Source organism: Salvia hispanica, chromosome 5 (assembly GCF_023119035.1).
Source record: "Salvia hispanica cultivar TCC Black 2014 chromosome 5, UniMelb_Shisp_WGS_1.0, whole genome shotgun sequence".
NCBI lineage: Eukaryota > Viridiplantae > Streptophyta > Magnoliopsida > Lamiales > Lamiaceae > Salvia > Salvia hispanica.
In genome coordinates, this window is record NC_062969.1 from 9,333,523 (window position 1) to 9,403,782 (window position 70,260).

At 36.0% G+C, this 70,260-nt stretch overlaps 8 protein-coding genes across 10 annotated transcripts; 4 read left to right on the plus strand and 4 right to left on the minus strand.

Moving 5' to 3' along the window:
* The first annotated feature begins 14,159 nt into the window (after positions 1-14,159).
* Positions 14,160-17,501, plus strand: LOC125187025 (bifunctional phosphatase IMPL2, chloroplastic). Of its 2 annotated transcripts, none has more exons than XM_048083531.1 (9): positions 14,160-14,687; positions 14,812-14,890; positions 15,501-15,595; positions 15,688-15,788; positions 15,864-15,988; positions 16,174-16,240; positions 16,687-16,776; positions 17,057-17,171; positions 17,260-17,501. In XM_048083531.1, the coding sequence occupies exons 1-9, from the start codon at positions 14,351-14,353 to the stop codon at positions 17,328-17,330; spliced, it is 1,080 nt and encodes a 359-aa protein (XP_047939488.1). In that variant the 5' UTR covers positions 14,160-14,350; the 3' UTR covers positions 17,331-17,501. The 2 variants fall into 2 exon arrangements, with proteins under 2 accessions (XP_047939488.1, XP_047939489.1); XM_048083532.1 differs by having other exon boundaries at positions 15,688-15,737.
* Positions 17,502-18,166: 665 nt separating this feature from the next.
* Positions 18,167-21,666, minus strand: LOC125186511 (26S proteasome regulatory subunit S10B homolog B). Its single transcript, XM_048082883.1, has 10 exons — positions 21,467-21,666; positions 20,462-20,581; positions 19,968-20,104; positions 19,686-19,847; positions 19,519-19,605; positions 19,362-19,448; positions 19,127-19,264; positions 18,813-19,004; positions 18,615-18,713; positions 18,167-18,395 (listed from the first exon to the last, which is right to left on the minus strand). The coding sequence occupies exons 1-10, from the start codon at positions 21,567-21,569 to the stop codon at positions 18,321-18,323; spliced, it is 1,200 nt and encodes a 399-aa protein (XP_047938840.1). The 5' UTR covers positions 21,570-21,666; the 3' UTR covers positions 18,167-18,320.
* A 585-nt stretch (positions 21,667-22,251) lies between these two features.
* Positions 22,252-27,023, minus strand: LOC125189116 (SUMO-activating enzyme subunit 2). 2 transcript variants are annotated; one of them, XM_048086331.1, is made up of 11 exons: positions 26,761-27,023; positions 26,591-26,680; positions 25,837-25,920; positions 25,532-25,750; positions 25,143-25,244; positions 24,350-24,808; positions 24,038-24,267; positions 23,716-23,809; positions 23,425-23,607; positions 23,208-23,341; positions 22,252-22,940 (listed from the first exon to the last, which is right to left on the minus strand). In XM_048086331.1, the coding sequence occupies exons 1-11, from the start codon at positions 26,791-26,793 to the stop codon at positions 22,595-22,597; spliced, it is 1,974 nt and encodes a 657-aa protein (XP_047942288.1). In that variant the 5' UTR covers positions 26,794-27,023; the 3' UTR covers positions 22,252-22,594. The 2 variants fall into 2 exon arrangements, with proteins under 2 accessions (XP_047942288.1, XP_047942289.1); XM_048086332.1 differs by having other exon boundaries at positions 23,244-23,341; positions 26,761-27,021.
* Positions 27,024-29,897: 2,874 nt separating this feature from the next.
* LOC125186129 (protein CHROMATIN REMODELING 35-like) lies at positions 29,898-36,183 on the plus strand. Its single transcript, XM_048082461.1, has 6 exons — positions 29,898-30,044; positions 30,337-30,413; positions 31,225-31,808; positions 32,111-32,317; positions 33,161-33,319; positions 34,199-36,183. Exons 2-6 carry the CDS (start codon positions 30,344-30,346, stop codon positions 35,978-35,980), a joined length of 2,802 nt encoding a protein of 933 aa, XP_047938418.1. The 5' UTR covers positions 29,898-30,044; positions 30,337-30,343; the 3' UTR covers positions 35,981-36,183.
* Positions 36,184-36,317: 134 nt separating this feature from the next.
* LOC125186130 (BEL1-like homeodomain protein 7) lies at positions 36,318-40,841 on the minus strand. Its single transcript, XM_048082462.1, has 6 exons — positions 40,311-40,841; positions 39,996-40,116; positions 38,448-39,411; positions 37,612-37,991; positions 37,465-37,525; positions 36,318-37,164 (listed from the first exon to the last, which is right to left on the minus strand). Exons 3-6 carry the CDS (start codon positions 39,303-39,305, stop codon positions 36,526-36,528), a joined length of 1,938 nt encoding a protein of 645 aa, XP_047938419.1. The 5' UTR covers positions 39,306-39,411; positions 39,996-40,116; positions 40,311-40,841; the 3' UTR covers positions 36,318-36,525.
* A 9,456-nt stretch (positions 40,842-50,297) lies between these two features.
* LOC125189358 lies at positions 50,298-51,587 on the plus strand. The gene is made up of 2 exons (XM_048086643.1): positions 50,298-50,992; positions 51,095-51,587. The coding sequence occupies exons 1-2, from the start codon at positions 50,298-50,300 to the stop codon at positions 51,585-51,587; spliced, it is 1,188 nt and encodes a 395-aa protein (XP_047942600.1).
* A 2,608-nt stretch (positions 51,588-54,195) lies between these two features.
* LOC125191355 (chromatin remodeling protein SHL-like) lies at positions 54,196-57,105 on the plus strand. The gene is made up of 5 exons (XM_048088900.1): positions 54,196-54,356; positions 54,472-54,817; positions 55,679-55,747; positions 55,945-56,080; positions 56,585-57,105. The coding sequence occupies exons 1-5, from the start codon at positions 54,284-54,286 to the stop codon at positions 56,609-56,611; spliced, it is 651 nt and encodes a 216-aa protein (XP_047944857.1). The 5' UTR covers positions 54,196-54,283; the 3' UTR covers positions 56,612-57,105.
* Positions 57,106-58,439: 1,334 nt separating this feature from the next.
* LOC125186052 (WD repeat-containing protein 13) lies at positions 58,440-63,227 on the minus strand. Its single transcript, XM_048082371.1, has 12 exons — positions 62,768-63,227; positions 61,951-62,060; positions 61,714-61,783; positions 60,955-61,099; positions 60,713-60,850; positions 60,381-60,520; positions 60,230-60,277; positions 59,618-59,728; positions 59,345-59,526; positions 59,131-59,252; positions 58,977-59,053; positions 58,440-58,869 (listed from the first exon to the last, which is right to left on the minus strand). Exons 1-12 carry the CDS (start codon positions 62,969-62,971, stop codon positions 58,759-58,761), a joined length of 1,458 nt encoding a protein of 485 aa, XP_047938328.1. The 5' UTR covers positions 62,972-63,227; the 3' UTR covers positions 58,440-58,758.
* Positions 63,228-70,260: the final 7,033 nt, after the last annotated feature.

The following is a 70,260-nucleotide window of genomic DNA, read 5'->3' on the forward strand; positions in this document are numbered from 1 at the left end:
AAGCCGGATAACGGAAAAGCGAATCTACTTGAAAACTAAGCAGTCGAGGTGGGCTTTACTCTAAAAACTCTCTTTTATTTTATCAAAGTGTTGTTCGGGGTTATAAGGGAGGTTTAACTGTTATGCCATGCCTATGTTTGTATAAATGTGATTGTTGGATATGCTTATACGAATTCGGGTCTGAGTATGGGCCGCAAGCCCTACCAGGCTGTGTACACAATGGGATCGAGAGCCGTCCTTGCTAGTCGGCCGGTCTCGTGGGCGAAAAGTGTGGCCACACTTTCGTCGCACCATGGAATGATTGTTAATTGATGAGAAAATGGGAGGTTATTTTGACTGGCCAGTCTATGAAAATATATTTTGTGATACTCGTGATATTCCTTTTATAACTGCTTAAAACTCGAGTTCACTTGGTAAGAGTGGCATAACTTATAAAATGTTTTGGCAACGAGCTCACTGAGTATTTCAAAATACTCAGCCCTGCATATGTTTTCCTTATGTGCAGGTTGAATGACGACGAGTGGTGGCGGGTGTTGTGCAGATTAATGAATTAAAAAGGATATGTTGAACTTCAAGCGTAGTTGTGTCTTCATACATAGCTATACTTTCTCTTGGTCGTTTTCCGCTGAATTTTTGATACACTCTAGAATTTCTTTTTGGAATATTTGCATCTTGCCTTCGGTTTGAAGCCTTAGTCTTTCCTTGTGATTTTGACTTGGATATGATGTCGTACTCTCGAGATTTTGATCGTGATTTATGATACTTTTCTTTCCTCTAATCATCTAGGTTAAGTTGTTGCATTTAATACTCTGATATCTCTTTCAATTCTTTTGGTCAATACTCTTTAAATGAAACCCTAGTCTATGTTTACTTCTTTAGAGTTGGTTTTGGGTAGCAGCCGCCGCATTTATTGTACCCTAGGAGGGCGGGCTGTTACATTTCCACTCGATCCCACAATAGCAGCTTTCAAGTTCCACCTCAACTCATTATTCCACCGTCCCATCATCTGCCACTGGTGTCTTACCACCACCAAAATCAATCAAGACAAAATTAAGAAATAACTCATCAAAATCTTAATATATTTATCATTTTAATAATGATTCATGTAAGATATGATTTTTAATTTTCACAATAGTTACGAACAATGTCAAAATAATGACACGAACACAAGCTTTAATTTATGTTGTAGTTGATCGAGATGAAATGCTTCTTTCCAAGTATTATTGTAGAATACTATGAAAAAATGAAGATTTAATATGATTCTAACTAAAAAGAAAATAAGTATCTAAAATTTAAAAACATTTATAGAAGAAAATTTCGATAAAAGAAATTATTTTCGAATGCTTTTAGGCCCGAATAGCCCGATGAGTTAGCCCAAAACCCGACAGTTTAGGGTTAGGGTTGAAAATTTATAACCGGAAAAATCCATAACCCGAATAGCCCGCACCCAAATAGCCCGACAACCCGAGTGGGTTGGCCCGAACCCGAACGGGTTAGCCCAATTAACATCCCTAGCTGCCGACATAGCCTACCCAACAAGCCACGCAGTAATCAAACTTCATGTATTCCAAATTGAAAACAAAACCAATCAATTTGATTCTTGATGGAATAACAAGAATTGAAAATTCTTTTCCACCAAAATTGCGCCGCAAGAAATTGATTCCACCATTAAAATTGATTCTGATTTGTTGGCTGCCCATGGGTTATCTTCCGCATCACGATGTCGTGACTGGAAATCTCAGCCTTGATTTTCATCTTCGTAATTGTTGATACACGACATAGTCAAACAAAATTAACAACAAACGTGCAACGAAGAAACCCATGCATTAAAAAAATTCACATAACATGAAATTAATCCACATGATCAGAGCAAAAAACTTGCTCTGATACCAATTGCTGGGGTTTGTTGCCCCTTGAACATCGGAAGACTTGTACAAAACAAATAAATCAGATAAGGATCTATTTGACCGATTATGCGATTAATCAATTCACATGTTAAACAGATAATTGCATGCTAGAACGCAAATAATTCACGCTTAGAAAAATATAAATCCTAAACATGATGTCTACGGTTTAGGGTTACCGATTTTGACTCTCCAAAGAATCGTCGATTACTCGCGCCTTCTCCACGATGATGATCTTGAGTACTAGACCACGAATCTTCTCTCTGGTTCCCGAACTGTATCTCGATATCAGGGTGGGCTGATCTTATCAAAATACTAGGGGCTCAAATAAAGAAGACAGAAAATTCCTCACGGAGGAGGAGCTGAAAAATCTCACGAAGGAGAATAATAAGAAAAATTTGTCCCTTACTCTAACAGAGTGGACGTTATTTTCATAATGAATAATCAATCATTCTATCTCCTTACTTTCATAATGAATAATCAAACTGTCGCCCAGTGCAACCAAATGTGTGTTTGTAGGATATGGGGTGAACCAGAAGGGATACAGATGCTTTGACCCTCAAACCAGAAAAATCACCACGACATGAACTGCAATTTCATGGAGGCTGAATTATTTAATATAGTCAAAGGGAGAATCAATTAAATAATTAAGTTTTATCTTAGATAATCATTATACAATTACTGATAGGATTTATCAAGATAGAGTTAACTATCTAAATCCATTCAGGATAATTCTAGATTTTATTTCGATAAAATCATATCCTACAATTCAAGATAACGTTGATTTAGGATTATCATTAATTAAATCGTACTAGGATATTACTAGATAGAAACAATTCCATCAAAATCCATTAGATAAAAATAAAATCCTTCCAACCATTTATATCAATCTCAATTCTGTTTAGAATAGACATCATGGATATATCAAACATTACTTAGGATTTCTTAGATAAATAAATTTATATAAATCCAATTAAATAAGAATTTTCTTGTATATCATTAACATCCTAATCTATCTAGGATATAAATCCAAAAGATAATGATAACTTGGATTAATACTTATTTTAGTCCATCTAAGATTTGTCTTAATAGAATTAAAAACATTCAAATCCATAGGATAAAATAAATTAATATAAATGTTTATCCTAATTCATCAAGGATTTATCTTGGAATAAATCTATTTATTTTGATGTTGTGGTGTTTGATATGGAATTTGGTGATAGATCTGTGGTTATTTTTATCTTGGAATAAATCTATTTATTTTGATGTTGTGGTGTTTGATATGGAATTTGGTGATAGATCTGTGGTTATTTGAGTATTCGGAGTTCCTTGTTTAAATCTGACGTGATGAAGAGTTTCTGTTGGTTGGAGTTCGTGTCGGACGCTTGGATCCGGAGTGGATTTAGCGTCTGAGGTTGGATTCGACGTGTGGAAAGATAGTTGTTAGATGGATTATGTTTTCTTCTTGTTTTCTGTTTTGCTTCGTCTAGAGTATGCAGATCTGTTAGGTTCTTCGTTGATTATGCATTAATTTGATTTAAAAGTCAGTTGCTCTGTTTTAATTTCGCTTAAGTTGAATTTCTTAAGAAGTTTTACGCAATTTGGTTGTAGAAGACGATGTCGCTGTTAGTTAGTACGAGAGTTAGTTATTCTGCCAACTTTTCGTTCGTACTTTATTTTTTTTTCAGTCATGGTCCCCACAGTAGGTTTATTTCTTAGGTCTAGTAGTGAAGTAGTTTTCTTAGATCAAGTGTCGAACAGTTAATTTCCTTTACTACGCTCTTTCATGATTTTTGCCTAGGTCTAGCTGTTAGCTTAAGAATTTTAAAGTTTCCCAAGTCAAGTTAATTTTGTTTTTTTTCCTCAACCTAAGAAAATGCGTGGCAGCAGCCAACACCAAAAACACACCCAAATCCTTGAACATGAGTATTACGCATCCTTCTCTGTGGGATCGATCCCTACTTCCCTATACTAGGTTTAGTAAAGTGGTTGAGGGTTTTTGAAAGAAGTGCTCTGTGTGTCCGACGACCGGGATTCCTTGCGATCAACGAGTTCCTAGACCACGTGATCTAGTGGATTTGCTGGATCTAGGGAACCTGTTATTTCCTATTTGAACACACAGTACATCTACCAGAGCTTTTCAGTACACGATCGGATCGGGTGCCGTCCTTGCTAGTCGGCCGGTCTCGTGGGCGAAAAGTGTGGCCACACTTTCGTCGCACCATGAAATGTTGTGATTGTTATTTTGATGAGAAAATGGGGGATTATTTTGACTGGCCAGTCTGTGAAAATATATTTTGTGATACTCGTGATATTCTCTTTTAACTGCTTAAAACTCGAGTTCACTTGGTAAGGGTGGCATAACTTATAAAATGTTTTGGCAATGAGCTCACTGAGTATTTCAAAATACTCAGCCCTGCATGTGTTTTCCTTATGTGCAGGTTGAACGATGACGAGCGGTGGCGGGTGTTGAGCATGATAACTAATTAATATGGATATGTTGAACTTCAAGCGTAGTTGTGTCTTCATACATAGCTATTCTTTCTCTTGGTCGCCTTCCGCTGAATCTTGATACACTTTAGAATTTCTTTTGGAATATTTGCATCTTGCTTTCGGTTTGAGGCCTTAGCCCTTTTCTTGTGACTTTGTCTTGGATATTATGTCGTACTCTTAAGATATTTTGACCGTCATCTATGATACCCTTCTTTTTCTTTTAAACTTCTAGGTTAAGTTATTGCTTTAAATACTCTGATAATTCTTTCAATTCTTTTGGTCAGTACTCTTTAAATGAAACCCTAGCCTATATTTACTTCTTTAGAGTCAGTTTGGGTAGCAGTCGCCGCATTTATTGTACCTAGGAGGGCGGACTGTTACAAGATGGTAGCATCGCACAAGAGTGTGGTAGCGACGACTACGGTGTGCCAGAGCACGAGAAGAAGAGTATAATGGAGTATTTCTTTTTGAAGAATTTGTTTTTGTTTTGTAGATGTACATTAAAGTTTGCTATGTACGCACACGAAACCTTGAGACTGGTGCTCAATTAAATCATTTTTGACCCAACATAATCTATAATTTAAACTAAGATGAAGACTGTATATTCGAAGATTTTAATACTAATTCGCGAGTTCTCTTAACCAATACTCAACAAGTTAGAGATTATTTTAAGTGACCAATAACATTCTCCAAAAGAGCACTTGATTTAAGCGTGCAATCAGAGTTATATTTGTAAACGGTGGAATTCTTGTAATTGAGCACTAGTATGCATGACTCAAGGGGAGATTAATTAGATTTAGACAGAGACAGAGAGCATGGGTTGTCATCAAATCTCATACTACTTACTTCCTATCAATTGCATGAATTTAATTATAAATTAGTCCATTGATAGTTCATGACGAGAATTAAATAGTATGAAATTATATTAATGGATGACGTGAGTTTTAGTGGGTGACATGAGTTTAATATCAATTAAATAAAATTCTTTTAGAGTGGCATGAATTTAACATAAAATTATTTTAGTGGATGAAAACATGGTTTGATAGATAAAAGAAAAGGTAAAAAAAACAGGAAAGTGGTGGATAAAGGGGCTACGTTTTGGAAATGGGACAAAATAGAGTAAAATGAAAAATAACAACATTGAGAGTAGTTATTTTTGTGACTAATTAAAATGAAAAAACAAAAACAAGACCATTAATTATGGAATATGGGATAATCATGAAGGTAAATGGAGAGGGAATAAGAGATCCCTTCTGCAGTCCAAAGTAATTATACTGAGAGAGATTTTTATGCAAAAGTAATTATAATTAGAAACATTTAAGTAGAAACAGGGGGCATATTGTGCGGATTGGTTTTTAATCGGGTTAATCTAATAGTAAACATTTTAACTCAATAAGACTAAATCAGATTATGATATGTTAAGAAATCATCAATCCAAACATAAATAAAATTTGCTACATCCAAATTTGAACACGATCTGCATGTGACATGAATATGTTAGCAACATGATCCAATCTGTATTAGACAACACGACACGATCATGATAAGAATTCGATAACACATGAAGGACTTACAATAACAACACGAAATGATTCAGAGGCAAGGAATAGAGGCGTCATAGTGATGGTATAGTAAAGGCAAGGAATAGAGGCGTCAAATAGTACTGTTAAGGAAGAAAATTAAAACATGACCCGACTCTGATAATAATAAGAATGAAAAATAATTACTCCGTATAGCAATAGTATGTCAATTCAAGATTATCGTATGTCTGTTGGGCTGACTGATGAGAACACAAACACAATAAGATTTTACACAAATTCATTAATTTTTGTATTTGTGTCCCTGAGAGCATCCCCATCCGTGCTCTTAGCTAAGAGCACGGAAGTGGACCCGAGCCCATTTTTACTCCCTGTCCTTAGCTAAGAGCACAACACCCACATCCGTATTCTTAGCTAAGGACAAGTTCAAGGGTCCCCCCATTCTATTATTCAATTTAAATAAAAACATTCTCACAATATTAAAATGCATTAAAAATACCCGAAATACTATTACAAATTACAAAATAATTAAAAATTACATAATTCAAATCCTAAAAATTAAAAATTACTCCCTTCGTCCCGGCTAAGATGACACATTGCTTAGCCGGCACGGGGTTTTAGGAATTATTGGTTAAAGTGTTTAATTGGAGAGAGAGAAGGTGGGTGTAAGTATTAAAGTAGAGAGATAAAGAAAGATGAATATTTTAATAGGAGTGAGAAAAAGTGGTTGAGTGTATCAATTGGAGAGAGAAAGTTACCAAAAAAGGAAATGTGTCATCTTAGTTGGGACAAACTAAAAAGGAAAACGTGTCATCTTAAGCGGGACGGAGGGAGTACATAATTCAAATCCTGAAAATTAAAAATTACATAATTAAAATCCATAAAATTAAAAAGACCCACTACTCGTTACCGAATTTCGCCCAAATGTGATTGATTAGATCTTTTTGTAGCTCAGTGTGGGCTCTTGTATCGCGCATTGTGTGTCTTCTTTCGATCCTCTTGTTCACCGTCGTATGCACACCTCGGCGTGGAGGAGACCTCGCGGTTGAGCTTCCGGCTTCATCCTCGTCATAAAAGTTAGCCGTCATCGGTCCTTCATCAGCTATAATCATGTTGCACAAGATAATACATGTGTACATGATGTCGGCGATATTCTTAACGTACCAAAGCCGAGAAGGGGACTTCACAATGTTGAATCGGCCTTGAAGGACCCCAAAAGCTCTTTCGACGTCTTTCCGAGTAGACTCTTGACGCTGCGCAAAAAGAACCCGTCTCGCCTCTTGTGGATTGCTGAACGACTTCACGAAATTCGACCACCTTGGGTAGATACCATCGGCGAGATAGTAACCCATGTGGTATGCATTTTCGTTGACGGTGAAGTCGATCGCCGGTGCTACACCATTCAAAACATCATTGAAGAGTGGTGAAGAATATAGCACGTTCAAGTCGTTGTTGGATCCGGCAACACCGAAATATGCATGCCAAATCCAAAGGCGGTAGTCGGCGACCGCTTTAAGGATAAGCGTAGGGCCGTCGCCTTTGTGGCCGCTTAAGTATTGCCCCCTCCAAGCAGTCGGGCAATTTTTCCACTTCCAATGCATGCAGTCAATGCTGCCTAGCATACCGGGAAAACCGTGGACTGTTTCGTGAAGATGAAGCAACCGTTGACAATCGTCGGTGGTGGGTGCCCGAAGGAATTCCTAGCCGAAAGCAGAACCGAACGCCGTCGCAAAAACTCTTGAGGCATAGGATTCCAGTTGACTCATCGACATGCAAATACTCGTCGAAGAGGTCAGCCGTTTGCCCAGTAGCAAGTTGTCGGATGGCACAAGTACACTTTTGCAACGCCGAGAGACTTTGTCGACCGGTTGCGTCTGCACATGATTGAAAGTATTCAACACGGGTGGACAATGTGTTGACAATACGCATAAACAACCGTTTTGACATGCGAAAACTACGCCGAAAGTAATCTTCTGGATACCGCGGCTGGTCGAAAAAATAGTCGGCAACGAGCCTTTCGTGGGCTCCCTCCCGATTACGAGGGATGTAGCGACGTTTTGATCTAGTTGGTTGAGGATGAGAGGCGGGGGTATTGGCGGAGACATAGGCGGCATGATATTGTTCATAATATTATTGTTCTTCGCGCTCCGCTTCCGCAATAAGATCGGTGAAATCTATTTTTAAATTTTTTTAGAGAGGGTTTGAGTGAGAGATTAAGATGTAGATGATTTAGTATGAAAAAGTATGAATGGGAGATAATTTGATGTGAAAAGTGGATGATGAATGTGTGTATTTATAGATGATTTTGGGATATAAAAAAAATCACAAAAATCCAAAAAAAACGTCCATAAACGGCTATATTTTTTGGGAATCCAATTTTTTCTTTTGGTATTATTTCTGAATTTAAAAAAAAAACAATTTTGCCAACGGCTATCGTGCCACGTAGGGCTGCTCAGCGGCACGGACGGACGACTCGCAGCGGCGGACGAGCTCGTCCTTGCCGCTGGCACGGACGGACGGACGACTTTTTTTACACCGCTGCGGATGCTCTAACTATCACTACATGATTATATGGGAATAAGACTTTGTGGATATTGTTGTGTTAGGACAATCTCACAAACAATTTTCTCACGTTTCCTACGTCCTATATAAATAGAGACTTTTGAGACTACACGAATTCTATTGAGAAATTGGTAAATGAGAGTGAGAGAGAGAGAGAGAGAAAATTAGTTACAGCAATATTTGTTGTGTAATGTTTGGTGAAAAAATTAAAAAAAAAATAGAAGTGGACTAATTTTGGTGAACGAACTAAAAATGGCAAAACGAGACTACTTTTTTTGGACAAGTGGAATACTAATTTTCTAAAATGATTTTCACATATCAATTAAGTAAAATATTAGTATTAAGTTTTTATTTATAAATTAATATTTTCTCATAAAAAAATTATGTGCCAAATATTTATTTTTTCCCTTTAACTACAACTATATTTTTATTTAAATTCATAGATCATTAAAATAAATGCAATCATGTTAGGAATTTTATTGCATACTTTTATTTTCTATTTTATTATATTTTTACACATTTTAATCTGTCTATATAATTGGAATGAGGTATTATAACATTATTAAAAGTATATTCAAAACTTGTAAGAATACACCAATAATAATAAATACTAGTCTATACATATATAAAATGCGAGTTTTGTCTTCTTTTAAAATATTTATAAGTTTTGTCTATTTTGGAATATTTATAGGTTATGGGATCAATTTAAATATTTATGGAATAACTAATTCCTTCCAATGGTCATTATATGCATATAGTTATCATCATATTATATTTATGTATATTTACGTTACATTGTCCGTTACTTTGGCAATTACTTTGATGATTATTAGTCTCACACAATTTTAAAAGTTACTTTGTTTACTTACAATATTCATATTAGTGATTGAACAAAATATAATTGTTCCTTATTGTTTTGTAACCGCCACATTAATGATTAATTTTTAATACTTCATATCTATAAATATGTATCAAGATTCTAATTCACTTCTTCACCGTCTCCCTTCACTCCATCACAAATTTTCGGCAAAAGTAAAAATTTGTCCATAGCATGGAATTCACATTCCTTAACGATCTACAACCTAACAATACTTCGCTAGCGATTCGAATGCAGTGCAAGCATGTTTATGTTTATTAAACGTGGACAAACTAATGTAATCTTCTTGGAATGTGTGTTCCACGATCGGATGGTATGCGTGTCGATGCTTAGCTTATTACTAATTTTTAGTTATTTATCTAGGGTAGTGATATAATGAAAACCATATATATAATGAAAACTCAAAACTTTAATCCTAGCCACTAAATATTACTCCCTCCGTCCCCGATTAAGAGTCATACTTTTCTATTTCGGTTCATCCTCAATTAAGAGTCACACTTCATTTTTACTATAAATAGTAAGTAGGTCTCACATTCCACTAACTCAATTCACTCACATTTTATTATAAAACCAATATAAAAAAATGGGTCTCATATTCCACTAACTTTTTCAACCAACTTTTCTTTACATTTCTTAAAATCCGTGTACGGTCAAATTGTGACTCATAATCGGGGACGGAGGGAGTACTAACCAACGATTATTATTATTCCAGATTAAAATGTCAATAACTTATCTGAATATGTCAATAGAGGGTATAATAGACTAATTCATAACTTATTCCAGATTTTATTCCAGGTTTCATCGCTCTCTCCTCCACTAATCACGTAATTAAAGTTTCAATTCCCCCCTCATTGACTCATTCCAACTTTTAGTCGTCTTTTTTCTTTGTCGATTTCTTCTCCTCATTCTCTCAACCCTCAGCAACGAAGCGCGGCGAAACTTTGTGAATCAACAACGAAGCAGTGGCGACATTTTCAATGAGTTCTGAGAGGCGAAAAACTAGGCAGGATCCGGCAGAGTCCTCGAAGAGCGAGATTTTTTGCCAAAACCCTAGTTTAAACCTGGGCAGGATCCGACTTCGAAATTTTTTTTCCGCAATTTGTTTTTTTTTCCGGCTAAAACACCTAGCTAATTCCGATCATGTATTAAATCATCAGAAAAATTGGTTGAATTTTGTGTTGAAATTGCGTTGATTCTTTGATTCTGTTATTGTAAGATTGCTTGAATTTATTGTTGAAATCGCATTGAATCTTTCTTTATGCTATTGTTTATTTTTTGCGTGAAATTGGTTGAATTCTGTTCCGCTGATTGGTCGTTTTTTATTGCGTGAAATTTGTTGATTATTTGTTGCTGCTTTATTGATATCGTGTTGATTCTATGTTGATTCTAAAATCTGGGTTGGTTTTATGTAGATTTTATTTTGAATTTGTGTCCACTATCTCATGATAATGAAGCATTCGTGTTGATTTTTTGTTGAATTCTGGAATGCTGAATTTCTTGCGTTGAAAATGTGTTGATTATTGTATTCAGCTGAGTTTGTGATTAATTTGTATAAAAAATATCAATATAGAATCAACGAAACTGACCTCAATGAACTCGCACAACAGCTATAAATATCAATATAGAACGAACGAAAATGTCATTATAATTTCAACGTAGAATCAACCGTATATTACAAATGTCAACGTCAACAGCTATAAATATGAATATAGAATCAACGAAAATGTCATTTTAATTTCAACGTAGAATCAACCGTAGATTACAAATGCCAACGTAGGATCAACCACGTGCAACGACATATCAACAAAAATACCACAAAATTTCAACACGGGTTCAATAGAAAATCAAAATTCTAGAAATGAAACATCTTCATCATATGAAAAAAGGAAACACCATCTTCTATTGATTCAAAACGCTTGCCGACATAAGGCTTCAAGTCAGATCTACATTCTGAAATGATTGAGATTGTTACACAAAGCAGCCTAACGTCAACAGAGAATAAAAAAATGACCTCAATGAACTCGCACAACAGCTATAAATATCAATATAGAATCAACGAAAATGTCATCATAATTTCAACGTAGAATCAACCGTAGATTACAAATGTCAACGTCAACAGCTATAAATATGAATATAGAATCAACGAAAATGTCATTATAATTTCAACGTAGAATCAAGATTACAAATGTCAACGTAAGATCAACCACGTGCAACGACATATCAACAAAAATACCACAAAATTTCAACACAAGTTCAATGGAAAATCAAAATTCTAGAAATGAAACATCTTCAACATATGAAAAAAGGAGCTTAGACATCAATGTATAAGGTGCTGAGTTTGAGCCCTCTTAACCTCAGTTGTAATTTTCTCCTTTCTTGGGAGTTTATATATAATATCCTCCTTCATATAGGAGTTATTTAAAAAAAACATATGAAAAAAGGAAACGCCATATTCTACTTATTCAAAAAGCTTGCCAACATAAGGCTTCAAGTCAAATCTACATTCTGGAATGATTGAGACTGTTACACAAAGCATCCTAACGTCAACTAAGAATTAAAAAATGACCTCAATGAACTCGCACAACAGCTATAAATATCAATATGGAATCAACGAAAATGTCATTATAATTTCAACGTAAAATCAACCGTAGATTACAAATGTCAACGTAGGATCAACCACGTGCAACTGACATATCAAAAAAAATACCACAAAATTTCAACACAGGTTCAATGGAAAATCAAAATTTTGGAAATGAAACATCTTCAACATATGAAAAAAGGAAACGTCGTCTTCTACTGATTCAAAAAGCTTGCCGACATAAGGCTTCAAGTCAGATCTACTGATTCAAAATTTCAACACAGGTTCAATGGAAAATCAAAATTTTAGAAATGAAACATCTTCAACATATGAAAAAAGGAAACGCCATCTTCTACTGATTCAAAAAGCTTGCCGACGTAAGGCTTCAAGTCAGATCTACTGATTCAAAATTTCAACATAGGTTCAATGGAAAATCAAAATTCTGGAAATGAAACATCTTCAACATATTAAAAACACTTCAACAACACTTCAACAGGGAGAAATTATGAATCACGACTGATTCAAACTACGACATACTAAAAGCAAACATTTGGAAAGAGGAAAATCAATATTCGTTTGAACACAGATTACGCCAAATGAAATTACCTTTATCAGCGTTAGAATCCTCCATATAATAGAAAACTTCTTTGACACAGATTACGCAAATTGATTGTATGAAAGATGAGATTCAGCCAGATCGGAGCATTATGCAAAATGAGTTTCAGACAGATAATATTATTCCGATGCTGCACAGACAAAGATATCAATTTAATTGTTAAGAATGAGACGTCATTCACAATGGTGAAGATTGTAATATTTTAATTTGAAAAGTGGGAGAGAAATTAGGAACGTGGAAACTGCTCAGAAAATTAAGTTACAAAATTACCCTCTGTTGACAAAATACAAGCACTAGTTGACATAAAAATTGAACGCAATATTAACCACAAATCTGATATAATTAGTGGCTAGGATTAAAGTTTTGAGTTTTCATTATATATATGGTTTTCATTTGATCGCATCCCTATTTATCTAAAACTAAAATCATTAATTGTTCATTTTTTCATACATGGAATAAGGATTCAAGGCACAGTTCCAAGGAATTTACATAATACTTTCAACTTTTTGTCTATAAATATGTTTAATTTGCTAGCTTATAGTAATTCATTTCTCATTATCTTGTCTCATTGCATCACGGATTCTTTGTAAAAAGAAGAATTTTTCTCAGTATTGTTATTACTATTTACCTATAGTAGTACATTTATATGAGATTATGTTGTTTCAACAATGTTAGTTCATATTTAAGTTTTTTCTTAATGTTAGTATGTTTTATTTTTATTAGTTTTGTTTTAATTTTTCTGTCCAGATTATAATAGTTCTTTTTATACAAATATAGAAATCACATAAGCTTCTATCAATCTATAATATTTTGAAGCTACAACATTACACATTTGTCACCAACTTCGTCACTCCATAGTTTTCATGCAAAGAAAATACCTAAAGCAGCGAAATGACGAAAGAAAGCAAAGAAGACGAAGATCATAAACTATCGCGCATATGCATAAATCATTAATTTGGAGATTAAAGAGGAAAATAAGGCTGAGAAAGAGTCATCGGGATATTGGAGTTTGTGTTTGATAATTATTTTTTTTAATTTTGCTATTCTTATTATTGTACAATTAAGATTGTTCACATATAAGTTTTTTCATGTCTTACAAGTATTGTTTTATTGTTCTAATGTTTATATATGTATGTTTTTTATTTGTTTTGCACATTATTTTATTTTTAATTTATTTAATCTATTCACAGTATGTAATTAATAGAACAAAAATATTATGTGTCGCGCATAGCACGTGGGCTAACCCTAGTAGTATATAATACTCTACGTGTGGAACATATCATAATCCGGCGATCATATTCCATTGAATTTTTTTTTTACGAAATACTCCTAATTTCCTATTCTAGTAGTTTTGACGTATTATTACAGAGATAATGCCATTTAAATCAATTTTTAGATAAATTTTAAAATTTGAATATAAAATCACAACCATTAATTTTTTTGCAATAGTCCCGTGATAGTAAAATTGATATTAATACAATTAAATTAAATATAATATGACTGCAAAACAAATTTATTTTTGACAAAATTGCATCATTATTTGTTTTGAGTGTTAGACGGCTTCTCTTTCAAAATTCATTTCTTTTGCTGCCCTCAGTCGACAGTGAGTCACGGTTGCTAGAAACTATCTTGTGTTTCTCGTGACGTCACCACAAAAAGGCCGACCAATCCAACGGTGGAGACCACGTCCCTTCTCCACTCCTTCGCGTCCCCCTCTCTCTCTCACAGTCACCACCCATCGTTGCCTCCTCTCACTCTTTCCCGCCCTTAAATTCCCCATCAATGCAGATGCAATCTCTCCAGCTCCTCCCCCATTCTCGCTCCACCTTTCCCTCTCTAACTCCGCCGCCTGCATTTCCTCTTGCTCTCTCCTCCGATCGTAAGCCTTCAGCCCTAAATCTCGCCTCGATTCGATTCAATTCAATTAAGATGGATTCAGCTCGTTGCTCTCTCTCTAATGGCCACGGAGGTACAAGTCAAGCCGCCATTGCCCTAGAATTTGACGATTGCGACCTCGACCGTTTCGCAGACGTCGGCAACCAGCTTGCAGACGCCGCCGGCGATGTCATCCGCCGCTATTTCCGCAAGAGCTTCGACATACTCGATAAGCCGGATTTAAGTCAGTTTCTCTCACACACACTCTCTATACAATTCGTTGTGTTATGTTAAGAGCGTTTCCTTGTGTTTAGAGGCAGTATTCTCCAGTAGGCTGGATTGTTTTAAGTTGTTTTTGCTATCATTAGGTCCTGTGACGATTGCGGATCAGGCGGCGGAGGAGTCAATGGTGAAAATTATACATGAGAATTTTCCTTCTCATGCAATGTGAGTATTATGCGTTTTCTGCCTTGAGTAATTTGTTCCGTCTATAAGACTTCTGAACTTTACCGTTCTGCTTGTCTAGTTTATCTGCAAATTTTGTTAGTCGGATTGTTTATTTGATCTATTTTCTGAATTGAAGCTATTGATGTGATTACAATTGTACTCCAGTATTCTGGACTTTTTGTTTCTCAACTGCTAACCAGTGACAAAATCTGTAAAATCAGGCACCAAGTGCAAACTTACACAGAAATTATTAATGCTTTTTTCTCCTATCCCATTGTTTTGTGATTGTACTTCCCTAATTATATCCTAACTGTGTCCTGCTTTTTGGCTAGTAGTTTTTCCTCACTTAGTATAACTTTAGTTAAATGAATATATCAGGAAGGAATGTAATCTTGTTACACGTCATATATATGGTATATTTGGGCGTACATACACACACACAAGACACACATATCTACGTATGTTATTGAGTTGAATTCTCATCTCATCAGATAAGGATGTTTAAACATAAGCATGGAGAAGATGCACTGTATATTCATTTTTTTTAATCAAAGTTCTTGTAGCTTGTTCACTTTTTGGTGTCTAAAAAACAACTGATCGTCAATTTCAGTTATGGGGAGGAGAATGGATGGATGTGCAAAGAAGACTTTGCAGATTTTGTTTGGGTTCTGGATCCTATAGACGGCACTAAAAGTTTTATCACTGGTATATGTCAACATAATTATTGTTGCTTTGTATATAATAAGTATGTCTTCCTTGTTAGCTGTGTGGTGGCTAATAATTGTATACTTATACAGGCAAACCTGTGTTTGGAACTCTAATTTCTTTACTCCACAAGGGGGAACCGGTAAGGTTCCCAGGTATTTACTCCAGTGAGGAAGGCTGTGAAGAGAAATATGTTCTGCTTCTTTGGCTTTCCTTATTTTGTATTTCGAGTCCAGTTACTGAACTTATTTTGTGAATGTTTAAACAGATTCTTGGCATTATTGATCAACCTATCCTTAAAGAAAGATGGATTGGCATAACTGGGAGGAGAACTGCTTTGAATGGACAGGAGATCTCAACACGTTATTGTGAACAACTGTCAAAAGCATATATGTATGTTTACCATGTCAGGAGAAACATCTTATCTCATGCAAATCTAACATAACCGAGTTGATATTAGTCACTCTAGAAAATTTGATCTTAGCTGTTTGTTTGTGATACTATTATCTTATGCTTTTGCTTTTCACCTCATTTGTTTTGTTGGTCATGGGTTGTTGCCTTGTTGGGTTCTGTTTCAGGTATACAACTAGCCCTCATTTATTTACTGGGGATGCTGAGGTGGCATTCGCTCGGGTTAGAAGTAAGGTATATCTAGTTTTAGTCAGTATAATTTCAGCATGTGTAGTCTTGCTACTCCTTTTCGTTTTGCATGAACAGTTCTCTAACTGAAATTTATGACAACGAGATAGTTTTGGCAGTATCATTTTATAGCCCTTACTGGATGGTATAGTGGATTTGTTTGAAAAAAGTTCTGAATTCATATTACTAAAGAAATATTTCACTAGTTTATTTATTTTTAACATCTTGATACTTTAGTAGGATGGGATCTATTATACGCCCTTCTTTCCTATTGTTATTTATTTTCCTATGGTGTGATCAAATGCCCGTTCTGTTGGCTAAACTTCATAATTTAAGTCTTATTTCTAATACTATGATTTTTTCTTTAAGTTTTATTTCTAATACTATGATTTTTCTTCAAATATACACACAGGGTTCTCTTATTCTGATGTTATATTTGCTTGCTTCGACAGGTAAAAGTGCCACTTTATGGCTGTGATTGTTATGCTTATGCTCTGTTGGCGTCAGGTTTTGTGGACCTCGTGGTTGAGTCAGGCCTCAAGGTGCGTCTATTTTGATGCATTACAATCTTCAATCATGTAGTATTTGATTTGGCATCCTTGCAGTGGTATTTGATCAGTTTGCTATTTGATATCTGGAGGTCGTGCTTTTATTTATTATTCTTTTTGCTTCAGTTCTTCATCTGATATCTTGAATGCTCGTATCTCTAGATCGACAATAGTCTGTGATCTTGTTACTAATATGACCTTTTAGCCTTGCAACAGTTTATTTGCTCATAAAATGCATGATGCTAAAATCTCTGTTTTGAACCTATGTTCCCAGCCATACGATTTCCTTTCCCTGATACCTGTGATCGAAGGTGCTGGTGGAGTTATAACAGATTGGGAAGGGAATCAACTGAAATGGGAGGCTTCTTCGAAATCACAAGCTCCTCCAAGTATGGCCTTTCTCTATACACACTGATTCGCAAATTTATGATTTTAGCCGGTAACATATGCGTAAGAGACGTGGTCTCTGTTTTACAGGCTTCAACGTAGTGGCGGCTGGGGACAAAAGGGTTCATGATGAAGCTCTGGAGACGTTGGAATGGCACTAGTGCTGGTTTAGTAGTCTTCAGCTTATCCAAGCTAACGCACAGAGGAAATAATATGTGCAGCATGGATTTTAAATGGCGTCATATCTAATTGAGTGTTGTAGCATTAGGCTGTACTATATGCAACAGCCTCTTTATTTATCGATTCCTTTAATTAATTTTATCTTACTATTATTAGGTTTCCGGCTTTCATGTTTTCAATCGGCAATTCCAGTTCCAAACCTACATTTTCAATCAGAACTTCCCAACCTACATTTTCAATCATTATTAGTACATCAAATCCACCTGCATGTTGTGGGGACTTGACATTTCAAACCTATCAAAAGATTCAAGGTTTTATAGATGATTATCAAAATATACAGCAAATATAAGGGATAAATATTAGCAACAAAAATGTCCCGGCCTTAGTGTACTTGTGTGACTGCATTGTTTCAATTTTCACTTTAAAATGTAGTACTACCTCATTCCCCTCAAATATTGAGTTTTTATATACTCCCTCTATTGTAAGGAAAATGGCCTTATGCGATGTTATTATAATTTTAGTAATAGGTTATCTTCGTTGAAACAAACCAAAATCTTCATACCTAAAAGATTTCCCTAGAAATTTCTACTACTAGTCTCTTAGTTTGAAAAGTGACATGTATACACTTTCAAATTATTTAATTGCCACTCCTTCGTAGGACAAAAATACTCCTTACTCATTGAATAACTTACATCTCTCCCATTTTCAAACTTTTTACTGTATTTGTTTTATTCATGCTGACCTCTTCAATCTCATCATCTTTTATTTTTCTTCCAAATTTTATTGGATTTGCATTAACATTATGGCACACTTGGAATTCATGCAGTTCTTTCAAGCATTTGAGTAAAATCTAATACATATCCAAATTAAGGGCAACAAATTAAATATGGAAGGGAACTTTGGTCGTTGGTGTTGGTTTCTTCGAATGAAAAGAGAATGAACAATCATACATGTCTACCCTCTTTCAAAATCTACTCCTTCCCAAAATCAGTACTGTAGTGAGCACTTGACTCCAGCTTCTTCGCTTCATTCAGTTTCCTTACAGCCTGCAAACATTTTCAACCACAACCAACTCAATTTTCTACACAAAAAAATACAAAGTCTAAATTCAAGGATCAAATTGTCACATTTGCAATCACAAATTTTATTTATTGCAACAGGAACTTGAGGTAAATGATTCATACTTCTGCAGATTATTTATGTTTGGACAAGTTCGAGAATTAAGATAAAATTGAACTGATTCCTCAAAAACATAGGCAATCTACCTTCATAAAGTCTTCATGAATGACATAGTCACGTTCTGCCCGAATTGCAGACATTCCAGCTTCGGTACAGATGTTACGAAGATCTGCCCCGTTAAACCCCTGAACCACGCAACATATCAGTTCTCAAACACAGACAAAAAGATCGACATTGTTCTGAATCTGATGGAGGTGTTGAAAGTATTAGTATGTTTAACTTACTTCAGCCAGTTTAACAACAGCCTCATAATCAATTTCACCATGTTTGGCTATCCCAGAAGCATGGATTTTCAGAATTTCCATCCTTGACTGTTCATTCGGCAATGGTATCTCTATTTTCCTGTCCAGGCGACCAGGACGAAGAAGTGCAGGGTCCAAGACATCGGGTCTGTTGGTCGCCATTATCATTTTAACCTGCACTAACAATTCATTATATAAAAATATAGCAAGCCATACAAGACTATGGAATGATGTTTACTTATATCCTGCTACAAAAAAATATATATCCATAATTCACAATGGTGGTAAATAAAGACCTTCCCCAGCTGATCAAATCCATCAAGTTGGTTTAGCAACTCCATAAGTGTCCTCTGGATTTCACGGTCAGCACTTGTTCCCTCACTGAAACGGCGTCCACCAATGGCATCAATCTCATCCATAAATATGATGCAGGGCTTCATAGAGAGAAATTATCTTTGTTAATGCCATCCTATTCTTTACATCTAAATCTCCATGTACCCAGAAGAATCAATTGCATTGTATATTGCTTACTTGGTGATCACGAGCATAATTAAACATTTCCCGAATCAATCTCGCACTCTCACCGATGTACTTATCAATAATAGCACTTGATACTACCTGCAGTTAATAGTTATCAGCAACTGCACTTCACGTGAGGACTATATGAGAGGTGTTGGTAGCTTCCTACCTTTAAGAAATTGGCATCAATGTTACTAGCAATCGCTCTGGCCAACAACGTTTTTCCGGTTCCAGGAGGCCCGTACAGAAGTACACCCTAAGACGTGTTCACAAGTTATTGCTAAAATCCAAAAGCGGGTTGAGATGGGATTTCGGTAAATGACCTTGTCACATTACCTTGGGAGGCTTGATGCCAACTCTTATGAAGAGCTCAGGATTCATTAGAGGTAATTCTATAGATTCTCTCAGTTCTCGGATCTGATCTGACAGCCCACCAACAGCAGAATAACTAACATTCCCAGGATCTTCATGAAGCATGTTATACACAACAGGATCTACCTGCGGAGTACAATCAAATAATAATGCATAAGCAATGCTAGCCATAACCACTTGAAACCAAGTATCAGTTGATCATTAAATGATCCAGTTAATCAAGCATTAATGTTGAACACCGCATACCTCACGAGGGAGAGCTCGCATAATCGTAAGTGTAGTCATATCCAAAACTACCCGAGTTCCTGCTGTAAGTTTTTCCTTATCCACTTTATTGCGGCACCCAACCACATATCTTGGGCCACTACTGGCTTTAACTATCACTAGTATATGGAAAACAATTGCGTATCAAATATTAGAAAGTTAGACAAGAACTTCTAGGAACCTAATCAATGATGAAAACGTCAATGAAATATGATCATGCAAAAACACTTCAGAAGCAGGAACAATAATGTTGGTTACACTTTAAGCAGACCATTCATTTCAATATTGCAGGTTCAATATATGCCCTCAACTAAAATTACATTGGTGGTATTGCCAGTGCAAAAGTTCGGAGAAAGGCAGTAAGAAAGTTACTTTTATTACAGCACTTAAAAAAAAGGTATTTCAAAACGCATATAAATGGAAATAAATGGCAATGAAGAAGGGAATGAAAAAAAAAGGTAACATAAATGTCTTACAGCGTTCATTATCGAGGGGCCTCAGAACTTCGCCTATTATCTGTCCAACACTCTGAAGCGACTTTAGATCATCCTCTGTTTTATTATACTCCTTCTTTGTAGCCCTTAGATTATCTCTTGCTGCACAAATCATATATTACCATTAACCATAAGTAACTGTAACAAATTTTCAGACATAATAATACATTAATATACCATCACTCTAATAGCATGGGTCACAAAATGCAGCCGAGATAGCAAAATCAAAGACTGAGCATATCAAGTTTTTACGGAAAAAGGGATCTCTCAGCCACTTGTTAACTTAAAGAAAACATTATTCGCACAACAAGTTAGTTACCCTAATTTGGGCCCCACCAACGGAGAAAACACAAAACAAGAAAGTAAATGGTATCATATCTGATGCAAACCTTGAGGAAAAGACACATCTCAAATGCGTGCAATCTTCACATTCTACCCATGGATAGCGAAAATTACACAGTACTGGTTTGTCCAGTTTAGACAGCCCTTATTAAAATGGTAACTAATCCATGAATGAAATCACTGCAAATTTATCTATATATATGAAGATTCCTACACATGAACAGTTTTCGGATTCAATCATTCAACTACAATGATACTTCAAGTTGCACTCCAGCTCCACAATTACATCCAAGTGATAAATATATTGAGCCAAAAACCCTATTCTGATGCTTTAACTAAAAAAACATATGCCGCTGAGTCCGAATTGTCATATACCACAGCAAAACAAACAAGGCAGTTCTAGACACACGAAAAACAAGCATTCACAGCTTCAAACAAAGGAAAACATACGAAATCATAGTCAATCATAATAAGAGCTAACGAGTCACACATTCAATAAGCTATTTACAATTTCGCAGGACAAGGGAGAAAAAAGAGTGCAATGGAAACTAACACTTCTCACATTAGATTATAGAACTAGACATCGAACAGATAAAATGCTTGACAAATAAATGCAAAAATTTAGGGTTATAAGAGCTCGATTACCAGATCGAACCCGGACATCAAGCTCCTTGTGAGTCAGCAGCTTCTTCCGGTAGTCAGCAATGGCCGCCTTGCGGCGAGCAGCATCGTCGTTCTCGCTGCTCATAGCTTCCGATTCGAAAGGAAAGATCGATAGATTTCTGGTTTGATATCAAAAAAAAAATGAAGAAATTGATTTCAAACTTGCTACCGAAGCAAGATACTCCTACAATTTTGTAGTCTAAGCTTGTGAGAGCGTTCTTGGATTTGGGCCATTTTATATGTTTGTGGCCCATTTTGCTTTACTTAATTTGTAGTTTAATACTTTAATATGTTTGTGGCCCAATTTTTGAGTATTTTTTAATTTTTATATACGAGTTTAGTGTATTTTATTTTTTCTGATAAGCAATTTTGATTAAATTAAATTATTGATTTATCTAATACACAGTATATTAGTAGTATGCTCTATCCGTCCCACGTTGAGGTATTTATTAAGAAATTGTGTTTAATATTAATTAAATGATGATAAAATAATATATGAGAGTAAATAAAGTAAGTGTGATTAATATCAACTACTAATAGATTGATTGAAGATTAACTATGAAATCCAACATAGTTGGTAAGATGCTTAGTTTAGGTTATAAGAAGTAGTGTCCTCTATCCAATAGGTAAATAGTTCCACAATTATTGTACTATATTTATCCAACTAATTTAAGTCAAAACTTTTAGGCACGAAAATTAAGAAATTGTGTTAAAAAAAAGAAAAGAATAAAGTAGAAAAAAAGAGAGTAAATAGGTGATACCAGTCATTGACAAAGTAGTAGAACGAATGTATCATAACATGTTTTTCCTAAATTTGCAAGTTATTTGGTGGGAAAATAGTAGCAAGAGACAAATATTACAATTGTTAGTATTAAATAAATCTCAACCTAATTTAGGCACTTGGGAGTGGAATACATGATAGGAGAAGGGCAAAATCAGTTGCACATTCACATTTAGATCCGACAAAAGCTCCTAATCAAAAATCGAAGGTGCCTAAAAAAGCCAAAGTCTACAAGTTAACAAGCACCAAAAGAATCACCTTTCTCTTTGTATTCTACCAAGTTAGGGCGAGGGTGCTCGTCAAAGTCTAACAAACCCAAATGGGCCTTGCTATGCTTCTCCTTTCTTCACTTTGTTGCCGTCGTCAAGCATGACTATGTCATTCTCACCTTCGATCTCTTCTGCCTTTCTCTTGATCTTTGGTTCCTTGGCAGCAGATGGAGCACCTGAAGTAGCAGTGACGTCGGATAGCTTTCTCTTCCTTCCTGATACTGATGGTGGAATGATGATTTGTAAGTCATCGTCATCCTCGGGCTCGGTGGAAGCAGCTTCAGATGCACCAGAGGTGCTCGCACCATTGTCAGCTGATACTTTGCTGTTCTTTTCCGCTGCCTGAGCTTGTGTCCAGCCGAAGAGAACCATTCCATCAGGTTCCTTCTCTTCATCAAATTCTTCCCTGCAATGTTGTCAAGTATGAATAAGAGTCGGGAGACTAGCCTATTTTCAGGTGGATCGGAAAATAGTAGTATATCCAAAACTACATGTGGTGGTGTCCGGGTGATGAAAAGCATGAAAGGGAAAGGATACTATTATGTGAACTGCAGAGTTCCACAAATTTTAATCAGATTATTCAGTGATTAAAATCTACTTGCTCGAGTTTCCTGAATGATAAAATTTTATAAAGATGCTAAAAAACCAATTGAGAAGATATGGAGGATCAAACCAAAGCAGCCACAACTCGCCAAAGCACAGGACAAACCTGTGCTTGATATTGATGCTGCATTTAAACTCCTGTTGAAGATCCTCAACGGTAAGAATTGTCCCACCACGGACTGGAGAAGGAAGCTCAGATAGCACCTAAGAGAAGGTGTAAACCATGATTAAAAAAAGAATGGCACTAATGCAATTATGTAAATGATGGAATAGGAATATAAGTCAACCTTTTCAAGGTTTGCTGCATAATTGGCAACCTCTCCTTCATCAAGATCATCACCAACCTCATAAAGAAGTGTGGAATCTTGCATGATTAGGGGTGAGCTCATGCCAAGCTTTGCCTTCACAATCTTGTCAACAAGGTCCCTCAGCTTTGAATGGCGTGTATTAATCTCAAGCGTCAAAGGTGTCTAATTACAGAAACATATCAGTCTTAGAAATTAATTGGTCTAATTCATTTAAATACATTCTCAGCCAGAACAAAGCACATAATTGGAAAAGATGATCAGACCACAAACCTCGGAGCAAACATAGCATGACTTGTTTGCCTCAAAGGGCTCGACTGGCATGAGTAGCATCTTATTTGAAGAATGCTCAAGACAGAAAGTCATCCTACATGCAGAATTAAATAGAATATTAATATATACTGAAGCTGTTTTCTAAGTATTCACCGAAAGGATGAGTAGAAAAGGATGCAAATTTATCACTGATCTATCTTCTTGCAACATTGTTAGAAATACAATATTCGCCCATAACTAAATTTAGTGTAAGAGATTAGAAAGACATCATTTGTCATAAATAATTGTTACTACTAGAGAATGTAGTAGAAATAGGACCTACCTATAGTTCTTAACATCATTCTCCAGCACCTTAATAGCCTCGATCACAATCAATCCAGCAATGACAGCATTTGTTGTGGCAACAGCATGTACAATGTTTCCAGCAATACCTTTGGTTTCAAAAAGGCTATGCAAGGGGATGCCAAATGAAGTAGCTCTGATATTTGCCGCTGCAGTAACAAGTTCTACAGCCAGCTGATCATCTTTGTCAAAACTCAAGTTACCAATTTCCTGATGTGAAAACATTAGATATCAGGCACAAAGAAGGAATCACATGACCAAGAATATTATGTATTCAGAAGTTGCCTCATACCTTTTCTCGTTTCAATAAAAATAATTTTAGAGCCTCAAGAAATACTGCTGCGTTCTCTTTCAAGCTCCAAAGATCCTGTGGATTTTTCAGACCTAGAGTTGCCATTGCAGACACTGATGTCATATCTCCAGCTGCTGAGCCTCTACCTTGATTTCCATTTTGGTGAACATGCTCAGCTAGAATGACATCTTTGCAATATATAGGCCTTGGCTTGCCACGAGATTTCCATGTATCTTCATTCGACAAAGCTAACTCAATGTTATAACCGAATACATGATCAAATATCTTCCTTGCATATTGTTCAATTTCTTCCCCATTTTTGTGTTCAAAAACATCTTCAACTTGTTCGGATGAGCTTGAAGAATCACTAGAACGAACATTCAAATCATTTTCCTGATTTTTGGGGCCAAATAATTTTGCAAAAAGCAGGTCCTTCGCCCATACTACACAGTGTACAAACTGCAATTTTGAAAAAACAAATCATAATAATCAATTGACTGGATCAGAAGTCAAGGAGTGTAAAAATACTGATAGAGAATGGCCTTTATCAACTCAAGCCTCATCAGTTAACTCCACAAGCAACGCGGTAGAAAAAAAGTAAAACATCTATGGTCAGGATAAATTGCTCTACAGGTGAAGGCATTTTAGACCAATAGTCCTGGTAGAAATTTATTCTCATGCATCATAACTATGATGGAGATAACCAAAATCGCAGTAGTTTGCAATACTAGCGCCCTTTTAGAAAAATAAGACTCCAGACACAAGAGTATTGTGCAGTAAGAGATTGTTGTACCTTTGAAGGAGTACTTGTAATAGTACAAACAGGGTAAGTTTTTGGAGCTGGCTTATTCTGACATTCATAACATTCTGTTTTACCCTTTATGTGAACAGTCACCTGCGTCCAATCATCCAAATAGAAGGTTTAACGAAAAAAAACAGAACAGAAAATTAGATATGGTAATTCATTACTTTAGTAAGTAATATGGATCACCAGGCTCATCCATTAAATATAATATCATATAAAGTAGGTTTATATCACCAAAGCATGAACAAGTACTATTATATTCCAGACCAAGCAACCAGAAAACTGTGCAACTGAATATATGAGAATAATGCAGGAACAGCTATAGTACTACAAAACAGATGAAATTCTATGAACCTTTTCAAATAAGAAAACACCACCTGTCCCAGAAAGCCAGTGGTACCGCTTTCAATCAATGGCACACCGGATGCCAAGCAAAGGCGGTTGACATGCCGTCTGGCATCCAAATTGTCAAGCCCATTCATAACAACATTGAACTGCTTAAAGAAATCAACATTGAAATCAGGGTCCTTCACATTCGCATGGTAGGATGTGATGCTAATGTCAGGCCTAAATTTCAATACTGCATCTCGAGCAACCTGGATTGACATTTATGTAGATCTATATCAGGAAACATGTTAAACCATAACAGACAAGGATTAAGGAGGTTGAATTTTACACTCACTTTGGCTTTCGACTGACCAACATGTGATTGTCGAAATAAGAACTGTCTATTTAGATTGCTGACTTCAATTGTATCCATGTCAATCTGCTCAAGGCAGGCAAAACTTTATTCATTATATCATTCTATGCCCAATCATGCATTACAAAATTAGGTACATGAGTGCCCATCTTCTCAGAAGAGTCACTTCAGCAGATTGGAAATATGAGACACCGAATCCAAAAGTAAGAGTACAAATACAAAAACTTCATTTTGTCCTTCAGGGATACTAAATAATCAAATACAGTAACTTATAATCCACTTTCTTGACCTGCAGCATAGATGAGCAAATGGATGCTCGAGTACAACTGCCACATCCTAATTAGTTGTGAGACATCAAGTAACAAAAAACTGAATAATCAGGCATGATTAAAAACCATTGTAATTCAAATATTAGAAGCTAATTATTTTCAACTCAGATCTCTATACCCCACCTCCCTTCTCCAAAAGTACTCTCTATTTTTCAAAATCTCTACTTATGTGCAAAAAAAGTCCATAATGCCCCTCTCCATCAGCCAAGGGTCACGATAAGCTAAGCCAAACACGGATTCCCCAATAGGGTGAGGGTTTCCACAAGTATAATCTGCATAAGCAATGCCTCCGACCAAATAAATAAGCACTTTCTTAAACCCTAGTAAAAGACCCCTAAAATGCCATGACTATCATATATTCAAAACCACACGAAATCAAATTTCAAGAGGGAAATAACAGAACTCACGATATGGATATCTCTGAACCCCGATAGAGCGAGGGTTTTCAGTAGCTCGCACCCTATGCCGCCAGCGCCCACCATAAGCACTTTTGCACCCTAACAGCATTTAATTAAATCAATAATTCATTCCAATTAAAGTTAATAACTATCTATAAGCAAAATCAAGTAAAAACTACCTCAATTGCGGATTGCTGCTGCTCGGAATCCATTGTTGGTCACAGAAACGATGAATAAAAAAACAGCAATTGCAGATTACGGCAGCAACTTTGCGCCCAACTATTGCATAAAATGTTGGAGAAGACCCGTTTCTCGGAAGTGAAGCAGCGAGAGAATCTCGGAAGCAAAATTTGGGGGGGAATTATCAAAGAATGGGCGCGAAATGAAAAATGGTTTACTCTTGCTCCTTTTATGGTAGAAGGAAGTGAGTTTTGCTGCGCTACGAAGATCTTATTATTCGTTCCTACTTAGCCTTTTTTTTTCTTTTTTAGTAATTTCCGCTTTACAATTTGTTGACGTCGTGATTGGATTTTAGATTTTTATTTTGTTTTCACATTCATTGCTTGGAAAAGTAGCCAAAGAGTCGTCGTGTGCAAATATTGTGTTTATTTTCATTAATTTTAATTACTACTATTAATTGCACTCTGAAGTCGTAATTATATGATAAAAAAAAAAAAGTCGTAGTTACATGATGGTAGGTACTTGTGAACATTATATCATTTCTTTATTTGGGTTATTTTTCTATTTTATCTCAATTTCTAAAATCTATAGCGTGTACATATACGGTCAAATATTTGGTGTATTAACTTTAAATGAAAAGAAGTTGCAATGTCGCATTACTATTTGTAATATGTGAACAGTGGTGAAAATTTAATACTACTAATAATTGGGACATTATCTCAAACGTTGTGAAGAAGAATTGTGGTATTTCTAAGCTAAACAAAGTAATTTAGAAGTGGAAAATAAGATTGATGATAAAACGTTTAGGGTCCTTCACGAAATATTAATATCCATGAAGACAATTTAATTTCTTTTGGGTCGAATTTATTACAAATATGCTTAGATCACATCATCTTCTCTCTTTTTTTCAATTTTTAGAGGTTAACTATGCTTACTTAATCCAGTAATATTAGTAGTACAGAGGATGGCAAAACGGGTTACCCGCGGGTAACCGCACTCGACAAGTCGGGTACCCGTACCCGATTTTAACCAAATTTATTATCCCAATACCCGCCCTGTGATATACCGGGATTACCCGATACCCGTGACAGATATCCCGTACCCTACATTCCGGGTACCCGTACCCGACCCGAAATCCTAATAAAAAATCTTTAATTTACTTTATTAATATCAATGGTAAAACTTTGAATAGATTGACAATAAACGTGAAGGGACACTCTATTGCTAGTTTCGGTGAGTTTTCTATTGTATGTTCGTAGGAATATAAAAATGTTTCAAAATAACTCTTAGATTATAAAGTACTCCCACTGTTCCGCCTTAATAGAGGCATTTCATTTTCTTCACTCATTTTGGAAAAATAATAATACAAATACTCTTCTCTACATTATTATTTCTCTAACTTTATTTTTTCTCTATTCTAACTATTATTATTTAACTATTTACTTTTTTTTCTCCATTCTAACTATTATTATTTAACTATTTACTTTTTTTCTCCATTCTAACTATTTGAAACGCCTCTATTGATATGGAACGGGGAGAGTATTAAAAAATGGTAGTATATAACTAATACTAATAATAACTGGTATTATCGAGACTAATGGGTATACCCGCGCGGGTAATGGATATATCCGCTACCCGCTAAACTCTGAATAAATATTTAGTGAAACAAGCATAGTGATAATAAAATATAAGAAAAAGCAAAAATAGTAAGATAATAAAGTATATGAGAAAGTAAAGTAAGAAAAATTAAGTATATTAAATTTTGCCAAAAAGAATAACTTAAGTTGAATGAAATAATTCATTTTTTTTTAATTGAGATTCTTCTTCGTCAAAAATATATTCCTAAATTAATACTCCCTCCATTTGTTGTAGTTAAAGCGTATCTTTATTCTTTAGACAGAAATATTAAAAGTGTCGTTTATTGTGTTAAATGGTGAGATAATAAAATAGTGTCGCTACAATTGCTACAATTTAGAAGAATAAGTCAAGGCATAATCAATCTATCCATCAAATAGTTCATCACCGTCTACTATAATGTCATTCGAATTTTTGCATTTCTAAACCATCATTGAACAAACTAAGTAGGTTAAACTTAGTAAGAAGACAAAATCGAAGCATATGCTATAGAAACATAATGAAGAAAAAACACAGCTTTGAAAAACTAGCTTTCAAATCAATACATAAGAAATCGCCTTCCAAGTCGGGAGAAGAGTTCATACAATGTTAGAACCTTAGAAAGTTGCAACTCCTGTTTGAATTTTGAGGGGAGAGTTGCAATGGGAGATCTCAGAAATGGAGAGGGCAAACGTCGGTAGAGATTCGTGAAAGATTACGAACAAAGATTTCAGAAGTGGAGAGGGGAAATGTTGGTAGAGATGCAACTATAGGGTTTGCAGATTCTTGTGTGATCGGTTTGCGAAGAATGGGTGGGAAGTCGAAAAGTTTTGAATTGAATGAGATTTGGTGGAGACGTGCACTAAACGTCCAGAGTAATCTCGCGCCTTAAAATGGGAACTACCATTTCAGTAATCTCGCGCCTTAAAAACGGGAACTACCATTTCAGTAATCTCGCGCCTTAAAAACGGGAACTACCATTTCAGTAATCTCGCGCCTTAAAAACGAGAACTATCATTTCAGTAATCTCGCGCCTTAAAGATTATGCTATGCCCGATTTACCCTTCTGAAACAAAAGATTATACAAACAATGCAATTCGAATTCATGATATTTGCACCATCTTCCTCTGTATCTAAGGGTCACTATTAGATGGATGTTATATCGATATGAGTGTATGGAGTATAGTGCGCCCCTACGCAGTCAATCCCAAGTTAATTATTTTCTATTCATTTATCTTTCAAACTAAATAAGTCATTTAATTTTATAGGAAAATAACTATTTTAACTTCCCCTACTTTAATTTATTTTTAAATATCTATTTTATGCATTAATTGTCGATTTCTTAAGTTATGGATTATATTATTTTATGTCTTTTTATAATATAGAGAGTTAAAAGTAGCACAAATTTCAGAACTTTCATGTAATACTACTAGAAAGACTTTTGCAATATTTTTAAATATTGAGATAGGAGTATATAAATGACAAAGCATAGGGTTAAGGAAAGCGCAAAGCCGCAAGGGAAAGGGTAGACTGTCCTTCCCTTTTTAACGGAGTATACAAGTATTTTATTTTTCAATTGCATTTGCCAACTGGTTAGAGTTGCCCCTACTGACTGAGCTCTACGTTCTTCTGCAAATCATCTCATTTTCCACAAACCAATTTGAGATATGTAAGTTTTGATTCTGCAATTCGTTCAATATTTCATCCTATGGCCTTAGGTCAGGAGGATTTGCATTTCCACTATCAGTTATGGTTACAATTTCGTTTTATAAGGGTTCAATTTTGGGGATTCGGATCATTGTTGGGTAGTTTAATTTATTTTTTATATTTCTGTTAACCAGAGCTATACGATTCTTATGTTATGGCATGCAAACGATTTTCCTTTTTGAGGTACATGCATTTGCCGTTTGTGTTTGGATAGAGTCGACATAATCTGTTTTATTTTATTGTTGTGTGTTTAGCCGGAGAATGGATGCTGATACCGACAGAAATTATCTCAGTCCATTTATGAAGAGATTTCCGGCTACTTCTTCAAGCGGTATTAATTTTATCGCTCTTTTTTTTTGTGATTCTTCTTGTACAAGCTAGCACAACTCCCGTTCACACACAACTTCTATGTGATTTTCAACAGGGGAAATGTTTATTCTTGTTCATTGTTACTCTTGTTTATGTATTCTGATTTAAAGTAGTACAAAAATGGAAAGAGAAAGCTGGTCTTATTCATTAAGGTTTATGTTTGGTTATCAATGCTCATTGTTAAATTTATTGGTAGATGCAATGGAGCATCTGTTAAATTGGGTGTAGATGCTCATTGATGTGTCGGATGAATGATGCAGCGATTGTATGCTGCTTCTGTTTACTCCACTGTCAGTATGATATTCCACGTTAACCATGGGTGCATTGACCTTCACGAGCTTTTAGATGGCTTAGATTGTTGACAAGTCACACCTGAAAAAACTACATTAACTTATGAAGTTGATATTAACTGATGCATTTGTTATAATTTTTCTTGCTGTTTTGTGGTGCAATTGTAATTGTGGAGATGTTATGTAGACTTTAAAGGAACTCCTTTCTCTGTAGATGGTTCAAATAATTTGATATGTGTTGTTGACTTATTTGATGCATTGCTGATGGTATGGGCATTTTTCAAACTAAGGTTCTACAGTTCACCAGGAAATCCACAAAAACCACATTATTTCTGTTAGTTAATACTTAAATTGTTAGTCTTCAGTAGTTTCACATGCTTTGCTTATATCCCAGAACAACTATATATGAACAGTAATTTCAATTTTCCCAATCAAATTATAAACTATCTAAAACTTTGTTGAATATGTTATATTGCTTGCCAGATTTGGGCCCAAAACGACGCAAAAGGATAAAAGCAGATGAAGGAAGTAATTATAGTTATGGTACCTTTCCTGCTTCATGGCGATATGTAGTTGAGCAGAGAAGAAACCAAACATATACACAAGCTCTGAATGAATCGGATCCTTACACCACAAAGATTTTGCTGAACCAATTGGATTCTGGTAGATTTGGGAGTGTGACGAAGGAGATAGAAGAGCTTATTAAGCGGAGACGGCAGGTGTTGGATTACTTTTATGCACAGAATCCTGAACTATCATTGACCACATGTCCTGATGTGCAAGAGTCAGTGGTGTCAAAGCCGATGGAGCTAGTTGCTCCTGATGTCATTGACCTTGATGATGATAATGATGGGGAAATGGAAAGGTTGATTCCAGAATCACAGCTTTCCCATCATGCTGCCCCAGTGGTTATCATTGATTCAGATGATGATAATGATGCTACATGTGGTCCACTGGAAGTGGATTTGAAGCCACCTTCTATTAATCTTCTCATTAAGGATAAACCTACTGCAAATCTTCTCATTAAGGATAAACCTACCACAAATCTCCTCATGAAAGATTATGTGGTAATGCACTTCTCGACTCACCTATGTTTGGAGCCTTATCAATTTACTTACATGTGACAGGCTCTTTCGAACTAGTAATTTTGATCCAAATGAGACTTATTATGCTACTCTTAGGTGGCATGTTTAGTTGTTTACATAACTTTTACAATGGGTTTGGGGTGCTAAAAAATGTACTCCTGACTGGAGCATTTCATAATAATTCCATTATGATTAAATATTATTGCACTATTTGTGTAGTTTCTTATGGTTTGATCTTCATGGCTTCATTATATTTGAATTTATTGTGCCTTAACTTTATGTAGGACTGGAATTCTGGCAAAAGCAAAAATTTTCTAGAAGCAGGTACTCAAATGCATATTACAGACGAAGCTGAAACTGGAACCACAAGTGATAAAGGAGTGTATGTGGGTACCGATGACTCAGAGGGGGATGATGAATTGTCTAATACCAATTCAGATGGTCTGGATGATATCTGGCAAGAGATGACGAAGGCTTTAGTGGATTCAAAGGTATCCTCTTATTCTTAGTTTCCTTATGAATATTATACTTTGGCTCTGTGGTACATCTTTTTAAAATTTTCCCATACGAAGGATTATCCAGTTAGCATGTCAACTTTGTTGATAAAATAATGTACTGTTATTTGTTACTTGTCTCATCATAAATTAATTCATAGGTAAGAGATATTACGTAAATAGGTAACTGTTGAGGCTCTCTGGATCTTAGATGCAGGTATCCTGAAGTATACTGATTGTCTCATTCACATAGTAATATAGAATAACAAGAATCAAGTGATCCAGGGAGACATGAGTTCAAGGAATAGTTTAGTTGACATCATGAAGGTCTCTAATTTAAAACTTGTTCATTACACCTCTTGAGTATACCAGGAATATGTATATCTGAAAATTTTGTGGGACTTCTGATATGTTGAAATTTCCTTTCCAGTATGTCAAATGACAATGAGGATCATCACATCTTTCATTCTACACATATTTTGAATGTAGTTTAGTATTTTCTGCAGGAACTGCACATAATAGATTTTCTTATGCTTGTTAGCTTTCAGTCCTATATGGGCTATCTTGATATAATCCTTCTTAGTTAGTAATATACTCAGTGAACTGTCATAACATGGTTGAGTAATTATGAAATTTACCCATTCCTTTGTGATTTAAATATTTTTATACATAAACTATTCCTACTTCCATTCACAGACTCATAAATATGCTCAATACATTGTTTCACTAATCTGTATACGTTCTTAGCATATAGAATATATAATTGCTAGTTTTTCTGCCTACTTTGAAAACTGTAGTTAGAGGCAGGTGTTTAACAACTCTTCCGTTGATATGCGGCAGGATGCTACTGGAGAAGCTCTACATGATCAATATGATGTTGGGGATGAAGAAGACTGTGAGCATTCTTTTATTTTTAAAGATGACATTGGTGATGTATGCCGGATTTGTGGGGTTATTAAGAGAGGAATTGAAACCATTATTGAATATAACTTCTCAAAGGTATGGCCTGCACTTCTTTATGCTACAAACTATGTTGTCGTTTTATTGGAATATGAGGTATTGAGAAAATTAATTTAAATGATTTATCTAGCGTGTACCCAAAATTGAGGTCTCAATCAAGCATAAATAATAACTGTTGAAGGTGGATTTCATATTCCGTACACTTTTACCAAAGAGTCCATTTTCTTGTGGAATTATGCCTTTATAACCTTCACACTTTCAGACTTCACGTTTTGCGAAGGAAGATTGGCATCCCCACTTTTCTCGTTTGTATGTGTTGCGATTGATGTATCTCATCGCCTTTTTTTTTCTATGTATGCGGTTGTTTTTGATGTATATCTTCCCAACTCCTTGATAACCACTATTCCAAGAAAAGTGCATCCACATCAACCTTGCATTACACTTTAGGAGCCTCTCATGTCAAGCCACTGGAACAGTTTTCTAGGCAAGTAGGTCTTCCAGCTAGTAAAAGCAATGTGCATAAGAGCTTTGAAATCTTCAGTTCTTGAAAAATATCAGAAACAAGATTCATGTATCTTCTTTTTGCATTTATAGAGAAAAATATCATTTTTGCTTATCTTAGGTGCAATAATGTTGCAAATGCCAACTTGGAACAGGTTTTATGTGTTTACCCTGATAACTGACAGATGGCTAGTTTTTTGTTGTATTGGAGAAGGGCCTTTTATCTGCAAAGCGTGTTTCCCTTGTTCTGATACTTGCATGGCATAAATCCCCCCCCCCCCCCCCCTAATTACAATAAAAATTGTATGTATGTTTTTTCCGTGTGGATGAACGAGTAATTTTTTGATAGTGGGAGAATTTTGTGGCAAAGACTACTTGATGTTGAGAACTGCTTTGCTTGCTCTATTCTAAATACAGACCTCAAGGACTACAAGAACTTACAAATATGAAGGACGAACCAGTAGGGAGTATGAGCATATTGATATCCCCCTTGATCGATTCAAATTATCGGATGGTGATTCTACTGTTGCTGAAATTCACCCACATCCACGCCACAAAAGGGAGATGAAACCCCATCAAGTTGAGGGTTTTAACTTTCTTCTGAGCAACCTAGTGGCAGATAAACCTGGAGGTTGTATACTGGCACATGCTCCTGGTTCTGGTAAGACATTCATGATCATAAGTTTCCTTCAGAGTTTCATGGCCAAATATCCAAATGCAAGACCTCTGGTTGTGTTGCCGAGGGGCCTCTTGTCGATATGGAAAAAAGAATTCCTCCGATGGCAAGTCGAGGTGATACCTTTACATGACTTCTACTCAGTTAAAGCTGACAGCCGCATACAGCAGCTTGAAGTTTTGAAAGAATGGAAGAAAGAAAGGAGCATACTGTTTCTAGGATACAAACAGTTCTCCTCTATTATCTGCGATTCTGACAGCGGGAATGTTGCTCGGGCATGCCAAACTATTTTGCTGGAGGACCCAGATATTCTCATCCTAGATGAAGGTCACACTCCTCGGAACCAAGACACTGATGTCTTGACCTCACTGGAGAGGATTGCAACTCCTAGAAAGGTGGTTCTTTCTGGGACACTCTATCAAAACCAAGTGAAAGAAGTTTTTAATATCTTAAATCTTGTGCGGCCAAGGTTTCTGAAGATGGATACTTCTAAAGTCATAAGGAGGCGTATCTTGAGCAGGGCAGAGATATCTGGCAGAAGGAATTTGATGAAGCATGGCACAGACAATGAGTTCTATGAACTTATAGAGCATACGCTGATCAAAGATGAAAACCGACTCCGGAAGGTGACTGTGATACAAGACTTGCGGGAAATGACTAGAAGTGTCTTGCATTATTACAAGGGTGATAACTTAGATGAACTTCCCGGGCTTGTGGAATTTTCAGTTTATCTTCAGCTCAGCCCCAGACAGAAGGCTGACGTTAAAGAGCTGACAAAAACAGTGGCTAGGAAGTTCTCAGTTAATGCACAAGGAAGTGCTATTTATCTGCACCCAACATTGAAGACACTTGCCAAGAGTTCCGGTGTAAAAGATAGAGTTGATGAGGGGAAAATTGATGCCATCTTGGGGAGCCTAAATGTGAAAGAAGGTGTGAAGCTCAACTTCTACCTTAATCTTCTCCATCTCTGTGAAGCAAGTGGAGAGAAACTGCTAGTGTTTAGCCAATACCTCCTACCCCTGAAATTCTTGGAGAGAATAACGGCTAAAGTCAAGGGTTACAGCATTGGCAAGGAGATGTTCATGATCACGGGTGATTCAGATGCAGAGACACGTGATTTTTCAATGGATAAATTCAACAGTTCATCTGAAGCTCGTGTCTTCTTTGGCTCCATCAAAGCCTGTGGGGAGGGGATATCTCTGGTGGGGGCATCTCGCATCATTATACTGGACGTCCATCTAAATCCATCAGTCACTCGCCAAGCAATTGGGCGAGCATTTAGACCTGGCCAGCTCAAGAAAGTCTACACTTACAGGCTGGTCGCATCTGACTCACCTGAACAGGAGGATCACAATTCATGCTTCAAGAAGGAGTCAATTGCGAAGCTGTGGTTTGAATGGGAGGAGGGCAGTGGTCCGCTGAATTTTGAGATGGAGGAAGTTGACGATGTCAGCAATTGTGGAGACGACTTTTTGGAGACTCCGCGACTGAGGGAAGACGTCGTCAAAGTGTATAGAAGGTAGTGCGAGTGAACCCCCTCCCCGATGGATGTCTCACTTCCACCATTTTCAATATTGCTCATGGTACATGCTATATAGCTTATTCTGCTGGATTTTTGCTTGGTACTTTAAAAAAAACTGTGTGTCTGCAAAACACAAAACTCAAACTTTGTATTCTCATTAGTTTCAGTCTCTTATGTTTAATCTATAATATAATTTTCTGCCAAGATTGAAAAAGAAAACAATGAGATCAGTTATACTAGTATACTGTAGTACAACTAATGAAGTTCCACTATCACATGTCAATTCTGTACTCAAAAAGTTACAACCTTAAAATCTCTCTTTTCGTGGGATGCAACAGTTAACCAACCTTATTTCCTTGATACAACAAAATCATCGTATTCTGGTTTCTACACAGACCAAACACAGTAAATTCTTTACAAATAAACCCTTCAACCAATTTTTCTTCCTACAATGGATTCACAAAACAGGAGATAAAACCTAGACCTTCTTCCCAAAATATCAAGATCCACCCCCCTAATTTTGCCCGGAATCATCTCCGGGCAGAGTCAGGTAAAAGAAGGTAGCAACGACGAGACGAGCCGATGCTGCCGGCCACCGGAATCCATGCACTCAAAATCTGCAGGGTCACCCCCCATAGCAGAAGCTGCTGTGTTATATACATCAGTTTCTCTGAGTGGAATGAATGCATTGTGATTGCTATTAGGCATAGCCATCCTACCCCCACCCTCACACTGTTGCAACCCTAGTGTGAGTGAAACTCCTCCACCAACACTACCGAATCTCTCGAGCTCCGATATATGGTAACCGGCACCCATGAACCTCTCACTCCCACAGCTTGATTCCGCTACTGCGTCTTGGAAGAGGCCTGTCTCGTGCTCGGCCTTCTCACCCTTCCCTACTCCGTACTCGCTCTGGAAGATGGAGTTGGCGTCCGACCCCATCATCTCCACGTCGTTCATCTCAACACCCTTCGGCTCCATAAGCTGCTGCCTTGCGGAAGCCGTGCCATGCTGCAGATCCTCTGCTTTGTCTTCAGAGGCTTTTGCACCGGGCTTCGAGGCTCGTGGGTTTGTCTCGGACGAGGAGTTGGAGTCAACATCAGCGTCACCTGTCTCCTCTTTGTACATCTCCTCAACCATCGGCTTCCAGAGACGCACTCGAGCGTTGATGAACCAGTTTGACACCTAAACCAACCACATTAGTCATATAAATTAGCAAGCAAGGCAAGAAAAAGACTTGTGTTAGTTCTTCTGTCTCAACATGTTTCTTATGAATGTCTTTCGATAATAACTCAATAAGGCAGAGAAATTGTTTTAACATCCAATGATGTCAAGCATCACTTACTTAAAAGTTCCAACAATTCTCTCCATAAAAAACCAAACATTTAATTTCACCATCATCAGAAATTAAGAAATAGAAATCGCAACTTCCCAATCATATGTAAATGATTAATAAGTTAATCAAAAAATGAATTTTATTTGCACCTGACTTCTTGTCAATCCAGTCTGCCTCGCCAGCATGATCTTCTCGGAATCTTTCGGGTAGCTGCAGCATGAAACAACATGAACTCATTCATCACAGATATCCCCTGAAAAGAAAAGACGAACACAAGAATCGTTTTTGCTGCTTACGGATGGAGAAAGTGTTCGAAAAGCCAAGCTCTCAAGATGGAAACAGAGGACTCAGGCAGTCCCCTCTGTGGCCTCCACGCGTGCTGCTGCATCATGCCGAGCTGCTGCAGGGCTCTCTGCTGCCGGAGCTGCTGATCCACATAGCGCAGTCGGGATATCCCAACCCCCCTCTCGTTTGAGGAAGCATCCTCCTCTCCGAGGCTCCTTCGTGCTACTTGAATCTGCCCATTTATAGCATCATGTAGGCAGCGGAAGTGACGGGAAATGGTCTGAAGCGCGAGCGCAGTGTAAGGTTTGGCTGCTCCGGATCCTGCTATTACATCGAACGAAGACACCACAATCTGCATCTGATGGTAATACTGTCTGTATCTCCTGTCAACCTGCATCACAAATCTTGAATTGAGAAACCAATGTGGTAAAATAAATCAACCTTAAGATATGCATACAACTGTTGCTTGAGTCATTCAAAATCTTTAATGAGAAACCATGTCAAAGAACATAACATCCTTAACAAAAATTACAACACATGACTTTAAAAAACCACTTGTTTGCAACCTCATCAAAATCTTGAATTGAGAAACCAATGTATATTCTGAAAATGCCTTGCTCGATATTCCTCAATGTCCGGGTTATACACAGGATGTGCCCGGAAGAAATCCAAGAATTTACCAAAATTATTGTAGGAATTTTCAGACAAGTGATTAGACCAGCAAACTAGACATACTAATCTAACCTTAACATTGTTTCTCACCTCATCAGAATCTGGCAATGTAATAAGACAAAGCAACCTTAACAAAATAAAACATATAGTATGAAAAGAAGGCATTAGTTCTCACCTCATCCAACATTGTGAGAAGCTTAGTCAGTTTATTTTGCAACTCCTGCTTCTCGGCTGCTGAAATCTCGACACGGGAGGCCCCAGTCTCCTTAGGCGTGGCTGAAAACGAAGGGTCCGACCCTCCATCTTTCAACTCCCCTTCACCCTCTCGCCTCAACTCTTTCCGAGCATTCTGCTCCTTGATGGCTTTCTTCACATTCACAACTTCATCCAGCAGCTCCTGAGCCGCTCTCAAATACTTAGAGTTAGGAACAGCTCTTGCAATACTCGGCATTCCGTAGGAGGACATGTCACTCGCCCCATCCCCATTATTACCCCCCGCGAAGCCAGCAGCAAAGCTATTATCTTCATTCTCAAAAGAAATGTTCCTCCCCCTGTCTTCGCCCTGCATCAATGCATTAGACCCCAGTATCGAGGAGAAATCAGCGCCCTCGTTCTGGTACGGGACGTGCAAGGGGACGTGCGTGCTGAGACTAAGCGACAGCCCCTGCCCCTGCATGCTCGGGCCGCCTTGAAGGACACAAGAGCTGCTCCCCCCTGCTTGGTGCATCATGAGCATCTCGTTCCTCCTGTCCTTCCACGTGTTTAGCTGGCTCTCCAACGCCCGTGAGCCCCCAAAGTTGAGGAGAACCTCCTGAGACGAGGCGTTTGAGTTTGAGGCAACAGGTGGAGCATCCATACAGCTGCTGGCTATTGCATCAGAGAAGGGCTCGGACGAGGGCGGGAAGTTCATGTACATGATGGTGTTCCCGGTTAGAATCGGCGTTGATGAGTGAGAAGCTGGGGCAGGATCCTTGGAGTAGAGCATTGATGCAGCATCTCTTTGATTGTTTGACATAGGAAAATAAGTTCCCATGTATTCTTTTCTTAGCCCTTGTTTCTTCCCTTTGTGGGATTTCAGTTTAGACTCTTCACAATCTCTCTCTTGTTTAAGTGCAGCTAGGGAGAGATATCAAATAGCTCTGGAAATTCCCAGGTGGAAAATTAATCAGTAATTCAACATAAGCAATAAAAGCATGCTGTGTTCTTGATTTCATGCAGACATTCATTTGGAGAAACAAATAAATCAAATGAATTATCTTTGATTACATATGCACACATAATCAGACTGCAAAAGAACAAAATACACACACACAAATACAAGCATATGCAGAGGACAATTGTGATAGCTATAAAAGATCAAGAAATCCAAAAAAATTGCTACTAATATTCATGAACCATCTTGCTTGCTTATCCTATCAAAAAACCCCACAAATTGACAATTGACAATCTAAAAACAAGGAATTACAAACCCCAATCCCGGGAAATCAAACACCAAAAAGAAAAAATATTAGTACTAGCAAACAAAAGTGGGTTGAAGCAAGAAAAAAAGAATAAAAAAATTGCAGTAATTCAACAAAAGCTGCAATCTATAATCACATCATTGTACCAACATCATCCAATACAATCAACATTAGAGAAAGGGACACCAAAATTTCCTGTTTTTTCCCTCTCCTCATCAACAACAAATAAACAAATAAAATAAAAATCAATCACATCTCCAAACCTGAAATTCAGCATAAGCTGTGTTGCTTATGGGGAACAGCAGCTCCACGATCTGTCTAAAAAAACATTTCTTCACTGCAAACAAACAGATCCCAATACTCCATCTTTCCCTCCCTCTCTCTCTAAAAAAAAGAATCAAGAAGGAAGGAGGAAGAAAGAGGCAAGAACAATTAAATCCCAAATGAAAAAGAATAAAAGAAAAGGACAGAAACTTTTTATTTTATCTTTTTCTCCTGTCTAGTATATAGTAGAGTTGCAAGAATTTCAAAGTTGAAAGTACAAGAACATTATCACCCCTTTAAATCTTTGCTTTCACCTTTATGATAACTATTCTTGCATAAGTTCGTTCATCATCTACTCTTTTTATCTATTCCCACGTGAGACTTGCATACACCAAATTTTTTTAATTTTTTTTTTATTTTTGGAGTCGTTTTCTATCTCTCTATATCTATCATGTAAAAAAGGGAGCTCTATATTACTACTCAGAACAAACAAACCCCACACCAAACACCAGAAAAATAAAAATAAAAATCAAATCTTGATTTTAAAAAAAACTGATACTAGTATTTTAGTATTTATTTCAAAAACATCCCTTTCTCCAACCTTTGTAGGGGGGAAATAAATCAATTGTAAATAATGGGAAAAGGAAGCTATATATGTTGTCTTAGCTGTTGCTGTTGTTTGTTGTTATTATTTGTTGCTTGACTTGGTTGATTCTTTGTTGCTGTTGATGGTGTTTGGTTATGGAGTGCCAATCTCTAACCACCAGTTGGTGGACCTAAAGCTTCCCTTAAACCTCTTTCTCTCTCTCTCTTGAGTTTCTCTCTTAAGTTAAGCATGGATGGAAGGTCTGCGATATCCACCATCTAATGCTTGCTTTATTTATTCTTTTGCCTGCATTATTATTATTCTAGTGGTTTGGATGGAATATTTTAATGGTTAGGAAAATCTTTTTATTTGATTTTTTTAAAATGTACCAATAGGGGGTGCCCATGTCACTAATATTTTTGTCTCGATGTGGCACCTAATTCTTGGCCCTATGATTATCAGTTTGGACCTTTGTATTTAACATATTTGTGTATTTGCCTCTCTAAATTTGCAAGAGATTTATTTATTGCCCCTCTCATTTATTTATTGTAGTATAAATTGTTTTCTTATTTCTTCTTAATTTCCCCTTTGATTTGGAATTATTCTCCATGGAATTATGTGCTTTGATTATTAACATTCTTCTTCATTTAATAATGTATGTTTATATATGTATAATTATAAAGAATAAAACTTTTTCCGTCCAGCCATAAGCAAGAAAGAGAGTTGAGTACTTTAACTAGAACAATGCAGACTTGCAGAATAAATAAAAATTAATTGTGTGAATTTACATAATAACATCATTTTTGTACTATGCAAGAAAAATGCAGTAGTATAACATTTACAATATGTGTAGTTTATAATATTATTGGTTTGTTTTCAATCAAATTAAAACTTACATGGTTCTTGATAAAAATACATTAACTATGAAAAATAGTAACTTCATTATTTAAGTAGGTTGATTGGCTAGTCTAAGCATTTTTTTCTGCTACCAGATAATTGCTTTATATATTTTCTTAATTTAATTTGACTTTTTAAGCATTGCAAATTATAAAACAAAATCAATGCTAAGATTAAATTGTAACACAAACCTAAAATTGAGTAAAGAGTTATACTAAATAAAATTAATTCAGATCTAAAACATGTTGAAAGATATTAAATTGAAATAAAAATTAATGAGCACCAACTTTTGCTTAATGAAGGTAGGCATATACTAAAAGAGTGGCGTATGCCTGCCAACTTTCTTTGCCTTGCTTGTTTCTAAGCACTAAAATCGCCTAATTTGGTAGTCATTTTTCTTTTGGAAGTTTGTTGATAGGTGGATTGCAAAAGAGCATCTCATTAGTGTGGATTAGCATATTTTTGGTAGCAAAAACCCTCATCGAATATTGCTTTCATTTAAAAAAAAAATACACTTAAAAAGGCATATTTAGCTTATGACTCTCTCCCCAAAGTATTAGTGATTATATTTAAGAGGCCTATTTAATTTATCCACATCAAGAATTGGAAAATAATACTCAAGTGATTAACATAAATTATATTCAAACCTACATTTAACCCCACCAAACCATACATAATTTATTCCACTTCAATAAGATTTATGAGGAAGACTATTAGGTAGTCATTTAGTCACAAATTTGATTCATCGTTTCTTGGTATTCATGGTCCATACACTTTTATTATTGGGGTCCAATTTGGGAAGAAGTGATGAGGGCATGTAAGCAATGAACTAAAAGCCGAGGGGCTAAAAAGCAAAAAGAAAACAATATTTAAAGCCTGTGAATTAGACAAAGCCCAGAAAGCAGCAAGTGATATGCAGAGAGACGTCAGAGAGAATTACTGTAGTCTGAGGGAAAGCATAGGGATTCGGAAAAGGAAAGAATCTAAGGTTGCAAAAAGGAGAGAAATCATTGGCTGGAGCATGGAGGCTGACTCAATGCATATGCATCTGATTATAATTTTATTAAGCCTCGTTGATAGTGTGTCCACTTATTAATTGAGATAATAATCGATATCAAAATTAGTACTACTACTATTGTTTAGTAGATAAAATTATTAAAAAATAACCATTTTTGTGAGGAATTTGGAGGTTTAAATTTGGTGGATTAAACATAAACATATTTATTTTATTATTGTATAAACAATAAAGAATTAAAAAATTAATCATAAATTGTGAATCAATATTGTTAATCGATTAATTATATATAACAGTCTTATAAGATTTTGATTATGCATCTCCTTATTATTCTTTATTAGTATAATTGGGTATTTATATACTGGTTCGACTTCCTACAAATGAGACTTCAGTTGTAACTTATGTGTGAGGCAATCGATGCGAGAGAAATGAGACATTAATAGTATTCTAATGTATATATTGGTATGATTATTCTCTTTTGTACGTCAATCAATAAATTTTTTATCGAATTACTCATACTTTATTATGCCATCTTTAGTATCCAATATGTAACGTCCGGATACCTTCATCTTATAAGAGCTCGAAGATTAAACAACACGTATAATCTCGTGTTATTCTAAAATAGGTGACTCTCTTGAGAAGCCTCTCTAAAAGTGAGTGAGCGACGACAAACAAAGCACGCTAGTCTCACATAATAATGACAAAACACGTTTGAAAAAAATCCATCCTGGCATACGTGTAACAAATTAGGACATTCATAATTTCTAACAAATTATTTTTCTAGTTTTTCATTTCCTTTTAAAATTGGGTGAGATTTCATTTTTTAGCTTGATTTGATAAGATGATACTCCATTCAATAGGTCCATATACAAGCAAACATATAATTAATGGTGATTAGATTTTGATATAATTATAATATCATCATTGTTTGACTCTGACTAATTATATCGAATTCAAAAATAAAAATTAAAATAAGAAAATTATCTTAAACAAATTTACATAAACATGACCTAGCGTACATAATAGTATATAGGAAATGCAGCTATATGCAGGTTTTCACGAAAAATAAAATAAAATTGATAAGATCCACCACTCAAATATGGAGTATTTAACTAAAGTCGTAAGAGAGCAGTATTGAATTAGATTAATAATGAAAAATTATTAATTCCGTCGAAAATGAAATTATTATTTTAGTGAGATTGTTGAAATAAGGCACCACATAAATTTATTTAATAGTTGTAGTAGGTCAGTCGTATGAAAGTCATATTATACATAAAATCCCATGACATTCGCCATTTACTAAACTATTGTCAGCTAATCTAATTAATCTAAAAATAAACAAGATTATCGTAATTTTTTTATGTAGTGATTACCCTAATGATATCTTAATTATTAGAGTGTCGGTTATCGATCTGCTTAATTTGAGCACGCATAAAATTTAGTAGCTTCTAGGCCCTAATCATGATTAAATGATTTTTACAATATTATTTGGCGAGGGCTTATGTCACGGTAGTTGGATTCTTACTAACCAAATTCATTTTAAATATTCATATGTTTTGGTTGGATGATGGCAAGCACAAATACACGACAGCAAGATAGATTTAAAATCACACTCCACCAGAATTTTGTTACACCAGAATTCAAATATGCGATACCAACAATTATTTAATTTTGTTGAAAAAGATGCTTGTTAATGTATAATGCACTGTATAGAAAAAGATCTAGCTTAAGTGATAAAAGTTGGAATACCATATGATTCTCCTTTAACGAGAGGTCTTAATTAGATCCAATTCCAGCCTTAACGAAAGGTCTTATATCCAATTCCGGTCTATATTTACTATAATATCACTAAAAAAAACTTATATTTTAAGATAAAAAAATTGAGACACATTACTAGCATTTGAAAGTTTTTAAAAATAATCATATTTGAGTATTTAAAGAAAGCGTTTCTAAGTTAAAGACAAACTATCTCAATATTTTAATTTTTTAGAATGTTTTATTTGTGTTCCTTAATTTTAGTTGGAATAGCATATGAACTTTGTAAAGTGTTGGTGATATAGTTAGTTACACAAATTAACATCTTTAATAACATTAAAATATATCCTTAATACGTAGTTTTTTTTTTTTTTTTAGTGTGTGAATTTAAGAACATACCTAAAATTTGATAATATCTTCTAAGAAATATAAATACTATTTATATGTTGATTTATTTTGTGAGGTGTATAATGATTTCGGACTAAATTCAATATTTTGCATACTGCTTTAATTATCTCTAAATAATCCATCCAAGTTTGATATAGATGCGAACTTATATCGTTAATCTGACTTGAATTGCAAGTTAGGCCCATCCTAAAAGAATAATATTATCAATCGTATATTTTGATGCAACTAAACATTTCATAAATTTTGAACTTCTCTAAAAGAATGATTGTTTCAAATACTTGTTCAATTTTATGGTACGATCTAATCATTTGAATGACTTACGCCAATACATAAAAAATGTCAACAAAGTAATTTAGAATAATTAGTAGAATAGTACAGTTGTTATATGTAACACTAAAGGCCATTTCTTTAATTATAAACATATGATCATGTTATAATTTGGGTCCAGATTTTAGTTGATATCAATAGTGAAGGGCGGACAACTAAACATTAGAGATTTTAAAGTCCATGATCTAATCTTCGAAATTCCTTTTGGATGTCTCACCATGAAATCGTACGTCAATGGGGAATTTCGAAGGCGGAGCTAGTGCATGAATTCGAGCATGCGATCACATTTCTTCTTACAATCGGCCACATCGGAAACCTCCAATCGGTTAATGAATGTCGGTAATTGACCAAGATGAAAGCAGTGGCGGCATCGATTGAAGGGTTAATTTTTTGGAGTTAAAACCCTACAATTTTCTTGCAAATTAAAAAATCAACAAAATAATTAATCACATTGAAGTGTTTATTAATAATGTCATAAATTTTCAGGAGATGCGCGAATTGAAGACCTAGCTACGCTTCTAAAGTGCTTCGCCAACATACACTTTCGTGGTTGAGCATTATAAAGAGGTACAAATCGTTTTAACTATCAAACTTAACGATACCGTCACTTTTACGACAAATATATCTATTGCTACAATGTAAGATTTAAACTATCAAATGGAGTATAATATTTCGGACTAAAATGGTAAAATTGCCAGGAAAAATTGACTATGTTTTATATGTGATCACCTTAATTCTCGAGAACTTCACATTCATCCGTCGAAGGAACTAACGACTCACGAGCGGCGACACCTCCAAGCAATTAGAAATACTTCTGTTTTTAATCAAATTATTGTACTCCAGTATATATCTGCCTATATTTATATTTACGCTAATTTTAAAATAAATTTTAATATTTTTAAATCAAAGATTAATCATTTGACGAAAATAATACTGTTTATAATATTTAATATTTTTACATTGGATATTATTACTAATATTTAGTGTCTTGTAATTGTCACATGGAGTACTGGAGAAGTATATAGTACTCTCACCGTTTCACAGTAATAGAGACATTTCATTTTATGCACTCGTTTTGAAAAAATAATTATAAATAGTTAAAGTGGAGAAAAAGTAAAGTAAAGGAGAGAATATTGTATATAAGACTCTTCTCTACATTATTCTCTCTCTTACTTTACTTTTTTTTCACTTTAACTATTTATTTTTACTTTTTCAAAACAAGTGCAGAAAATGAAATGTCTCTATTACTGTGAAATGGAGGGAGTACTACACTAGTAGTAGTAAATATCTGATGTCGACATTTGATACTGTTCAAAAATGGATGCATTAATATGTTCATTAAATGACGCGATAATCATGAAACTTGAAAAACTTACGTGGGTTAATAATTGAATTTAACACAATCTTTTAGCAATTTCGCAAGCACTACATAAATCATGAAAATCTCAGTTTATCAACAAAACTATGTTGATACGTCCAGTAGCGGAGCCAGGAATTTTGTGATGGGGTCCAAGAAAAAAGAAAAATTTTAGCGCTCATTATTAATAAATATAGATATCTCTCAATTATTTTGTCATCGAAATTAGTCGTAGGAGGACCCTTTTATGTTTTGCCTTTTTTCATCATTTAGAATTTTAGAAAATCTTAAAAATAAAGGAATGTTTTCATATATTTAGTACACAAGAAATAAACGCATAACAAGAAAATTTAATAAATCGGTAATAATTGATATAAGAACTTTGTGATGACCTTAAAAGAAATTTACCTACTAATAAAATTAAGTTTTTCATAAGTAAAGCAATTGTTTAAGTGTACACATTAAATTCTTTTGATAAAACTATTAATTATATTATAATACTAATAAAAGAAAGTAGTTTAAAAATGTATATTACAATATTTACAAGTCATTGAACAAATAATATCATTTCAAACTATATCCTTTAAAAGTTATGAATTAAACACATCTCAGAAAAATGGATTGACAATAAAAGTTATTGAATAAATATAGCACATCTCTAAAATATAATTTGACAAAAAAATAAGAATATAGCATTAGATAAAAAAATCATTCATAGTGATTAGCTAAATATTGCAATTTATTCGACAAGAAATAGCTTACTAACATAACACATTGGGCAAATATTTAAAAAAGAAGTCATGGATGAGAATCAATCTCAGCACCTCCCCCCTCAACTATGATCCAGAGCCGGCGGACTTTGCCATCTGCTCTACCAAGTCATATGGTTTATTCTTCTGAATATATATAATATACGTAAGAGTCGAATGGCTGGGGGGCGCAAGAGCCCCCATGCCCCAGCGTGGCTCCGCCCCTGGATACGTCTATGACAAATAATTGGGCAATTATTATGGTATAATGTACAATTAACATCCATGACCAACGTAATTTATTGTATAATTATATGATGTGCGTACTCGTTAGTCGTTATATGGCCCATTGAAATTGTTTCTCAATTCAATAATATCAAATCTAAAAAATTTAGTAACACACGCTGCAAGGATTATTTTATCGCTGTTTCAACTTTCAACCCTTGATGGTAAACTTCTGATATTTTATTAAATAAGTCTATGATAATAATTAATTGATGATTATTAATATTTGCCACGACGTAAGCTATGACATCGAAGTGGGATCACGCAACAAAGGGCTGGGCCCCAGCTGATGTTTGGCCTTGTCTATGTGGATGCATTTTCTTAAGTTTATTTTTGTTAGTATAAAATTATTACTCCCTCCGTCCCGGATAACTCGTCTCATTTTGACCGGACACAGATTTTAAGAAATATAATAAAAAGTGAGTTGAAAAAGTTGGTGGAATGTGAGTCCTACTTTTATATATTAGTTTTATAATAAAATGTAAGAAGGAATGAGTTAGTGGAATATGAGGTCCACTATAAAAAATAGTAAAAGTGAAATGGAACAAATTATGTGGGACGTACTGAAATGGAAAAATAGGACAAATTATCTGGGACGGAGGGAGTAAATTATTAGGAAATGTCTTTCCGGATTTCTCGTTGGACTACAATTTTTTCAGGATTTTGATCTTTTTGTAGTAATTGTAGTAGAAACAAATTTAATTTCATGAAATAGGAAATATATGTTTTAACGATAATATTCTGAAGATATATCTCACTGAAGATAAAATATATACAAAAAAAGATGAGATATTACTGATTGCATGAAGGTTTTTTTTAAACAAAAAAAACTCCGTATACTCTTAGCCTTCATCAGCACATGTATCATGATTCATTTAGAGATATTGCTCGCATTTGAAAATCTTAGTGAAATATGCGCATAAAATTTGATTACATCTATAAATCTTCGAATTAGTTGTCCTATATTTCCATCCACAAAAAGATTTTCAAGTTTGATGAATATATGATAATAGCTCCTATATACTCCAATTATGTGTGGTACTATAAATTTTCGATAGTACAAGAGTTTGTTAGGTTTTATAGCATTTAGTAAATTTCTATTCCAAGAAGAGGCAATATATAAAAGTTGTCCTTATCTTATGAGATATTTAGGCCCAACACTGAAAGGCCCGTTTGGATTCCCGTCTAAATTCATTAAATTTTTAATAAATCTCGTGGTATTATTTTCTCTTTTTTCTAGAACGTTCTCCCACACACATTGACATTATCTAATAATCTAAATTTAATGTGTATATACTTATGATATTTTTAATTTTGCAATTTTCTTAAAATTTATTGTCCGGTATTTAAACACATATAATAAATTATCATTTTCGAGGTATCATAATTAATACTACAGAGATGTCAGGAGTTCATATTTTCATAAATATAAAATAAGAATATTTGGCTTAGATTTTTATTAAGGCGAAATTTAATTATTTTTCCTAACTTAATCATTCTAAATTTTTCACAGTATTACTTCATCATAATTAATAAAATAATTTCAACCAAAAATAAGATTAATATAATTGGGGTTTCGGCATTATGGTGAGATAAGCTAAAGCAAATGGGCTAGTAAAACCAATGTGGGCCCACTTTGGAAGAGATACAACTTCTATATATTTTGTGCTTTGTAAAGGTAAAAGTGTAGTTAATTTGATGAAATGCTGTGTGCATGCATATAGTATATGTATGTCTATGCAGTTTGTTTAAATGATTTCTGCTTATTTAATCCACATAAAAATTTGAGTACTATATTTTAACAGCCACATATTTTTCATTTAATCTAAAATCATAAAAGTTGACTTTGTTATGGGCCTTATCTTGAAGCTGCATTATGATTTAAGTTTATGACACACTATTATAATCCTATAGTTAGCTAGCGGGTCACCTATTAATGCATTTCTTTAGGGGAATTTCTTAGCCAAGAAAACGAATAATACTTGTATTGGCCACAGCCATAAAGGCGTAGTATAATTTATATAGCTACTTTTATACTCCTATTAAACACATTTCTATCCTTAATAGATTCCATAATGTATGTGGTAATGTGGTATAATGATTTTTTTATTTAATATTCCCAAAAATAATAGCAATTGGTATCATTTTCTTTTTCTGAGTTGTTTTTTATACTATAAATTTTTAAAGACTGCGTTATTGTGGACTCAAACTCATGATACTATCAAGTATCAACACATATATACTGATGCTTTTCTTTTTGTTATTACTAAACGACACTTTTAAAGGGGCATGTTTGCATTTAACTATTTTTCGGCTATATAAGTTGAAGTTGTACTCCATTGATAAGCTTAAACACGTATTCTAGTTATTTTGTTATACCATCTGAGTCTATGATTATCAATTTATCATAATTTATTTCAGTTTTTGAGGTCCCATTTTCACACTCACTATCATTTCCGCTACGCCTTGATTTAATTTGGTATTTTTCACTCCTTTTTATGCATTTTACAAATTTGATTAAATTTTGAGTTGATTTTCCACCTTTTCCTATTATCATTGAATATTATGGCTTTGGGACTGTCATGTTTTTGAAATTATGTATGTAAGAGCGTCCACAGTGGGGGAGCCGCGGCTCTCGGCCCGGGCTTGGGCAGCCCGCGGCCCCCCACTACTGAGGCGAGGGGTGCCCGTGGCTTGGGGTGGTGGACGAGGGAGAGCCGAGCGCTCGGCCAGGCCGAGGCTCTTGGGCAGGCGGCTCGGCCCGCCACTGCAAGGGCCGAGAGCCGCGGCCCTGCCCACCGAAAATTATTTTTATTTTTTTTTTCTTCAAAATTTTTAATATATTCATCCATTCTCCTCCAATTTTTTTACTCCAAACCAAACTCTACTCTTTCCACTTGATTTCAATTTCAGATTCAAAACATGGATTCCGACGATGAAAATTTTCAGCGCTTGGTCGATGAGGAGTTCGGAAAACTCGTTGCAGCGGTGCAAGATGAAGCCGACGAGGAGGAGGCGGCGGCCATCCCTCGGCCGAGATACCGTCGCCGGTTTATCAACCGTGACCATGTCGGAGCCGACCAGCGGTTGATGGAAGACTACTTCGGCGATAACCCCCGTTATAAGCCGGAGATTTTTCGTCGGCGATTCAGAATGTCGCAACGACTCTTCATCCACATTGCGGATTGTTTGTCTCAGCGATACAGGTGCTTCACCTTGCGGAGTGATGCCACCGGTCGACCCGGATTGTCGACATATCAGAAGTGCACGACCGCAATTAGGCAGCTTGCCTATGCCGGGCCTGCTGACATGTTCGACGAATATCTACAGATGGGCGAAACGACTGCCCTCAAGACGCTGAGGCAGTTTTGCAAGGGTATCAAAGAACTCTTCAAAGGGGAGTACCTACGGAAACCGACGGCCGAGGAATGCCAGAGACTGATAAATATGCACGGGACAGTGCATCATTTTCCGGGCATGATGGGCAGCATCGATTGCATGCACTGGGAGTGGAGGAACTGCCCGGTGGCTTGGAAGGGGCAGTTCACTTCTGGTTTCAAAGGGCTACATCCCACGATGATTCTTGAAGCCGTTGCTGACTACCGCTTGCGAATCTGGCATGCGTATTTTGGTGTCGCTGGGTCGAACAACGACATCAACGTTCTACAATCATCGCATCTCTTCAATGATGAGTCCCGGGGTGAGGGTTCACAAATCAGCTTCGTGGCCAATGGCACGCAGTACAACAGAGCATACTATTTGGCCGATGGAATATACCCTCGCTGGCCCGTGTTTGTCAAGACGATCCGACAACCTGTTGGGCCGAAGCAGACCTATTTTGCAAAAAAACAAGAGGGTGCTAGAAAGGATGTTGAGCGGGCTTTCGGAGTCCTCCAATCGCGATGGGCCATTTTACGGTGTCCGCTTCGACAATGGCACGAAAATGATGTCGCGGACATCATGACTGCGTGTATCATACTGCACAATATGATAATAGAAGACGAAGGCTTTACTGCAGAGCGTTGGACACCGGAAGATGGTGCTAGCACAAGTCACGGTATTGCAACCCCTCCTCTGCAGATGGGTGTACCACGCAGTAATGAATACTTGATTCAGCGCTTCACCAATATGCGGAGTGAAATATCACATTCAACACTGCAGGCTGATTTGGTTGAAGAGGTCTGGAACCGTAGAGGAGGGGGCGCAGCGTGATAGGGGTTCTCTTTGTTGTTCGCGTTGTATCGAAAATTTTCGTTGTGTAATTTTCGCTTTTATTATAATACAACGAAAATTTTGTTATAATTTTGTTTAGTTTAATTATTTCTATGTATTTTAATAATTATATGCAAGTAATTTTTATTCTAGCTAAATTAAAATATATCAACAAAGTTAAGAAAATAATTTTAATTGGAGGCCCGGAGGGCCACCATTGTGGTGGCCAAGTTTTAAGGGCAAGGGCCAAGTTTGTTGGGCATGCCCAAGAAATGGTGGCTTGGGCATGCCCAAGAGGGCCACCATTGTGGACACTTTAAAAGTATCATGTGGTCCATGTGAATTTTCAATTTGTCCTCCATAGTGCCATTGGTGCCTCACAATTAAATTTGGTTCAATCTACTGTTTGTGGTTCGTTATGTGAATCCAATTTTGAGTGTATATATGACCGTTGAGTGTCTTAAAAGTTAACTTTCAATGATCTACTCAAACATTTATGAAGCTTAATTGAACCAATTGGAAAGTAATTTTTTTTTTTGTTAATCAGACAATTATTTGCCCTTATAGCAATACATTTACTATTAAGCTTAATGATCAACTCAGACTTAATACAGTACTCCATTAATAAGGATATAGTAAACCCTAATGACTTAGGAATTTCAAATATTTTTTTCTTTTTTATCTCTTTCGTACTTAACTAATTTCGCATTAAAACTCATGCCATCCTCAAAGTCTATATTTTTAGCAGACAAAAGAAATATAGGAGCATTATTTATTTACTTCTAGTCAATTAAGTTTTAAATTAAAATAAATTAATTTTGTAGTAATTGTTCTGTAAAATCAAAGAATTTGTGATATTATATATGGCATGTAATGTGGTATAAGCAAACAAATTAAGAAAGAGAAAAAAAACTATATTAAGCAAAATTAAACAATAATATGATGAGTATTTAATTGTAAAAAAATCAGAGTGATCCTATGAATTAAAATTGCATTTTAAATACATAAAAATAAAATGAAAGACATGAACCAAACTAGTACAACAAAATGAAAGCCTAATATAATAATTCAGTAAATCTTAATAACATATTCTTATATTACTATTAATTATAGTGCCAAGGATAGGTTTTAGTTGAACAGTCATCTGATCGATCTTGTTATCAAGGTCAAAGTTCATAGCCTTCATAATTTGTTTGAGTTGGTAAGTCAGTAACATAAAGTTTAACTCAAGTATATGTTGGATATTTTAGTGTAATTGGATTAATTTGATTGATCGGTTATTGTTATAATGATACATCATTTTAAGTATGGAGGTGCGGAGTGCACGCTTATTTGAATTCATTATGATGTTAGGGGCGAAGCCCCTAAACAGATGAACGGGGTCCGGGGCGCGCCCGGGTAGCGGGGTCCAAGGGGCAGAGCCCCTGGCTGGGGTCGAGTTGTTTCAGAAATTCATCCGAAAATGTAATTTCTGAAAATCGAAGGACTAATTTGCAATTTCGAAACCTTTTTGAAAATCAGTTATTTTCAGTTAAATCCCAACGGATGCACTGTTTCGTCAACAGCTGCATCGGTTCATCTTCTTCAAAATCCGATCAAGTCTTCTGGTTCATCATCTCGAATACACATAAGAAGGTTGTGCATTCTCTGAATTTTATCCGATCAAATAACTTTAATAGAACTACCGAAATTGATTTGATCTGAAAGTGTTTTGCACGACTTTCAGATATCCGTTTTCTTGTTCTCTTTATTGAATCTCCCTATCAGTATATCGAATTATAAATGCTTATCGATTTCGGTAGTAGCAATAATAACATGGAACTTCATGATCGAATGAAACTATAAAACTCAATATTACCATAATAACACAAAGCATGTTGTGATATCAAGCTATAAACTTGTACTCCTACTAACTTAAAACTTAGTGAACCCAAACCAATTAATGGTGGGAGCCTCTCCATTGATCATAAATATAAAAAAACAAAAATTTAGCCAAATAACAGTTACTCTCTCTGTCCAGTCCGTGAATAGGAGTCCCGTTTTTCCATTTTAGTCCGTCCACAAATAGGAGTCTCGGTTCACTTTTGCCATAAATAGTAATAGAATCCCACCTTCCACTAATTCATTCACTCACATTTCATTTAAAACAAATACTACTATATAAGTGAGACTCATATTCTTCTAATATGTTTTCATCTACTTTTCTTAATACTTCTTAAAATCCATATCGCCCATAAATAAGACTCCTGATAGCGGATGGAGAGTATAATACTACAATTATTAAAATCACCAAATGTTTAATTTTCACGGGGTAATGTTAAAATTAAATAAAATAACAAACCATGGGATAAAGCAACAACAAATCAATCCTATTGGATAGAAATAAAATAGAAAAGGACTAAGTCAACCGACGACGACTTTATGCAACTTGCTGTAACAAATTTTCCCAAATAACCCTACTAACATCGCATCGACCCTGACGTGACGATCTGATCAATCTCCACCGTTAATAAAACAGAACAAAATCTAGGTCCATGCACCGCGACACACGCGAATATTGCTCGGCTGATTTTATTTCCCTTTCCATATTAACATTGAAATCGGCCGGCGAAGAATCTCTCTGCATTTTTCAATCTTCGCTACATGCATAGCACTTTCTCTCTCTTCCGCACCTCCTCTCTTCCGCCGTGCCGTACATGGCTAAGCCGAAACTCGTCCGCCGTGCTCTCGATTCCTACACCGTTAAGCACATCGGCAAAGTAATCTGCCGTGAGTCTTCGCGAACTTAACTCTCTCTCTTTCTCTCTCTAACGCGTGATTGAATTGAAGTAGAGCTAGGTAATACGATTTGTTAACATATTCCGTCGATTTTCGGCCCGTGCAGGCGGCGATTGCGTTTTGATGAGGCCGTCGGACTCGTCAAAGCCGTCGTACGTGGCGCGCTTGGAGCAGATCGAGGCGGACGGCCGCGGCGAGAACGTGAGGGTGCAGGTGAGGTGGTATTACCGGCCGGAGGAGTCGATCGGCGGCCGAAGGCAGTTCCACGGCTCGAAGGAGGTGTTTTTGTCCGATCATTTTGATATTCAGAGTGCTGATACCATAGAGGGCAAGTGTACGGTGCATAGCTTCAAGAGCTACACTAAGCTCGACGCCGTTGGGAACGAAGACTACTTCTGTCGTTTTGAGTACAATTCGTCTACTGGTGCCTTCAATCCTGATAGAGTCGCCGTGTAGGTTTGATGTTTTCTGCTAGTGCTATAAATCCTCTGTCTTTTTTTTGCTTAAATGGTTGGGGAAGATGAGTTGATGTTTGAAATTGACAATTTCTACGTTTTCGGAGGCGATAAATGGTATCATAGAAATGTTTTCGCTTAGTTTTTCAGTTTTTTTGGTTCCAGGATTTATTGCTTTTTTATTCCTAGCTTTAATCGAGAAATTTAACAAACTTGTTAGCCGTATATATGTATGAGACTTTATAAAAACTTTCAAATGAAAGAGAGAACTCAAATGCTTCCGATAATTATATGTTGAATTTTTTTGCCTTACTTGAACTGATCAGTTTAGGTGGCTCTCAAGTGTTTGTATGGTTTCATGGCAGACTTTTCAGCTGTGGTTAACACTGAGCTTACTTTCGAACAGTAGAACTTGCAACTATAATTCTATTAATTTCACTACATTTATGGAGAAAATAAGTTTTGTAATTTATTTGCTTATAGTAGTAATTCATTCTTTACCTTTGTATTTTGCACAGCATATTGTGTGTTACTGGGGCCTTTACTTTGGATAATAGCCTGTATTTACTATATAAGGATTGAGCATTTCAAGGATACATGATACAACAAGCTCAAAGTTGTTTAATTCATCAAAGTTTGTGGTGAATTAGCCTGGAGTGTTATTTTTTCTGTATCCAAACTATCACATGTATCATCCAGAGTAAAAGCTCTGAAGTGTCTTATAAAAACGGGAATCTATCTTTTTATCCACCATGTGCCGAAATTTGTAGTATCCCTAGCTTTTCTAGAAAATAAGTCACAGTTATTGATCCCTTGTTTTAAAGAGATTTTTATTCCTAGCTTATTTGTTTATGGCAGGTATTGTAAATGTGAGATGCCTTATAATCCTGATGACCTAATGATCCAGTGTGAAGGATGCAGCGACTGGTGAGTTTGAGTTTATCCATAATCGATATTTAGTTGGTTTTGAGGTGTGAAGGTGTTATATGTGCAAGGCATGCATTAACTTGTTCGTTGAAAATTAGTATTTCCAGTCAACCTTTGCACTATATTTTCACTTTGTTTTTGAGCTAAATGCTGGCACTGAGTCATGTACTTATTTCTCCTGATTTCTCCTGATTCAGGTTTCATCCAACTTGTATTGAGGTGAACCCAGAGGAAGCCGAAAGACTAGATCATTTCTACTGTCTTGATTGTTCCCCTGAAAATAAAAAGAAATTACAAAGTTCTCGCGTGTCTACTAGAGAAACTGATGTCAAGGTATTCAGACTACTACTAATGCATTTCATTAATTCTGTCTATTAAGAGTTCCCTAGAGTTCGGATAACTGGCATTAAGAATTCGAGGACCTTAACGTGATTAGTATATATTTGTATAATTAAGATGTCAATGAACCGAGTAATTCTCAGTTATGAGGTTTCCAGCTTGCTTCTTTTTAAATCTCAGAGAAGATTGGAACAGATACAAGCTGGTGATAAGAGTACGAATAATTCTTCTGTTAGAGCCTACTTCTTTCGAGGAGAAAGGTATACATGAATAATACCCTGGCACGTAATACTAAGACATTGGAAATTAATGTACCATGTTGAAATTAGTCTCTCCTCTCTGCCTCCTTTTCCCTGCTCAAGCACTAGTAGTAGTTGCACGACCTGTAAGTCCTGAATCTAAGAGCGCTATAACAGCTGAAATGTTTCTCAGATGTTAGATTGACTAGATTGGCATTTCAAATTCTCAATTTCAATATCTGTTGCATGGATCTTTCAGGTGGATACAAAACGCCGACGCAGGTGATGAGTACAAGAACTGAATCCACACACTGATATTCACAATGCAAACAATCTCTGAGGTAAAAGAAAATTTGAGAGGAGATAAGAACTGAACTAGTTGGGAAACTCATCATGAAGACCAACTTATGTCCTCGTAGGGGTTGTCTGTAAACTGTAGTTATGTATTTAGGCTAGCTAGATGTATGACGTCCTTTAACCCCTTTATACGTATATTTGAAGGACTCTTGCTGCACTGACCAATCCTAGAGTAAGAGACCATAAGGCTTATGAGATGCTACTCTACTTACTAGGGTTGATTCGCGAGTAATGGGATAAACGTGAGCATGAAATTCTAACCATTCGCAGATGCTACCTGTCTGGGTAGAGCATAAGGTTGAGTGGTAGATGAAGAGTTGTTCGGAGTGTGGACTATGTATGTGGTATGTGCCTTGTGTTAAATACTTAAAATATCTCCATGTAGCTTCCATTTTGTTTATATCACTATCATTTAGAGCAAAACCATTGGCAGGCAGCCCCCATCTCTCTCTCTCTCTCTCTCAACTTTTAGGATTTGTAGCCTTTTTCAACTTCGATATGAAAAAGAAATGTCATGCTAGCGTTGCGTATTGACTTTCATGTGAATAGGTTGAGATTAATGTTCTAGTAGGACCCTTTAAAAAAAATTTATAGCAGGAGATTAACATATAGAATAAAATAGTCAAAATTTGTCGCAATAGTTTTTGCATAATTGCGGAGGTCTAAATCTCGATACGAAATATGCTACTACATTTGTCCTGGACAATAGTGTATGTTTTTGGTGTGATATGTTTTAATAAAAGTTAGGCAGATATTTTGTGAGTGGAAAAATAATTTCATTTTGTTGTTTTTTGGATAGTTAATACAGATGATGATAGGTCATGTTTGAAATTTTGCAAATAAGTGAGCAAAACTAGAGTAAATAAGGAAATGTGTCCAGAGCTGGAAGTTGAGAAGAATGTATATTTTGAAGGACTTTCCAAAATTGCTGAGTATGCTTTATTTTTATTAGGCTGATGAATATTTTCCCTCTTTGCCAAAATAAATACTCCATCTATTTGACAATATTGAATTTTTTTAAAATATTAATAAATATAAATTGACAAAATTAGTAGTAAGAGATCTTACTTTCTATATGGAGCATTAGTTTTATAGTCCACCACCCGATAGGATACTTTGGCCTTAATTTGCAAACCCGATCAAGCAGAGTTAGTCGGATTTCGCCAAAAGACGGTTAATACACTTGTGCTCAATCCTAAGTGTTTGAATAAATGAGCATATCAGCTAGGGAGAGTGGTGAATTAGATCGAGAAAATAAAATCAAGTTGAAATTGGAGGAGTGTATATCGAAAATATCACGCTATATATTGTGAGAGCTTATTTTGTAACTTAAAAAATTATTTGCGAACTTAATTTGCCAAATACTTTTCAATAATGGTAGAATACTTAAACATAAAATAGGGTCGACAATTAGCTCCGATACTTCTCCAAAACCAATCCCATTTTTGATTTTTGAGTAGAGAACAAAATATATTTTTTTTCAAATTTTATCAATAAAAAAATATAATATAGAGAATATTTTTAAGTTTTAGTGTAAATGATTGATATAAAATTACTATTTAATGTGATATTTATATTAAAATAGATTTGAGTTTAACATAAATAATTGGAGATAGCTCTAAGAATGTCGTAAGCTCAGCCAAATATATCATACTAGTAGCTTACTAGCTTAAAAAGTTTATAAGCTCAGCCAACATGTAGTCGCCATTTATTAATATATCATACTAGTAGCTTACTAGCTTAAAAAGTTTATAAGCTCAGCCAACATGTAGTCGCCATTTATTTGCACCTGTGACATATCAATACGTGTACATGTTTACTAACATAAAAATAAAAATAAAAATAAATGCTGCCTAATTATGTTTCGCCGTCTATAAAACTTACAAATACACGGTCTCAACTCATCAACACATTTTATTATTTCAAATCAGCGATTAACAAACAGTTCTACAATCTACACTCTGTTTCTTTCCCTTTGGTTTAGTGTACATCACGCTATGGTCGAAGAGACAACATCGTCGTTCTCGTCATCACCATACAGCATCAAGGATTCATCTGAATTACTTACTACTGGTTTCACTTTGTTTTCTCTCTCTTCCATACGATAACAGTGCCGCCAAAATCCGAAGAAGCCAAAAAGTTCTCTCCATGGTTCCAAGCAATGCCTATTACTGGGTAGCCATGACCCTACAGTTACAAAATATCACAATTGTTGATAATGTTGGATTTCTGCTAATAAAGTTTATCAAAATAAAAATTAATAAAGGAGTTTGGATGCTATGAACGGTAAAAACCTGCAGTTTGTTCACGCATGCATGCTTTGGCCGTGTTAAGTCGTAGAAGTAGACATTTGTGTCCTCACTCCCAGCCACTGAATCAAAAAGCAAGAGATATCAGCCCAAGATAACGATGGGAATTTCCACGCAACAAGTGAAATCGCATGCCTACCTATGTACTCTCCTTTCTGAAGGGAAAGCAAAGGGCAGAAGGAGGCGCGGATGCTGTGCAGACGTGGCGTCAATTTGAGAGCGCAACGAACAGTTAAATAGCCTTGTAACTCCAGAGAGACGCTGCAGTACCAAAGGAATCCATCAAATTAAACAATCTATAATTATGTACACAGCATCTATAACTGAATGTGTAGGTGTTTGTTCAAGATTACCTGAAGAAAGCCAAACTTCCATCGCGAGAGAAAGTGAGCAACACTGGACCACGTGCGAGCAAAGAAAAGGTTCTGTACTGGACGGTGGTGATTGGAGATGGGTTATTGGCTTTACTTCGATGGCGGTGAGTACGAGAGAGGGCACCGGTACGTGAATCCATAGTAAGTGTGTATACACATCCCTGCAAAGCCAGGCAGTAAAAAAATTTGTCTGGGAAACAATTTAAAGGCTTATCCAAAAAGGAAAGCCCTCCGTGCCAAGTACATATATACCTGAGCATCGCCACAAAAAATAATCTGACCGGTGTGGTCATGGTCCATAGCCGTCACCTCACTGTAAAGAGTCATTTTATTGATTGTTCTACCTGTGCTAAAATTGAAGACCTAAAAATGCAGGTTTACATAAGGAAGAGAGGAAACAAGCAATGATGAAAAAGTATATTCTATCTTGTCCAAGAATATAGTACTACAGATTGAAGAATATAGTACTACAGATTGAGGACATAAAAATGTACATAAGGAAGAGAGGAAACATGCAATCGTGAAACAGTAAGTATATTTTATCTCGTCCAAGGATATACCACAGAAATTTATCATTCCAGTTTATTTTCAAATGATGAATGAATATTTTTTTATAAAAATTGAGTATTAACAAGGAACACTCACAGAAAGAAGCAACAAATTTAGCAAAACATCCTCTCTCACACAGTTTTTGAAAGAAATGTAGTGAGTTTCAGACTTTATATAAAAAAGATTTCCTAATTTTGGCACTCAAAACAGTAAGAGACATACAACTACTAATCAACCAAACCAAAAACAAGGGAGTAACTTTTTCAAAGGTATAATTTTATTTGACGTAATTGGTGTATGTGGTGAGAAAGTTACCAAAATTTCTTTATTTGCATTTCCAGCCGAAAGAAAATTGTTGTTAACCTGCAAGAGTGAAGAAGAAAAGATACTAATACATTTGTATACAAACCAGCCAAATTCTTAGACTGAAAAAGTGGCATGGGCCCAGAACATATGATCCACTCACAGGGTGAAAGCGAATACAGAGTTGCGAAGAGACTCCATAAATCACTCTTATGCAAAGCCCTTTTGAGATATCCCATACTCGCACTGTCTTATCAATTGAGGCAGATGCAATATATTGATTGTTTGCTGAGAAGTCAAAATCTGGAAAGGGCATACTTATAAATCTATTAATGCCAAATTATGCAACCAACTCTAACTTCAAACCTCCTTAAAATTGTTAAGAGGAAACAAATTGAAATTGGATATATAAATGCAGATGAACAAGTACCAAGCAGCAAAAAAATAACAACCAGAATAAGAAAAGATGACACAGTCAGTACCAGTTAATCCAACCTGTGACATCTTTAGTGTGCCCAGTTAACTGCTGGAGTACTGTTGGTGGCATAGAGACGTTACACACTGTCAAGATTCCATCGGCTGATCCATAAGCAAGAAGATCCGAACTCATGTTACCAAACTTTATCACAGTAACTGCCACGAGAAATTCTGGATAAGCTTCCTATGAATATGACAATTTTAACTTTGGAAATGAGTGACAATGCAATATAAACGGATTTTGGCATGTCAAGGATTACCCATGGCCTTGGCTTGGTCAAATATGCAGTGCATCCCTACAAAGGAATATGCAGGTTCAACCTTTTTTCGTGGGTGCTCAGTTTCACTTGTAATTGAACTTAAACTTGTAGTGCGGCTTAGTCTTCGGCTAGAACTCCGCATATCCTATAACAAGATAATGAAAAATATATGTTGTAAAGATATTCATTTTAAGAAGTATGTTCCTTTATGTGGCTTCTGATAAGCAAATTCACTTATTCTAAGTCATTGACGTGTCACAAGCCATCATCTCAAGAAAACCTGAGATGCAATGCATATATCATTCGACTTAACAGGGGAGGGGGTGATCTTATTTAAATTTTTCAAGGAGACTCCAAACCAGTCATCTCAAGATAATACAGGTACCACTGTACCCAGCCTATACACAGACTCGTATAAATATGCATATTTGGATTTAATGTGGATTTATATGCCTAATTAGGATACAAAGCTCAAACCTATTCTGGCAGAGAAACTGAAGTGCTGGCCAACCTCACAGTTCAGTATTAATACAACAATCATTAAGCAAATATAGTTTAATACATGTTGTAACTACTAGTCCCTAATACAGTTTATTACTATAAGGAAGCAATTCCCTGCAACTTATCTTCTCCCTCCAGCTATAGGTCTGAATACTTGCCTTGGCTATATCATCAACAGCATGTTGCCCAGCCTACTACTCTCATGTGGTTTTTCGTAAATGTAATGGAATTGAAAGACTCATAGAGAAAGGCACGTACCCTGCCAGTACTCCAGCTGTCTGCATCATGAACTGGGAAGCGCGGACTTGGAGATTGTAGCCATCGTCCACTGATGCATCAACCAGTAAATTAACCTGATGTGAGAACCGTATGGGAGAAACTTAAATAATAAACTTACATCAGAAAGATACATTGGATGAAATGAAATCAATCAATTATAAGAAATTGGTACTACACTAGCCAATATTAATCAATATCAGAGCCAGAATTAGCAACCTCTGTCCTGGTGTGCTTGATAAACTTGGTGTCTGATTACTCTCCCAATTCCTAGGCCTATTAATGAAATTACGGAATGCCACATAACCTCTTTCATTACATTTCCAGCCCTACAACATGCAAGCACAGGATTTGATTAGGGACACAACCATGACATGAAATTTATGACTACGTTTGCTACATAACTTATTCGAGAAACTGCACTTGTTCAAATGTTCGCATACTGGATAAATGTGGTAGTACAACATAATTATAAGAAAATATTAGCCAACAGGTACAGAAACAAATAATAATGTTTTTCCGACTCTCTACTAAATATAAGTAGTCATCAAACTAGTTAGGGAACATGATATAAGAATCCACTTCCAAAACAGAATTCTTCTTCAACATGTGTTTCAAGCCACAACTAGATTCAGTTAAACGAAATTAGACAGTTATATGCAGCTTCTGACAATCTCTCCTTTGTTCTTTACATATTCATGATCAGTCATGGACCTAATCAATAGAAGGATTTTCATGCATTTACTGCGTACCATGTGTATTTGCAATGATTAGAAGAACTGCATCCTAAACTAATATTTGACCGCAATCTAGAAAGCATCCGCTTAAACTCAATTGGCATGCATTAATTATTTTACGAAAAGGCTTCCACGGTTTGAACCTAGAGGTTATTCATCTAGCAGACTTAGGACTAACAACTTCATTTAAGCTTCATGCCCGATCTCTTCCACAAAGATCAAGTAAAACACCTAATTGCTCTAAATACAACATAAATTGCAATCGAGGTGCAAGCTTCATCACGAGAATTTAAAAATACCTTGCGATTGAGCCGGCCGGCCTGCGCCTTCCGATGGAGGAGGAGGCGGCGGATTCCGATGTAATTAGGATCGGAATCGGGTGGCGAAGGCTGAAGCAAACAACTCAAAAATTCCGGATCCAAATCTTGTTTTTTCTTTTCACCATTTTGTGATTTCGCCTTCTCCCCTTCCGTGGAGACGCCGCCGACCGTTGGATCGGCCATTGCGAGTTGAAGTCAATTCAAACTCCTCATCAATTTATTGTTTCACACACTACGAAATGCAGATGAGAATGTGAATTTTAAGTGTTCGGCTATAGATCGGAAGCTGTGATCTCTTTGGCGACGAACTAGTTTCGAGATAGCTGCAAGATTGAATCTATTTACTGGAGATTCGTGGATTTTTCAGTTTTACTGATTGTTACATGGAGTATCATTTACACAAATATTTAAGCCAATGATAATTACGTATACAAAAGAATAGATTATTGGACCATTACCGCACGAGAAAAGTATCAATATGAGTTTTATGGTAAAAGGGAATCAAACTTCTATTCTATTTATTGACAGGCTAAAAAAAGACCGGCCTATTCGCAAACGGAGATAGTACTAGTACATAATAAATTGATTTTGGCGGACAATTTTAAAGGAAAATTTAGACTATTTTTTTAGTACAATATTTAAAATAAATACACTAAGTTTAGTAAAACAAAAATTGAAAAAAATATAATATAAAAAAATAAAAAATTAAGAGACAGTAAATATTTTAATTTAACTAAAAATACAGAAAATAATCAGGACAACAAAAAAGAAAAATGAATTAGTTACGGTGAAAAGGAGTAGTATTTATAAATTTTTTCAATCAATGGGCTCTGCAGTGAGATGTACTTTGTGGAGTACTTGTTTTGATCACAATATGCATATGATTTTGGGGTAGCATTAGGGTCCTATTGCCCCTTTAGTGTCTATTTCCTTCTTAATATCAACAATAAGATGTAAATAGTGGACGGTCCAGATGATGATTTAATAACTAATTGCGCGTTGCATTATTTTATATATTTGGTGCATTATAAGGGTACTACTGTAAAAAAATATGGAAGGACACACGATTCAAAACGGCAGGTGCGAAAAAAAAGCGGTATTATGATTGACCTTCCATCTTCTCACTCTCTCTCTCCCTCCAAACCTCTCACTCCTCAACCCACGATCAAAATTGGTCGCCCCCAATTCCCCCTATTATCAAAACCCTAGCTGCCACCCAAATCCACGAAACACCACTGAAATCGGTCGCCCCCAATTTCCCCCGCCGCGGAAACAACCCCCGGTCGACGGTTCACTGTTGAAGTGTGTCTCCCTCCGTACGCGACCACCTAGTCGACGATTCACTAGAGTAGGGTTATAAAAGCTTCAACTTTTGGTAAGATTCCCGTCTAATCATCGATTATCGGCGTTAAAAAACAACCTAGTTGACGATTCACTGTGTTCTCTCGAACTATGTCATTATTTTCACAAACCCTTGGTCGATGTTTGCTTAATTCATTAAATTTTGTTGATTTTTTTGTTACGGTTCTGTCATTATTGAACAATGTAGTAGTTAATTATTCCTTCAGACATATGGTTTGGTGGATTTTGTTTAGGAAATCTAATTGGTTTTTTATTGTGGTTTTTCTGCCGGAACATGTATGACGAAAAGAGGAAGGCCGTATGAAAGCCAACTGAAGCGACTAGAGTAGACGTGCAGTTTTGCGCTGTGTGTGATATCACTCGATCTAACAGGTCCAGAGGATTCGACTAGACTTCAGAGGCTAGAAGATCATGAAACTATCAGAAAGGGGTCGTTGGGTGCACTCTATTCCTTCAAAAACCTCTATACTACAACTTAGCACGGGGAAGTAAAGGATCGATCCCACGAGGACGAAGGTGTTACGAAAATGCATTTGAGGATGTTTTGGGAAAAGGGGTTGGCTGCTGCCACGCAATTTTGTGGGTCGAGAACTTAAAACTACTGGGTCTGAGAGATAAGAAAAACTTTACTCTACCTACTGGGTCTAAGAAATGAGAACGTACGGAACATGCATGACTTAGAGAAATGAGATATTTTAAGGTTCTAAGACAACTGGAGTTAACTTAACTAGACGGACTTTCCTAATTTGGACAGACAAGCATAAAGCGAAAGGTAAAGACAAGTTTCCTTAAACTACCAGGGTCTGGAAAAGCATGCAGAAAAGTAAAAGGACAAAGCAGATCGTACTGACAGGGTCTGGAGAACAATGCAGAAAAGTAAAGTACATGCTGAAAAGTACTGACATAAAGCAGATCTGGTTCTAACTACCAACAACTTCATCTTCTTCGGGAATCAAACGAGAATAGCAGATAAAACAGAGTATTAAACACCATGAAAACAGAGCAAACTTTAGATCTAAACTTAAAATGAGAAATTAAAGCCTAAACTAACAGATCTACGCTACTGGACCTAAGGGATGCAGAAACAGAAAGTAAACAACCATAATCATGCACAACGTAAACAACAAACACCAGATACACGAAACTTCAACTCAAATACACCACGATTCAACAAATCCAGACATCTCCATACGCAAATCCACAACCTCCATCAACAAACCAACAGATCTCAGCTTCAAACATCCAACAATAAACAATAACGAAAGCTAAAAACAAGAAATAAACGTCAACTCAGCGAGATCCAACAAAAGCAAACATAAACTTCCATAATAACGAGAAATAGGTTCGAATCCAGTAGATCAAAGTCAGAACTCGAGTTGCGAAATTTAAAACCAACAAGTACTAAACGAAAGCAAATAAAGATTGTTTCTTCGCCTTCACAAGGCGGTGTTACACAGCAGCAAAATAACGATGATGAGAACCACGGTGGCCATAATCCTCCATCTCCAAGCGCGCAGCAGACGAAATGAGAAATTTGAAGTGTGAAACTAGGGAATGGAATGAGAGCTAAGCTAAAGTGCGAGTAGAAGTGGTTGTCTTGTTCTTCAAGGTTGAGCTCTTTATATATGTGAGGCTCTGATCCCTAGGGTATCCCTCTGGTAATTAGACGCTTTTTCCCTTGAATAAGACTCTTTAAAATAATCTGCTTTTGCTCCATTCTGCTCCTGTCGCCAACTTTTAATTCTCCTGGGACCGAACGACGACTTCTGATTTTTACTTCAATTCCACCTCTTTTGCATCTACCAGGTCAGGTAACAGCAACTCTTAGGTCCAGCAGATTTACTACGCACCTGAACTCATAAACACAGATTAGCGCCCCAAATGCACAGAATTTTAACCCAAAACCAATGCATGAAACGAGCCTTATCACCAACCCACCCAGAATTCAGGTGAGATAACTCTGGATTTTGCCATTGGTATTCATTATTTGTTCTGTACATTGTATGGATTGGTTTACATTATGGTTTTTGGTTGAGTAAATGTTATATAATTTCGTGCATTATTTGATGGAATGTATACATTATTGTAGTAAGTTTTGTGCATTATGTTTTGGATTGAAGCTACATCCATCTATTTGATAACATGACTATAAATGAATGAATTTGATATTCATTTGTGCATTATTTGCTGTCATTTGTACATCATAGTCTGGAGTGGTGTACAAAAGTTTTTTTGTTATTTTAGTTTATATTTGTACATTATTTGTTGCTATATGTACATTATTGTAGGGAGTGGTGTACATTATGATTTAAGTTTTAATTCAGATGCATTGGGTTTAAAAAAGGTAGTTGAGAGAATGTAATATTCGTTGGTGCATTATTTAATTAAATTTGTACATTATACAATTAGTGTTGTGCATTAATGCGATGTATAACTGATTTTTTGACAGCAGCGAAGAAACCAAGGTTTGACATTGACGAAGCGGTGTTGATGTTTTTCCAATTGCGATTGTGAAAATTTTCAGGGATAGATTGGCTAAGCAAAGGGTCGAGACTAGTACCTCCCATGAAGGCGCAGAGAAAAGGAAGCTGAGAGGGTAGAAAGTCGACCATCTCTACTGTCGACGGACCCCATCCGAGTTCTTGAACTGTTTAAAAACCCTGACTCCACGGATAATGATCGCATACGATATTTATATTACTTTGAACTCTCTGTTTTTTTTTATAATTGATGTTGGAAGGGAAAATAGTCGACTTGTGGTTTGGTCTGTTTTGAACAATTTCTAGTGAGCATGTTTACTTGCAAACAGAATCATATTTTGGTACTAGTGTATGATGTCGTTAATACAAAACATATAATGGATGTAAAGTATCGAATAATGTCACTGATAAGGCTAATTTCATGCATCGGTTATGTGGTGAAAAACACTTTATTTTGTTGGGTCTAACGCAGTTTTTAAGCCAGGTGTGTGAAGGAGACGCTAGATCCAGGAAGAGCTGGAGACAATGGACTAGCGAAGGAAACGGAGGAAAGTGAGCAGACTTGAAGAGAAAAAAATGGCTAGACGAAGGAAGTCAATAGCCGAGGGCAACAAAGACTGTTCATACCTCGCTGGACCCACTTCAACGCCTATAAATAAAGGAGCATGCAGCACACGTCATATACATGATTTTGCTCTTAGCTCTCACACACACACACACTTGGGAAAAATGAGAATTCTTGATAGTTAAAGGTTTCTAGGGGTTCATCTTCGGCGAAAGTTAGTCGTAACACCGTCCCCGCGGAGGGCGAAGAAACTATCAGTTTACATTCAGCTTTTCGCACCTTTATTCCGTCGAACTTCATCGTTTTGGAAGTCGATTTGGTTGTTTGCTATTACCGTTGTCTATGCATTTAGTTTATGTCATGATGGTGTTTATCTTGCGTTGATTTACGTTGATTCTGTGTTTTAAGGTTTAATTTCGGAAGTTGACTGTTATTCTTTGTTTTGGATAATTCTGTGCTTGATCTGGGAAAGAGGTTGTGGATCTGTGTTGTTGTTGTTGATCGGTGGTTGTTTGGCGAATCTGTAGCTATGGGTATACTTTTGGTCGGAGTTTGGTTTCGGACTTTCGGATGCTTGGATCCGGAGTGGATTTAGCATCCGAAGTGTGGATCTAAACAGGGGAATCAAGTTTTGCATGGATTTCGAACTTTTTGCTCTCTTTCTATTTTACTTCATCTAGTAGTCGCAGATCTGCTTAGTTTTAAATTGTTCTTCGTTTAATTGCTTTAATTTCAGTCTGCTTCGTTTTCGATTCACGTTCCATCTCTGTTTCTACTGAAATTTTTATGCAAATTGATTGGAGGATGATGTCGCTGTTAGTTGGTACTTTAGTTAGTTGTTTTTCAGCTTTTCATCCGTACTTTACCTTTTCAGCAAATGGTCCCCACCGTCAGTTCATTTCCCAGTGTCTAGGTAATTTAGAAAATAGTTTCTTAGATCTAGTGATAGTCTCGTTTTCCAGTTTACATGCATGATTTCTGTTCGCCTAGATCTAGTCAAGTTAGTGTAGCAGATTTCAACTCCAAGTTTAGTTTAATTTCCTCAACCCAAAAATGCGTGGCAGCAGCCAACCCAAAAATAGTCCCGAATCCTTGAGCATGTTTACTTGCGCATTCATCTCTGTGGGATCGATCTCTACTTCCCTGTGCTAATTTTTAGTATACGTGGTTGAGGGTTTTGAAGCGATATTCTGTGTGTCCAACAACCGAGATCTTCCAACGTTCCGTGAGTTCCTAGACCACTGTGATCTAGTGGATTCGCTGGACCTAGGAAACTTGTTATTCCTTTCTGTGCATGCAGTCTCTAAACTGAAAACAAGAGAAGAAATTTCAGCAGGCTTCAGTCACGTTACTGCTTAATAATGTAAAAAAGGAAGAAGATAATGCAGAACAAGTTAACTGGATTTTAATATTAATGTACAACAAAATGAAAAAAAAATTGTATAATGGATGTAATTAACCGAATAATGTATAGAATGGACTTAGTAATGAACTGAACTGGAATAATAATGTACAGTAAGTTGAGTCCTTGTGAACAATAATGTACAACTTCATGAATAATAATGTACGTTAACAGTTTAATAATGCAAAGTTATTATGTTTAATGTACAAAATGTGTCTAATAATGAACTATACTCGAATAAGTGGTTGTAAACAATAATGTACAACTTCATTAACAATAATGTACCTTAACATAGTAAAAATGTAAAATTATTATGCATAAAATGTTGACAGTGGTAGGACTAATAAGACTAAGACAACGAATTGAATAATAAGACTAAACCGAAAAACAAGATACATCAAGATTTCCTCTTGCCCTTACGAAGCTCTTTCTCCTTCACCATCTCTTTAAGCATTGGACAGTTTCTAGGGTCGTGATGTTCCATCTCATCGCACGCCTCACACCGTCTAAGAGGCCTGGTAACCTCCTTTATAGTCGTTTCCATCTGGGAAATCAGACAACTCGCGGAGCTGCTAGCGTGACCCTTGGTCTTGACCACATTCGGAGGATGGACTAATAAGACTAAGACAACGGCCACTGTGAAAAAATCACAAAAAAATATTCTCAGCAAACATATACAATTACAAAAGAGAAATCGTCCATTACTGAGTTAATAATAACCATTACACAGTACTATACGTACATTACCCTAGACGAATGACTTAAACTCGTTCACTTTGGAAACGGTTGTGGAACTCAATACGTACTACACCCTAGCTCCAAGGATTGCTAAACCCTTGGGGGATGAGCGAAGCGTAAGCCAAATAATCAAACACGACAAATCTGTGTTGAAACCATGAGATTGTAAATATGACCTTATTGCACGACAAATCTGTGTTGAAACCCTTGGGGGATAAAGAAACGTAAGCCAAATAATCAAACACGACAAAAACGCTGATAAAACCTTATTCCAATTAACGAAAACTCCACCAAAACGGTTTTCATGTAAACAAATCAGTTTAATAATCAACGTAGGGACTACTTAAATTACCTTCTTCCATTGTTGAAGAAAACGCAAAGGATGCACGACTCCTCCAATAAATTCGATTTGTACAAAGAGATCAAACCAAGGGAATTTTCGAAATAATTTGTAGAACACCGGTGGTCTTCAATGGAGAATGTTAGGAGAATAAACGATGAAAGAGAAGAAGATTTGTGGAATCCTAGGAAATAACCGCTGCAATCTTTTGATGGAGAGAATTAAGCAACTTACAATAACCAACTCAAATGTTAATACCATTTAAGCCCTTTTCGATTTTTTTAATGATTAAAATTGAATTAATCAGGCTCTATTTTCGGCCATAGGATCTTGAAAATAGAGGGTCGAGATTGAGAAGGAAAAAGAATAAAAAATGGAAAAAGGATATGAATACATCCCTATGATTTTGTTGAATTATAAGCTGTGGTACTAGTAGTATGCATTTTGGTTCCATAGTACTCCCTCTGTTTCTTTATGAGAAAATTCTGTTAAGTTAGTTAAGTGGGAGAAAATAAAATAAGCAAAAATAAAATAAAATAGAAAAATGAAGAATTAATAAATATAATAGAGAAAAGACACTCCCTC

Excerpts from the sequence above, each read along its gene's own strand:
- LOC125187025 (XM_048083531.1), top strand. The coding sequence starts at position 14,351 with ATGCAGATGCAATCTCTCCAGCTCCTCCCCCATTCTCGCTCCACCTTT. Across the intron at positions 14,891-15,500 it reads AATTTTCCTTCTCATGCAAT|TTATGGGGAGGAGAATGGAT; the intron begins GTGAGTATTATG and ends CGTCAATTTCAG. Across the intron at positions 16,777-17,056 it reads TGGTTGAGTCAGGCCTCAAG|CCATACGATTTCCTTTCCCT; the intron begins GTGCGTCTATTT and ends CTATGTTCCCAG.
- LOC125186511 (XM_048082883.1), bottom strand. The coding sequence starts at position 21,569 with ATGAGCAGCGAGAACGACGATGCTGCTCGCCGCAAGGCGGCCATTGCT. Across the intron at positions 19,848-19,967 it reads TGCGAGCTCTCCCTCGTGAG|GTAGATCCTGTTGTGTATAA; the intron begins GTATGCGGTGTT and ends TGTACTCCGCAG. Across the intron at positions 18,714-18,812 it reads CTGTTGTTAAACTGGCTGAA|GGGTTTAACGGGGCAGATCT; the intron begins GTAAGTTAAACA and ends TGCGTGGTTCAG.
- LOC125189116 (XM_048086331.1), bottom strand. The coding sequence starts at position 26,793 with ATGGATTCCGAGCAGCAGCAATCCGCAATTGAG. Across the intron at positions 25,751-25,836 it reads TTGGTCAGTCGAAAGCCAAA|GTTGCTCGAGATGCAGTATT; the intron begins GTGAGTGTAAAA and ends ATGTCAATCCAG. Across the intron at positions 23,608-23,715 it reads CATGCTATGTTTGCTCCGAG|ACACCTTTGACGCTTGAGAT; the intron begins GTTTGTGGTCTG and ends TTCTGTAATTAG.
- LOC125186129 (XM_048082461.1), top strand. The coding sequence starts at position 30,344 with ATGGATGCTGATACCGACAGAAATTATCTCAGTCCATTTATGAAGAGA. Across the intron at positions 30,414-31,224 it reads TCCGGCTACTTCTTCAAGCG|ATTTGGGCCCAAAACGACGC; the intron begins GTATTAATTTTA and ends ATTGCTTGCCAG. Across the intron at positions 32,318-33,160 it reads AGGCTTTAGTGGATTCAAAG|GATGCTACTGGAGAAGCTCT; the intron begins GTATCCTCTTAT and ends GATATGCGGCAG.
- LOC125186130 (XM_048082462.1), bottom strand. The coding sequence starts at position 39,305 with ATGGGAACTTATTTTCCTATGTCAAACAATCAAAGAGATGCTGCATCA. Across the intron at positions 37,992-38,447 it reads TTCTCACAATGTTGGATGAG|GTTGACAGGAGATACAGACA; the intron begins GTGAGAACTAAT and ends TTTGTGATGCAG. Across the intron at positions 37,165-37,464 it reads CTGGATTGACAAGAAGTCAG|GTGTCAAACTGGTTCATCAA; the intron begins GTGCAAATAAAA and ends TGGTTGGTTTAG.
- LOC125189358 (XM_048086643.1), top strand. The coding sequence starts at position 50,298 with ATGGATTCCGACGATGAAAATTTTCAGCGCTTGGTCGATGAGGAGTTC. Across the intron at positions 50,993-51,094 it reads GACTACCGCTTGCGAATCTG|CTTCGTGGCCAATGGCACGC; the intron begins GCATGCGTATTT and ends TTCACAAATCAG.
- LOC125191355 (XM_048088900.1), top strand. The coding sequence starts at position 54,284 with ATGGCTAAGCCGAAACTCGTCCGCCGTGCTCTCGATTCCTACACCGTT. Across the intron at positions 54,357-54,471 it reads CATCGGCAAAGTAATCTGCC|GCGGCGATTGCGTTTTGATG; the intron begins GTGAGTCTTCGC and ends CGGCCCGTGCAG. Across the intron at positions 56,081-56,584 it reads CTAGAGAAACTGATGTCAAG|GTGGATACAAAACGCCGACG; the intron begins GTATTCAGACTA and ends TGGATCTTTCAG.
- LOC125186052 (XM_048082371.1), bottom strand. The coding sequence starts at position 62,971 with ATGGCCGATCCAACGGTCGGCGGCGTCTCCACGGAAGGGGAGAAGGCG. Across the intron at positions 60,278-60,380 it reads TCTGTATTCGCTTTCACCCT|GTTAACAACAATTTTCTTTC; the intron begins GTGAGTGGATCA and ends TCACTCTTGCAG. Across the intron at positions 59,054-59,130 it reads TCAGAAAGGAGAGTACATAG|TGGCTGGGAGTGAGGACACA; the intron begins GTAGGCATGCGA and ends TTTTTGATTCAG.